At 38.1% G+C, this 67,903-nt stretch overlaps 5 protein-coding genes across 5 annotated transcripts; 1 reads left to right on the top strand and 4 right to left on the bottom strand.

The window, feature by feature from the left end:
- Positions 1-7,508: 7,508 nt before the first annotated feature.
- On the bottom strand, positions 7,509-15,175 carry LOC122705678 (olfactory receptor 11H6-like). The gene is made up of 2 exons (XM_043921094.1): positions 15,163-15,175; positions 7,509-8,464 (listed from the first exon to the last, which is right to left on the bottom strand). The coding sequence occupies exon 2, from the start codon at positions 8,289-8,291 to the stop codon at positions 7,509-7,511; it is 783 nt and encodes a 260-aa protein (XP_043777029.1). The 5' UTR covers positions 8,292-8,464; positions 15,163-15,175.
- Positions 15,176-23,924: 8,749 nt separating this feature from the next.
- On the bottom strand, positions 23,925-24,981 carry LOC122705212 (olfactory receptor 11H12-like). The gene has a single exon (XM_043920450.1). The coding sequence runs from the start codon at positions 24,938-24,940 to the stop codon at positions 23,951-23,953; it is 990 nt and encodes a 329-aa protein (XP_043776385.1). The 5' UTR covers positions 24,941-24,981; the 3' UTR covers positions 23,925-23,950.
- Positions 24,982-33,681: 8,700 nt separating this feature from the next.
- Positions 33,682-34,629, top strand: LOC122705677 (olfactory receptor 4K14-like). Its single transcript, XM_043921093.1, has one exon. The coding sequence runs from the start codon at positions 33,685-33,687 to the stop codon at positions 34,627-34,629; it is 945 nt and encodes a 314-aa protein (XP_043777028.1). The 5' UTR covers positions 33,682-33,684.
- A 5,342-nt stretch (positions 34,630-39,971) lies between these two features.
- LOC122705676 (olfactory receptor 11H6-like) lies at positions 39,972-47,837 on the bottom strand. The gene is made up of 3 exons (XM_043921092.1): positions 47,815-47,837; positions 42,551-43,459; positions 39,972-40,065 (listed from the first exon to the last, which is right to left on the bottom strand). Exons 1-3 carry the CDS (start codon positions 47,835-47,837, stop codon positions 39,972-39,974), a joined length of 1,026 nt encoding a protein of 341 aa, XP_043777027.1.
- Positions 47,838-58,074: 10,237 nt separating this feature from the next.
- On the bottom strand, positions 58,075-59,052 carry LOC122705222 (olfactory receptor 11H12-like). The gene has a single exon (XM_043920462.1). It carries the CDS (start codon positions 59,026-59,028, stop codon positions 58,075-58,077), a length of 954 nt encoding a protein of 317 aa, XP_043776397.1. The 5' UTR covers positions 59,029-59,052.
- Positions 59,053-67,903: the final 8,851 nt, after the last annotated feature.

Raw genomic sequence — 67,903 nt, 5'->3', positions numbered from 1 at the left:
TTTCTTGAGTTTCAAGGCACATGTTTGTGGTTAAGAAAAAAGCATAGATGAAGGAAATATATGTGCATATTCCTTGCATTATAACCTTTGGGGATTTGGGGTTTTCTCTTAATGATCTATTAGATTTGTTTAAAAGAGGGATAATTTTGAATTTTCACTTGTATATAATCAACTCCCCCCAAAAAAAAAATCAAACGCCAAGTCCTAGTGTTCTCCAAAGAATAGTGAAGATGTGGAAATCGATTTTATTTATTTATTTTTATTCTCTAGTATCCATGTATAGTTGAAGGTTCCTGGGGAATAATTAAGTAATAATTGGAATTGTCATAATATCTGCAATAGGAAGCTTTACTACTGGGTTCCTGATACTAACTTTGAAGAAGAAGAAACCATTCTTCTTGTCCATCAAATATCTGTTCTTGCATAGCTTGTTAGAGATATTTAAGCTGCATTTTTTTTAGAGTAAAAAGAGTTGACAACTCAAGCTTATATAAGTATCGGATTGGTCAAAAAATTTTTTCAGGTTTTTCCGTAAGGTGTTATGGAAAAATTCTATGAACTTTTTGGCCAAAGCGAGAGAATGGTGATTTCTGGGAACTGGGGGATGAAGGAAATGGGGGGAGGTTGGTCAAAGGGTGCAAACTTCCAGCTATAATATGAATAAATTCAAGTGCACAGCATGGTGGCTATAGTTAAACTATATTACATACTTAAAAGTTGCTAAGGAAGTAGATTGTACATCTACCAATGTAGTATATTAATTAATTTTCATATGTTGAACTCTCCTTGCATTCATGGGATAAATTCTGCTTAGTCATGTGTATAAGACTTTTAATATGTGACTGAATTCAGTTTTCTAGTATTTGTTGAGAATTTTGTGTCTATATTCAAGAGGGATATGGGTTTGTAGTTTTCTTATCTTGTCATACCTTTTTCTGGCTTTGGTATTTGGATATGACTAGCCTTTTGAATGAATTAGGAAATGTTTATTCCAATGTCAGCATAAAGTTTGTCAATTTTGTTGATATTTTCTGTATTTTTTCTTTATAAATTACTTGTGATTCTTAACACTTTTTTCTCCTTTTTCTTTAAAGTGAAACGAAATGTTGTTCTAAACAATTTATAATTATTAACTCACATTAACTCTATAAACTATTGTTAGTAGTTTCAGAATCAATAATATTTATTTATGCTGAATCTGTTAAAGACAATCAATCTCAGGCACATTGTGGTATGACTTGAAATTCAAGAGGAAAATTAGGAAAAATTCCTGGATATATACAGAGAGGCCTGGAAGAATATGGGAAAAGCTAGACACAACTATTAAGGAAGCTAAGCTTGTTGAAATACACAAATTGTGCCACTTCCCCATACATAGGGCTGATACAACTCAGAATATTGTCTTAGGAAGACAGTTTCAAAGGCCTGAGACTCACGGGACTGAATCTCTCTAAAAATACATCTTCTAGTGCACTCTCATCCCAGAAATAATATTGCTGACACCTTTTGCACATAAAATTTTTAATTATTTTAAGTTTTATACCACTGTAGGTATTTGCTCTTTGACTTGTTCCTAGACATTTACACTATGTCAGAAAATTATGTGACTAATTTAGAAAATAAAACTAAGAAAAATAGTCAAATATGAAAATATAAAGCAGAGTGACTGAACTGAACTGAATACTGGCAAAATATTCTATTACGTGTACATACTAGGAACTTCCCAAGTGATGCTAGTGGTAAAGAACCTGCCTGCCAATGCAGAAGGCATAAGAGATTTGTATTTGATCCCTTGATGGGGAAGGTCCCTTGGAGGAGGACATGGCAACCCACTACAGTATTCTTCCCTGGATAATCCCCATGGACAGAGGAACTTGGCAGGCTACAGTCCATAGGGTCATAGAGTCAGACATGACTGAAGCAACTTAGCATGCATACGTACATACTATAATGGTCTTAACAATTTATTTATTGGTGCATATGTAATTTATTGACAGTTTTAGATATTCTCCAGGGCTGACTTCGTATGAGAAAGTTTGAGGAACTGAGATACATAAGAGAAAATGTAGATGACAGAAAAGAGAACTGGTTTGAGGAAAGAGCACAAAACCAAGAAGATGAAATTTTGGTCATAGTTGGGGTACTTACGTGATTAGTCTATACCACTGATGCTATTAAGGGGACACTGATGACGTCCCCAAGACTACACATGCAGCAACTGTGTCTTAAGTGAGCTCTAGGCAGCAAGTAAAATTTCTAAGAACATTTATAGGAAATACAAGACATAACAAGTTGTGTATTTGTGTGTTTTATGTATGTCCTATTTTTTCTTGAAGTATCAGGTATGCATTTAGTATACTGGTTTTGAACCAGTTTTAGTTTTGGGGATAGAGTCTATCATCAAAATTCTTTCCAGATTTTGCTGCTAAACATTTATCAGTGGCTGCTTCAGCCAGCAATGTATAAATTCTGGATCAAAGTCCTAGTTTGTTGACTCAGCTTCAGTTCCAGAAGCAAGATTTTCCCCATTTCATTTTGAGGGAAGAATTCAGTTCAGTTTAGTTGCTCAGTCGTGCCTGACTCTTTGTGACCTCTTGGACTGCAGCACGCCAGGCTTTCCTGTTCATCACAAACTCCCGGAGCTTGCTTAAACTCATATCCACCGAGTCAGTGATGCCATCCAACCATCTCATCCTCTGTCGGTCCCCTTCTCCTCCTGCCTTCAATCATCCCCAGCATCAGGGTCTTTTCTAATGAGTTGACTCTTCACATCAGGTGGCCAAAGTACTGGAGTTTCAGCTTCAACATCAATCCTTCCAATGAATATTCAGGACTGATTTCCTTTAGGATTGACTGGTTTGATCTCCTTGCAGCCCAAGGGACTCTCAAGAGTCTTCTCCAGCACCACAGTGCAAAAGCACCAATTCTTCGGTGCTCAGTTTTCTTTATAGTCCAACTCTCACATCCATACATGACTGCTGGAAAAACCAAAGCTTTGACTAGAGAGGTCTTTGCCGGCAAAGCAATGTCTCTGCTTTTTAATATGTTGTCTACATTTATCATAGCTTTTCTTCCAAGGAGCAAGCATCTTTTGATTTCATGGCTACAGTTACCATCTGCAGTGATTTTGGAGCCCAAAAAAATAAAGTCTGTCATGGTTTCCATTGTTTCCCTATCTATTTGCCATGAAGTGATGGGATTGGATGCCATGATCTTAGTTTTTTGAATGTAGAGTTTCAAGCCAGCCTTTTCACTCTCCTCTTTCACTTTCACCAAGAGGCTCTTTAGTTCCTCTTCGCTTTCTGCCAGAAGAGTACTGTCATCTGCATCTCTGAGGTTATTGATATTTCTCCTGGCAATCTTGATTTCAACTTATGCTTCATCCAGCCCAATATTTCATATGATGTACTCTGAATATAAATAAAATAAGTAGAGTGACAATATACAGCCTTGATGTACTACTTTCCCAATTCTGAACCAGTCCTTTGTTCCATGTTCGGTTCTAACTGTTGCTTCCTGACTTGCATACAGGTTTCTCAGGAGGCAGGTAAGGTGGTCTGGTATTCCTATCTCTTGAAGAATTTTCCAGAGTTTGCTGTGATCCACACAGTCAAAGACTTTAGAGTAGTCAATGAAGCAGAAGTAGACATTATTCTGGAATTCTCTTGCTTTTTCTATGATCCAATGGATGTTCTCAATTTATACATAAAGAATAAGCCTTCTTTAACATTGTCAAGTTGAGATTTTTGAATTGACTTTAAAAAGACTTTGGTAAGAAAAAATAACAGTAAGTTTATCATAATAAATTTGTAAAACACTTCAGGAAACAGAACAAAATATCCTATAATTTTGTTAAAAGATGGCAGCTGTAAATTTTTCTATAAAATTCCTTCTTTTAATTTCTTAATTACAAAATGTGTTTGGAAATAATTATGTAAGTCCACTCTATTTTGGAATAAAAGTTTAAATTTCATGTTATATTGTTAACATATCTATATGATATCCTATAATTTAACTGTGTTATAATTCACTTAATCTCCAATTACTAAACAATTTGATATGTATGATTTTGATGTTATTATCATTATTTTATTTTCATTAAACTAATACAATTATTTGGAATGAAACAACAGATTTACAACATTTACTTGTAACATCCAGAAAAATGGTAGATATTGCTACCTATTCTTTTTTTTTCCCTGTTTAGAGCTAAGTATTTGCAGTTTTCTTTTTATACACTCTACTGATTTTTGATGTATTTATTTAGAGGTGTACTGCATTTTTGTTGTTATTATGAATGGCATTTTCTTTTATTGTATTTTCCTCCTGATTATTATCTTTGTATATTTACTTTGCATGGGGAAGCTATTTTAAAGTTTTTTTTTCCTGATTTTAATCATTGTTGAAATTATTTTTATGAAAATTCACATCAAATATCTGCTAGTGTTTGATAAAGAAAAATAGGCAGAAAAATAAGTTTTTGGATGAGAATAAATTTCTGAATTTTAATTCAAGAGCTAATTGATGAGTATGATGTGCTATGTTTTAATCCCTATCTTCTCCCTTTTTCTTTTAGGAGAATTGGAGAGTTAAACACTTGCCTTCCCCCTTTTCAGTACTTTTAATGAGAGAAAGTGGGGAAGGCTCCATGTGGCTTACTTCTTCCCTCCACTACCAAAGGGTATTGTAAGGCTCTGCAGGTTGTTCCTGGCATAAAGGAGCCTGTCCGAGAGAGGGAGTGGAGGCTGTCACTCAGCCTGTGCCCAGGGAGCAGAAGTGAGCAGCCTGCTGTGCGTGGGAGTCCCCCCTGAGGAAGGGGTGCATAAAAACACCTCTGGTCAAGACTTGTAGCTGAGGGGCTGCTGCTTTGTGATTTTATAATTTATGCAAAGGGCTTCAGAGACTGAGGACCTGCACCCAAACTTTTAAATTAAGTCATACTATCACCTCACTTAGATCCTGATTTTACCTCCCTTGCATAGCTAAAATGAAGATATATTAGTGAATCTGGTCTTTTTGTGCTTCTATGGAACTGGCTACAGTTTCACTAGTAGATAAGATTGTGTTACTCAGAATGAAATTTATTTACTAATATGCAATATGATGATTCCAGGTCACTTTGAAAATTAACTGCAGAATAATGCACCTCATTTCAGACATTGGCTAAACTATCTTATTTCTGTCCTCAGACTTTCATACACTGTCCTTGCTGCATGATTAATCTTCACTCTCCTATATACAGGGGGAAAAGCACTTTAAAAAATCTCAAAGTACTTAGAATAGAATTATTGTGACCTTATTAATTTTTTCCAGGCAATCTTGTTTTCAGGTCTCACTTGTATTCTGTTTAAGTACATTTATTCTTTTGTATTGAGTGCTCCCAGGTAGTACTAAAATAAAGATGTAATATTCAAGTTATATGATTTTAAAACAATCCCCAAACTAAGGAGTTGGAGAAAACTATTTTCCCCAAATGGTGTTCAAAAATTGGCTTTGCTAAGAAGAAGTTTTTTGACAAGCTTATCTGGGGAAGAAGCTCAAACTTCAAAGAGCCTACATATAGACAAAATTATTCTGACTATGAAAAGGAAAGAAATTCTTGTCACTCTTGTGGGTAATGGGGAGAGGACGAGAAAGGAAGAGACAGATAGCACCAGGTATAATATGAGAACTTGACTGTGTATTCAGCACGAATATCCTTCCTCTTACTTCCTAACTCCATCCTGTAGTCAGGTATATTAACCCAAAAAAAGCTTGAATGAGTTCGATTTTGGATAAAATGTTGATGGGGATGAGTCTCACACTCAGATTGATGTGATCAAAACAAGATAGCAAGCAGACTAGGAGTGAGAGGAAAGAAACACACATGAACCTCTTGTGTAGTGTGTGTCTAGGAAAACAGTGGTTGTATGGTGCATGTGTAGGGAGACAATGGTTGTATGGTGTGTGTGTAGGGAGACAGTGGTTGCATGGTGCGTGTGTAGGGAGACAGTGGTTGCATGGTGCGTGTGTAGGGAGACAGAGGTTGCATGGTGTGTGTGTGTAGGGAGATAGTGGTTGTATGGTGCGTGTGTAGGGAGACAGTGGTTGCATGGTGCGTGTGTAGGGAAATAGTGATGGGGACCCTAGACATCTAATCACTATGGAGTTAGGGGTCAGAGACAAATCCACTTAAATTTGCAAAAGATAGAAACTGAGCAGTTGACATCTGGGTTCAGTTCAGTTCAGGCGCTCAGTCATGTCCAGCTCTTGGCAACCCCATGGACTGCAGCATGCCAGGCTTCCCTGTCCATCACCAACTCCCAGAGCTTTCTTAAACTCTTGTCCATTGAATTGGTAATGCCATCCAATCATCCCATCCTCTGTTGTCCCCTTCTCCTCCTGCCTTCAATCTTTCCCAGCATCAGGGTCTTTTCAGATGAGTCAGTTCTTCGCATCAGGTGGCCAAAGGATTGGAGTTTCAGCTTCAGCCTCAGTCCTTCCAATGAATGTTCAGGAGTGATTTCCTTTAGGATGGACTGGTTGGATCTCCTTGCAGTCCAAGGGACTCTCAAGAATCTTCTCCAACACCACAATTCAAAACCATCAGTTCTTTGGTGCTCAGCTTTCTTTATGGTCCAACACTCACATCCATATATGACTACTGGGAAAGCCATAGCTTTGACTAGGTGGAACTTTGTTGCAAAGTAATGTCTCTGCTTTTTAATGTGCTATCTAGGTTGGTATAGTTTTTCTTCCAAGGAGCAAGTGTCTTTTAGTTTCGTGGCTGCAGTTAACCATCTACAGTGATTTTGGAGCCCAAGAAAATAAAGTCTGTCACCATTTCCATTGTTTCCCCATCTATTTGCCATGAAGTGATGGGACTGGATGCCATGATCTTAGTTTTTTGAAAGTTGAGTTTTAAGCCAGCTTCTTCACTCTCCTCTTTCACTTTCATCAAGAGGCTCTTTAGTTCTTCTTCACTTTCTGCCATAAGGGTGGTGTCATCTGCATATCTGAGGTTATTGATATTTCTCCTGGCAATCTTGATTTTGGCTTGTGATTCATCCAGCCTGGCGTTTTGCATGATGTACTCTGCATATAAGTTTAATGAACAGGGTGACAATATACGCCTTGACGTACTCCTTTTACAATTTGGAACCAGTCAATTGTTCCATGTCCGGTTCCAACTGTTGCTTAAACTTAAATTTGCAAACTGAGAAGTTGACTTAGAAACTTAGAAACTGAGCAGTTGGCATCTGGGTTATGTATGGTTTTTTCCCTGAAAAATGTAAGAGAATGTCCGGCATTTTCCAGTTTCCATACAGTACACACAGGAACACTAATACAATAAAGTCTAGTACAAATGATTTATATAAATTCTGGTGCTATCTTATTTGTTATTTGCTTCATTGAAATGCAACCTAAAATATTCTAGGGAATATAGGAAACACTTTTCTCTCAAATTTATTAAAACCATTAACCTCTGATAGTTTTATATTCCTATATGTCCTACATATATATAGATTCTAGTTCTTGAGAGGCTTTCTTTGAACAAATATCGCACTCCTAATCAGTTTTCTCAGGGCCTCCTTCATTTCCTTATTCCGGAGGCTGTAGATCAAGGGATTGAAAAGTGGAGTCATCACAGAATAAAATAAGGTCACCATTTTCTGAATCCCTGCTGGATTGCCTGCCGTTGGGCTCACATACATCACCATGATGGAGCCATAGAACAGAGACACCACAGCCAGATGGGAACCGCAGGTAGAGAAAGCCTTCTGCCGGCCTTCTGCTGAGGGGACCCTAAGCACAGCTCTGATCACCAGGGTGTAGGAGCTGGTAATGAACAGGAAAGTGGAAAAAATTAGGACTGAGTTAAAGGTGGCACAGATAATCTCAGTGGCAGGAGCTGGCACGCAAGACAACTTCATTAGGGGTCCTGGGTCACATAGGAAGTGATCAATAGTATTGGGGCCACAAAAAGGAAGCTGGGAGATGAGATAAACTGGGAGGAGAAAACAGGAAAAGCCACACAGCCAGCAGCAGACTCCTAATCTGATGCATCGTTGCAATGTCATGACAGTGGGGTAGTGAAGGGGCCTGCAGATGGCAAGGTACCTGTCAAAGGCCATGGCAGACAATATGAAGGTCTCAGTGGTGCCCATGGAGAAGAAGAAGTAGAACTGGAGGAAGCAGCCAGAGAAGGAGATGGTCTTGGTCTCAGAGAGAAAGTTGGCTAGCATATTGGGGACTGTAGAAGTGACATACCACATCTCCAGGAAGGAAAAATTGGCCAGCAGGATATACATGGGGGTGTGGAGATGGTGGTCCCACCACACTGCACAGATAATGCATAGATTTCCAGTTAGTGTCAATACATAGATCACAGAGAAGAGTGAGAAGAGGAAGATCTGAACCTCCCAGGTGCACGGGAATCCAAGAAGAATGAATTCACTCACAGGGTCAGAGTGATTATTTCCTTCTGGGTTTTTCATTTTCTTTTTCTCCAGAAAACTGCAACAGCAAGACATTACCATGTTACAAATGATTTTACAGAAGTTTTCTCATTAAGATGTTCTCTGAACTTCTTTACAATTCAATAAGCAGCATAATTTTAGATTGCTTAAAGATTTCCAGCATTCTCTGCCCCAGTGTGATACTGGGAAGAAACAGGGAATTTGGAGGTTGTTTGCTTATTATAGCTTTATCTTCATGGTCACCATGCCCATCATGGTCCACTGAACACCTGCCTTTGTGTAATGTCCTCAATACTACATAAACCAAAATAGATAGTCCTTGCATTCAGAGGCTTTCAACCTGGTTCAGAAACAACCATCTGGGCCAATCCTATGTAAGGACACATGGAGTTTTCATTGTTGTTCTGTTGCTAAGTCATGTACAACTCTTTGTGACCCCATGAACTGCAGCATGTCAGGCTTCCCTGTCCTTCACTATCTCTGAGTTTGCTCAAACTTATGTCCATTGAGTCAGGTGGTTCTAGTGGTAAAGAACCCAGTTTCCAATGCAGGAGATGTAAGATGTCAGGAAGATCCCCTGGAAGAGAGCATGGCAACCCACTTCAGTACTCTTGCCTGGAGAATTCCTGTGGACATAGGAGCCTGGAGGGTTGTGGTCCACAGGGTCACAAAGAGTCGGACGTGACTGAAGCGGCTTAGAATGCACAAACATGGAGTTTTAAATAATAATAGTTCATAATGTGTGTAAATGGAAGACAACATTGCAAGAATTCATAGTTGTAAATTAAGAGTTTGTTACTGTAAATTTAATAATATGTATACCATTTTACATGGGGTTTCTGTACTATTGGAAATTTTGGATACAGAAGTAAGGAAAATGATGTTCTATCAATGACTGCTTACAGCAAGCCCAATTGTGGTATTTGCATTCTCTCTTATTTTTAAAAATCTCCACGAAAAAAATTCCACAATTTGCATTGTTAATTTCTCTCAGGGTTTAGTGACATACGCACAATTCTCAAATACTCTTTACTTTTGACTTGGTTGTCTTTGTAATAAAAAAATTTGCAGAAGAAGAGTAAGCTTCATGTATTTTCACCTACAATAAGCATTTAAAAATGAAATTGGTATGCATGAAGGAGGTTCACACTGCAAACTAATATAATTCTCTTTTAACTGAAATTTACCTTAAGTAGAGGACACAAACTTCAGTGCCCAGTCGAAATTTATCATATGCTAGTAAAGTAACTTATGATGGTACTCTCAATATATATTTTGCCACATAGAACAGAAATAACTATAGTGGTATATGTCATTAAAGCACTTTTGAGTTTTGAATTACATTAATTGGAGATCTGTTCATGGACTATTGTCATTATTCTCTCTCTGTCTCTTTTATTCGAGACTTCTATGTTAGAGTTCCTTCTGGTTGCCTTGACCTATAAATGTTTTTTTAGGACCTAGTCCTTGATATTTTTCATTTTCTAATTATGCTCTCTCTGTAAGTGATATGACAGCTAGCCCTTTGACATAAAAACTACTTATGTAAAATGAAGCCACATTTTCTCTACTTAACTATGAAGTCTCTTCTGCAACCTGGATTTATCTACCCAATTTCTTACTCAACATCTCCATTTGCTATTGAAGGTAACTAAAACAAGAAGCCCATGACAAAACTCTCGATTTTTCTCACCACAAACTGGCTGATCCTTACTTCTTTGCCATATCACCCAATAGCACCTCCATTTACTCAGTTGCTCAGGTCACAAACTTTGGCCACATCCTTACCACCCCTCTCAATACTCCACATCCAAACCATCAACAAATCCTCTAGGCCTCCTTTTCAAAATATAGTTTTAAAAAAGTCTGATTATGTCAACTACTTGCTCTCAATCTTTCAAACATACTTACAAGAGAGTCTAAAGCTCTTCCCTCAAAGGCCAATGAGCCCTAACTCCAGGCCCTCATGTCCTGGCACCTTTCTGTCTGCTGACCCCGCTCCAGCCACACTGATACTTGCCCACACCAAGTGTGGCCACTCTCAAGGTCTGGAATATCCTTTATTCCTCTTTGCAATATTCATATGCTTTAACTTGTCCCTTTGTTCAGGTATCTGGAAAAATTAAAGACTCAGAGAGGCCTTTCTTAAATTTACACATGTGAAGGCTCAATCACATCTGACTCTTTGTGACCCCGTGGACTGTAGCCCACCAGGCTCCTCTGTCCGTGGAATTTTCCAGGCAAGAATGCTAGAGTGGGTTTCCATGTCCTACTGCAAGGGATATTGCTGACCCAGGGATCAAACCGTGTCTCTTGCGTCTCCTGCCTTGGCAGGCAGATTCTTTACCACCTGGAAAACCTTTCTTGATTTAGCCCATCTTTACTATTCTGTTTCCCAATTCTGCTTTGGTTTTCTACAAAGCACATATTACTACCTGGCATTGTATTATATACTTAGCATGTATTTTCTATCTCAATCGCTTGAATATAAGAGGACATCATTTTGCTCGCTGATGTATTCCCAGAATCTAGGATAGTGTTGAAGACATATTTTTTGTTGTTTAGTCTCTCAGTCGTGTCCGACTATTTGCAACCCCATGGACTATAGCCCACCAGGCAGGGCATATTAGGGATGCTCGTTAAATATTTGTTGTCTCAATCAATGCCTTGCCCTAATAGTAACTAAACAGGAAAACCATTCCTTCAGACAGGGAAAAAAGTTTAAGAAAATGTAAAGACTGGTTTCTCCAGTTTGTTAAAAACACTAAAGCAAGGCGACACCTTTTGTATGGGGAAACAACCTCAGTTTTCATAAGCAGGAGATCCATGAGAGGAGCCCACTCAAGACAATCCTATCAAAGCTCCCTCTCTCTGTGACTCACACTGTCTTTATGTTCCTTTCATCCACGTTGCTTTGTGCGCTGTGCTTTATTCTTGTTGCTAAGTGAAAATCATGCTCTAAGGGTGTGTGTGTGTGTGTGTGTGTGTGCGTGCATACACAGTTTTCTTTATCTAGTCTCTCAATCTGTTTCTGTATCTAATTGTCCATATTTTAAATGAATGATTTTTATAATTATTTTTTCTTATTTTTAAATAGATAAGTGAACTGTTTTTGATTTCTCCTGCCTAAAATCAAAAGAGCAGCCTAAAGAAAATGTGACTGTTCAAGTTACTTTAATAGGAAAATGTTCTTACTCCCTGATTTTTCTTCTGTATCATATTCAGGGTCAGGAAATCTGGTATATCTGACTTGAAAATGTAATAAGATACAAAATAAAGTTGTCATCCACAGTTTATTCTTGGCCCTTGTGGTTTTGTGGTATAGATAACATATTCATTTAAGAAAAAAATTTTGTTTAAATATGTTTACCTATATTTTATAAATGAAACACACAAAATCTAGCATTTAATCAGACCAGTTCTAATATCAGAGGCAATGTTATATAATTGAGAATCTAACCAGTTCCCATTATCAGGAAGCTATCTTAATTTACATTTTCATATGGAGAAACTACAACATAGGGTTAAAGGAAAGTGAAAAAGTCATTACAAAGAAATTTGAACTGTATATTACCTGAAGATCTTGTGTGAGAATTACAGAATCTGGCAGAGAGCAGGGTTCAAATTTAGGTTTCTCTCTCCTGGAATATGCAGTCAACCTCAGTCTCCTGTTCTCTCATTTCAGAAGAAGAAAATGTGCAGCAAAGCCTAACAGTGGGGCTGGCATCCGAGTATCTGATGGCTTCTAAAAGGGGGTGAGTATTGGAAGGTAATATTATCAAACATAACAATTACTTGAAGCCCATATAATGACCATATTGCTTAAGTAACTTGAAAAGTTGGTTATATGCAGTTGTAAACTACACTGTGGTCTTTTCTGGTTTGGGAAGAACCAATTCCATTTCTGCCTCTAAAGGAGAGTATGCTAACAAACATTCTGAGTTATGGCTGATCTGTTCCAGGCAGCCCATCTTGGAGGGAAGGTGATCCAGGGCACTCTGTGTATGTAGTCAGCTCTTAACAATGAGCTCCTGTGCCCCACATAGTTTTTAATAATATGCCAAGATTGTCTCTGACCATCCTGGATTACTGAACTTCTCCCTGCGGCCTCATCTGGGGATAACAATGGGAAAGTTTTGGCCAGACCTCAGAAAGTATTTCAACTGAGGTCTAAATTGGTCCAACCTCTAGGGGAAAAGGGAAGGATGATGAAGCCTGGGTCTAAGGTGAAAAATAATTTGTCCTTAAGCCTTGGATGAGAATATTAACTATAACCAGAAGCATCTGTATGCATTTTTATAGTAACGCAACTTTGTTTTCCCATGTTAAGAGATGATACCAGGTTTAGGAGAGAAAATGTAAGAGCAAAGACTCCTATGAAGCCAAAAAATATGCAGACAGGTTAGTTGTTGCAAAGAATTAAAAAAAACCTTCAGAGCCTTTACCTATTTGTTCCTTTCTTTCCACAATTCTACACATGTACCAGTCCCACATATACTATGGGGAATTTTGCATCTGTAACAACTGCTCCATTCATTCTCAACTATAATCTGTAGCTCCACTTGTTTTGTGAATTTGTCCTTTCAATCTCACTTCAGCCAGAGAAAGGTAAACATTTAAATCAAAGTAAAAACTCCAATGTCTGCAATTATGGCAAAATAATTTATAAAAATCTCTTCTTTCTCAAAAAAGACTGACTTTACAACTGTTCTTTGAATGATGAAATTCAAATGAACTAGGAAAGTTGGGAGTGTGTCATGACAATTGTGATGCAAATGTGCAAAGTCACTAATTTATTTTCTTAAATATTATATTTTCCTAGTCAAATAAATTGATAGAAAAGAGGTTTTCAAGGAGGAAAAAAGAATTAATAATGTAAAGTGGTATGAAATGCAAAATACAAGTAATATAAACTTGGGGAAGAACTGGAAAATATGTCTGTGTTAATCAAGTAAGACATTATTACTAACCTTTGAGACTTCAGTGTCAGAATAGCACCAATGAAAACCAGTGTATGAACTGTCCAAATGAATAAGTGCATGATGACAGAGGGAGGCAGCTGGTGTTTCACAATTTTTTTTTTAAAGAAAAATGCAACAAATAATTTGCAAGATTATTAGGGTTAAGGACTGTCTTCAAGTTTGGATGTGATCTAAACAACTTTCCTCTCTAAGATTAAATAGCATATAAAAAAAGAAAATATTGAAATTTCAGAAGGAAGTGCTTGGTCAAAAGAACACATGGCATCAGGGTACAGAAAGAGAGGTTGGCAGATGGGCAGGATCATTCTGATTTGAAAGATTTTTTTTGGTGTGGACCATTTTTAAAGTCTAATTGAATTTGTTACAATATTGCCTCTGTTTTTTTGTTTTTTTTTTGTTTTTGTTGTTGTTGCTGCTGTTGTTAATATTTTTGGCTGCAAGGAACGTGGGACCTTAGCTCCTAGATCAGGGATTGAGCCCACAACTCCTGCATTGGAAGGCAGAGGCTCAACCACTGGACCACCGGGGAAGTCCCACGGCAGGATCATTTTGCATAAGAGAAAGTCCACAGCTTTTGATGGAAAATAAGGAGAGCAAAAAAAAGTAAAGAAAGATGTTTCAGTTTGTTAATTTCTTTATTTTCATCCAGTTTTCACTACTACGTGATCAATTAAATAAATATTAAGGATGTATGATTTTCAAAAATACTTCAAAAGAACTATGATTAGCACAGTGCTTTTTAAGCTGCAGTCCATGTTATAGCTATTTCTGGCCCTCAGTCTTTAAAAACTAATACAAACACAACTTAATCAATCAACATTATGATTGCCATAATTACTAATGTGACTAGATATTTAAATGAAGGTAAAGATCTAATCCTGTTTGATTCTGTCTGTAGATGTCAGAGATAGAACCCTTCATAAGTCCTGGATCTCACAGTTTAAGAAGAACATGGGCAAAGATCAGTGAATTTGGAAAGGGGCTTACAAGTATCTAAAAGAAGTAACAGTGGAAGGAATTAGAATTTTAAATTGGAGTAAAAAGAACAAAAAAACCTCAGAACAAAGGAAGGATGATTGTTTAACAGAGCAATTGCATATGTCTCATTTAATCCCCTCAATACAGAATTTAAAATAATAGTTTTTAATAGAAGTTATAGGGAGATACAGGCTTTCCTGGTAGCTCAGCTAGTAAAGAATCCACCTGCAATGCAGGACACCCTGGTTTGATTCCCGGGCTGGGAAGATCCCCTGGAGAAAGGACAGGCTACCCATTCCAGTATTCTCAGGTTTCCCTGGTGGCTCAGCTGGTAAAGAATCTGCCTGCAATGCAGAACACCTGGGTTAGATCCCTGGGCTGGGAAGCTCCCCTGGAGGAGGGCATGACAACCCACTCCAGTATTCTTTCCTGGAGAATCCCACGGACAGAGGAGCCTGGTGGGCTACAGTCCATGGGGTCAGAAAGAGTCGGACGTGACTGAGCGACTAAGCGCAGCATGTAGGGAGACACATTGTAATTAAAAAGTGGAGAATAACTTTGAAATGGATTCCTAGCCAGTGATGAATAAGCTGTTTCAGAAGACTACTTTCTATCACTGATTTCACCAGATAAAGGCTGGGATAGTAGCAGAGCAGGTTTAAGCACCAGAAGCAAATTTCTCTTACTACTGAAATTTGGTTATATGCATTTAAGATGTATCAAAAAGAGAAAAAAGAAATAACGTGAAATATTAAGATTAATGACAACTTGAGCTTTTCACATTAACATTGATAAAAATGAATGACATATTCTAATGGTCATTAGTTGACAGCAGACAATGGGGGCAAAAAGGGAATTCTGGACTGCAGCTTGGTCAGCAAAGTCCCGGAGTTATATAGTAGGACTACAAATAGTCTAATCCTATTAATTGAAGAAACTGGAATTTTTTTACAATGCTAATTTTTCACACACACTGAAAAAATGTGTGTGGAACTCTTTCACTCTTTGGGCCTAAAACTGAGTGGCTCCTTGGTTTGGCCAAAGATAGTTCTGCAAGGTGGTTGTAGGGTGCTCAAGGGACTTCAGGGCTGGACAAAGAAAGAGATATGGCCTCAAGGTCGCAGTAGCACACATAGTTTTGTCTGGTGACACTGCTTTTACAGATTAGCTTGCAGGAAATCCCTCAGAGCAGGAGACCTGCCAGAGGCTTATAGACTTGGGGGACACTGAGAAGGCAAGGAGAGCTAAGGAACTCCCAGGAGAAAGAGGGAGAACAGAGAGAAGGCTCACTTGTCTAAGTGATGTCAGCCTGGTGAGGGTGAGGACTCTGTGCCAAAGATTTCTGAAAGGCAGTAATTTGGAACATTTACTTGTGGCCAGCAGGTGTTGGGCACAGTTTTCTGGAATGTGCAAAGTAGGCAGGCTCTAAATGGCTAAAAACCTGCATGTCTGGACCACGAATGAAACTGCTGGATGAGTAACAGTTTTGGCCTGTGTGAGTCTTTGAGCTAGTAAAATACAGTTTGCTGTGAAGAAGTAAATAACCTATAGGCCAATATGTAGAAGCCATCTTTGGCTCCTTTATATGACAAATGATCCTTGAAATAGGTTGTTTGTAATGGCTTTTCACTCTGTTCCCTCCATTTACCTAGATTTCAGCATTCATGCTTTTCTAAAGCTCCCATTGTGCCACCATAAAGTAGAGATTACTTAACTTAGTCTGTATTAAATGGTTTCACTTTTGAAAGAGATTTTATTTTATTTTTATTATAGGAAGTAATACCTGCTTATTTTAAGAAAAAATGAATAAAACAGAAATATATAAGAAGTTTAAATTATCCACAATTCCATTTCTGGGGCCATTTCTAATTTACATTTCTAACCGTCTCTCTTCTGGTGGTGGTTTAGTCACTAACTCATGTCTGACTCCTGTGACCCCATGGATTGTAGCCCAGCAGGCTCCTCTGCCATGGGATTTTCCAGCCAAGAATACTGGAGTGAGTTGCTATTTCCTTCTCCAGGGGATCTTTCTGACTCAGGGATTGAACCTGGGTCTCCTGCATTGCAGGGGGATTCTTTACCAACTGAGCCACCTGGGAAGTCTAATCTTCTCGCTTCTATATATTTCCTATGTTAGATACATAAGCAACTATTTCAAAATTGGATTATAGTACATGCAGTTGGTAAATTTTTAAAACATTTTAAAATTAGAGTAGAATGTTGGTTTCAGCTGTACAGCAACATGAATCAGTTATATATGTACATATATCCATTGTTTTTTAGATTCTTTTCTCATATAGGTTAATGCAGAATATTGAGTAGAGTTCCTCGTGCTATATGCTATGCTGTGCTCAGCTGTTTCAGGCATGTCCAATTCTGAGGCCCCATGGACTGTAAGCCACCAGGCTCCTTTGTCCATGGGATTTTCCAGGCAAGGATACTGGAATGGGTTGCCATGCCTTCCTCCAGGGGATCTTCCTGACCCAGGGGTCAAACCCGCATCTCCTGTGTTTCCTGCATTTCAAACAGACTCTTTACTGTTGAACCATTGGAGAAGCCCCCCTGTGCTATATAGTAGATCTTTATTAGTTATCTATTTTGTACAGAGTAGTGCATATGTGTTAATATTATGTTACAAGTCTTTCCCCATAAAAGTACATATCCTTCAAGCATGATTTTTAATGAGTGCATGATATTCCATTTTAATCAATGTACTTAAACTCTCTTCCTCTTTGGGAACACTTATAACATTATGCAATTTTCTGGTAATTTTTTAAATTTTTCTTTCTTTAAAAAATTTTGGGGACTTGATCTTATATTTGCATATTTTTAAGATATTATCCATGTTTGCTTATTTTAACTTTGTAGGACGCCAAGTTGTCGTAGGTTAGAGATCACTGGAAGACAGTAGAGTAGAGCTAAGCAGCAGCCTCTGAAAGAGGCCCCAGCCTCTGAAGCAGGAGATGGAGTGTTCCTGAGGTTCAAGTTTCTCAGTGCCAGCACCGGTAACTTTAGAGGCAGCTCCTCCTGCAGCATCTCCAGCTTCGCTGAACTTGGTGCATAGCGCATCCTGGTCCCCCAGCTCCAACACTTCCGGCCTGGGCATCACAAACAGACATAGACCTTCTGTACCCTCATGATCAGACCAGAAGTTCAAGTGCTCCAGGAGCAGAAGCTATGGGAGGAATCTCTAGATTAATGGCTAGAGAAGATGGAGGGGGTGCAGCTTCTCAAAGTGAGATGATGCAGGGTTGACGGTGTCACCTGGATGCAGCAATATATGTGAAGGTTGCCATGTAAGATTCTCCAAGAACAAGAAGGGGTCTCTATAAACTCACTGCAACCTTCTGTCCAGATCTCCAAGCTGAACAGTGCTAGGATGACAGGTTGGATAGGTCTCTAACATCTCAGGAGAACACAGCTGCAGATGGCTCAGCTTCTGGGGACCCTGGAGCTGCCTAAGAGCCACTCAGGAGGTTTAGTGAGGTGAGGGCAGGAAGGGAGGAGAGTCAGCCTGGCTTTGGTACCTCAGTTTAGTTCCACCTCAGGTTTAGGGGTCTCTTCAGCCTCCCAGTCCCTCCAGGTTCTTGTTGGGTAAGTTGGAATTATTGTTATCACTCAGCCAGAGCTCCTGGAGTTGAAGGAGAAAGGACTGGACCCCAGAGCTTGTTGTGGGACAGATTTAGCACCCTCAGGCTGAGCTGAACTGGCTCACTGGGAGCCTCCTGGGCCCAGTTTATTCTTTGACAGAGTGAGCCTCTGAAGCTGGGGCAGGACACTCCCGAGCCTGGAAGGAAGTGACTGCAAGCCATTGGCATGAAGGCTGAGGTGTTTCAGGGAGTGATAGCTCAGGAAATCCCTATCATCCACAATTTGAATTGGTTCTTCCCAAGGTCAAGTATACAAAGCTGGATCCCAGTCCAAGAAAGATGGAAAGAGGCAGGGGACCAGACTGGTGCCCTGAGAGACCAGATGTCAGTCACCACAGTGAAGACACCCTCCTGAGAGGGATTTAGCTTTTTCAGTAGCTCATGACTTTGGGCAAAGGAGGATTTGGTATTGAAAGAAACAGACTTTTCCACCTTCCCTTCGGTTTTCCATGAACATAACATGCACAAAAGACAACATCACAAAAAGGCTGACTCTGGAAGCCCTAAACTACCTTTCCTCAAGCAACACAGTTGTATGTGTCTCAGACTTCAATGAAAAGTTCAGAGGAGGCATGAGGAGAAGGGCCTGGGGATATTCATCCAGGTAACTTGACCTTGCAAAACCACCAGCCTCATTGTGTCACTCAACATACTTCATGCTGAATCCTTCTGTCTCCATGGCTATTCCTTGCATTTTAGAAAGACTATTTCTTGAGCTCACCCCATAGTCCTCTTATATGTCAAGTTGCATGCCCTTTTTTTTCTTGGACTTCTCTCTCTTTTCTAGTACCTAGGAGATTTCAGAGTCTGGGATAGATCTCAGACTAGGGACACACAGTGACCTTGAAATAGAGATTCAAGGAGTACAGCAGAGTTCTGGGCTGTGGATGTCCTTTGTCCTTAGGAAATTAGCTTTGTTGGCATCATTTAGATTGTCCACAAATGATGGTTCCTCATTTGGCCAGTTAAATGTGGCAAGTTTTAACTCAAATGTTCCCCTTAAGCTCTGCCTAGCCCCTGCCTAACTTGAGGCTTCTGGACTCCCCTGGAGAGGCCAGGGTTTTTGTGTAGGAGAGATTCTCCATTTTTGCTTTCATACTTGTTTGTTTTCACTACTTGTTCTTCCACACTGTCCACAAAGCTTACCTGGCACTGGAGCAATTTTTTACCTTTAAACAGAAGAAATGAAGATCATTGGAGACAGAGTTGACATTTCTCAGGAATGATTTTTTTCTCATCTTCTTCTCTATATTTTTGGGCCTCATTCAGTTCACTTCAGTTCAGTCACTCAGTTGTGTCCAACTCTTTGCAACCCCATGAACAGCAGCATGTCAGGCCTCCCTGTCTATCACCAACTCCCGGAGTTTACCCAATCTCATGTCCATTGAGTCCGTGATGCCATCCAACCATCTCATCCTCTGTTGTCCCCTTCTCCTTCTGCCTTCAATCCTTCCCAGCATCAGGGTCTTTTCAAATGAGTCAGCTCTTCACATCAGGTGGCCAAAGTACTGGAGTTTCAGCTTCAACATCAGTCCTTCCAATGAACACCCAAGACTGATCTCCTTTAGGACAGACTGGTTGGATCTCCTTGCAGTCCAAGGGACTCTCAAGAGTCTTCTTCAACACCACAGTTCAAAAGCATCAATTTTCTGCACTCAGCTTTCTTTATAGTTGAACTCTCACATCCATACATGACTACTTGAAAAACCATAGCCTTGACTAGACAGACCTTTGTTGGCAAAGTAATGTCTCTGCTTTTTAAAATGCTGTCTAGGTTGATCATAACTTTCCTTCCAAGGAGTAAGCATCTTTACTTTCATGGCTGCAATCACCATCTGCAGTGATTTTGGAGCCCCCAAAAATGAAGTCGGACACTGTTTCCACTGTCTCCCCATCTATTTGCCATAAAGTGATGGGACTGGATGCCATGATCTTAGTTTTCTGACTGTTGAGCTTTAAGCCAACTTTTTCACTCTCCTCTTTCACTTTCATGGAGAGGCTTTTTAGTTCTTCACTTTCTGCCACTGGATCTTTGTTATGGTGCATGTGCTAGTTGTAGTGTGTGAGCTTCTCTCTTGTTGTGGCACCCAGGCTCTAGAGCATGCCCACTCAGTAGCTGCAGAGCATGAGCTTAGTTGCCCCGTGGCATACGGGATCTTAGTTCCTTGACCAGGGATCGAACCTGCTTCCCCTGCCTTGGAAAGTGGATTCTTAACCATTGGACCACCAGGGAAGTCCCTCTTTCTCATCTTCATTTCCTCTGTGATCTTTCCTTCCTCTCATCCATAAGTGTGACACCCTTTTCAACTGAAGGTGGGAAGTGTCAGGGCAAAGAGTAGAGTGCTTTGTTAACCTCTTAATGTCTCCAACTTACAAGGTTTTCTTTCTCTTTTCCCTCTTAATAGCTTTTCTATTTCATGATTTCTCTTTCCCAATCTGGTTTGGGGTTTTCAGTCCTCATTACTTTTGTGTCATACCATCTGATGTCTAAAATAACAAGATGCTTCTCTCTTTTCCAGGAGAGTTTATGTTCTTCCTTATTGTAAGTATAATCCACTATCTTCACCATTTCTATCTCTTTCCACTTAGTCCTCCCACTAGTCTTAATATTAAGTCTCTTTGTATTAGGAAGATTAAGGATGGGCCCATGATTTTTCTGGAGACAACTTGACTGTCAAACTGTAGACTGGGAGTGTAGAGGAGGAAGAAAGAAGAAATAGAATGGTAGATTTCTACCTGAATGGTATTATCTCCTTATCCAGAGGATGTGGGCTATTGAGATACTTCATGAGGAAGTCATGAAATCAGAGCCATGGTTGGGTTTTGGTAACTTAGTGTACCAGAGAGAAGGTTCCCTCTATTCATATCATGCTTGACTTGAATGAAATTCTTTTTGGATTTTTTTTTTGGCCTGTTTTTAGAGTAACAATTTCATAAATTTGAATATGGATATCTTGAAATATTTCTTTTACCACTTGTATCAATAATTCATTTTTTTTTTCAAGTACTGTATCAGGTGATTTTGTTTGCTGAGGGTCAGGGAAATAAAAGTTTAGTTTTTCCACATACATACATGAGTTTTGACTGCTTTACAACCCTTGCACAGTATAACATTATAATTTGTATATGACATTTTTTCAAGGCCAAACTGTATCCCAAAGACAGAGAAAGAGAAAGAGAGAGATGGAGAGAGAAAGAGCACTAGGAATAAGAGTAAGAAGATAATGTTCTGTTTGAACAGAACAAACAGAAGATAGTTTGTCTGTTTATGAGTACTTAAGCTTTCAAAAGAACACAGAAAGGTGATGTTTAAAAATAATTTTGGTGGTTAGTGGTTTCTTTAGGGGAAATCAAAAGAAAAAAAAACTGTTTATTTCTTACCTTTAATTCGACTCATCATGTTTATTAGCTGCCTTTCAGTTCAGTTCAGTTCAGTCACTCAGTCATGTCTGACTCTTTGCGACTCCATGAACTGCAGCACACCAGGCCTCCCTGTCCATCACCAACTCCCGGAGTCCAACCAAACTCATGTCCATCGAGTCGGTGATCCATCCAGCCATTTCATCCTCTGTTGTCCCCTTCTCCTCCTGCCCCCAATTCCTCCCAGAGTCAGGGTCTTTCCCAATGAGTCAGTTCTTTGCACCAGGTGGCCAAAGTATTGGAGTTTCAGCTTCAGCATCAGTCCTTCCAATGAACACCCAGGACTGATCTCCTTTAGGATGGACTGGTTGGATCTCCTTGCAGTCCAAGGGACTCTCAAGAGTCTTCTCCAACACCACAGTTCAAAAGCATCAATTCTTCGGCGCTCAGCTTTCTTTATAGTCCAACTATCACATCCATACCTGACTACTGGAAAAACCATAGCCTTGACTAGACGAACCTTTGTTGGCAAAGCAATGTCTCTGCTTTTTAATATGCTATCTAGGTTGGTCATAACTTTCCTTCCAAGGAGCAAGTGTGTTTTAATTTCATGGATGCAATCACCATTTGCAGTGATTTTGGCTGCCTTTAAACCCTTGCTAAACTGACCAAATACTGAGTCTCCCTCAATGCTGCTAACTCCTTTACAAAGTTAAATTTATTTATAAAATCATACATTATTAATGTTCAAAATTCTAGGAAAAATAAGGGCATGGAGGACATGGGAACATAATATTACAAGAAAAAAGAAAGTGAATTTATGAGTTTAACAAGTTTTAGATGTGCAAATTCACCACTACAGGGCTTGTTGTTGTTGACTACTTTGAAAAGAATAGTAATTAACATTTTGAGCCACTTGTTTTGTGTCAGGCGCCGTCTTAAGTTCTTTACATATATTAATGAATAAATGAAGCTAGTCAGAATAGCATATTATACATGCTATTATATAATTGATGTCACTTTGTTGTTCAGTCACTCAGTTGTGTCTGGCTCTTTGTGACCCCATGGACTGCAGCATGCCAGGCTTCACTGTCCTTCACTATTTCCTGGAGTTTGCTCAAACTCATGTCTATTAGTTGAGATTATATTAAATGAAGCATACATACAAATGAAAATAGCTTTATTGCAGGGATTGAATTCTGGATGCTTTTCTTTAAAATTGTCCCTCAGTGTTATTTAAACACTGTTTTAGCAACAAATAACCTTGAACTGACATTCATTTCTTTGATCTTAGGTAGTATATCCCCAAGACCATTTCCCTCTCCAGTTTCTAGTTGGAAATGTTCCGTTACCTAAAACCCCATTATAGGATCAATCAAATTTTTGGTGATACATTGATGAAAATATTAGAATTCAGAATACTGCATTTCTGAATACTTTGATTGATGCTGCTATGTAGGCATTAGAACCTGAGCTCTTAGGCTTTAGAAAGGGGTAGTGGGTAAAGAAAACAATGTATGTATGGATGTCATTAGGCTAACACTGACCATTACTTCGACAGAATTAAAACAATTTTTTTTTTTTAATTTGTACTGAAGTATATTGCTAGTGGTAAGGAAACTGCCTGCCAATGCAGGAGATGTAAGAGATGTGGGTTTAGTCTCTGGCTTGGGAAGAACTGCTGGAGGAGGGCATTGGCAACCCACTCCAGTATTCTTGCCTGGAGAATCCCAAGGAGAGAGGAACCTGGTGGGCTACAGTCCACAGGTCACAGCATCTGACATGACTGAAGTGACTTAGCACACGTGCACACATAGCTGATTAACAAAGTTGTGATAGTTTTAGGTGGACAGAGAAAGGACACAGCCATATATATACACATATCCATTCTCCCCCAAACTCCCCTCCTGTTCAGGCTGCCACATAACATTGAGCAGAGTTCCATGTGCCATATAGTGGGTCCTTGTTGGTTATCCATTTTAAATAAAGAAGCCTATATAGGCGACCATAAGTTCTCTACAGAAATTTTGGATAATTGTTTTTAAGGGTTTATTTACTAAGAATGATCATGTCATAAAAATAATAAAGTCAAATATGATAAGAACTATAAGTGGAAAATAATATAATAATGATTCTTTTTTCACTCTACACCTAGCCAACTAAAGCAAAATGACATAATTATAATTTTACTGATCCCAGAACTATTAACCTAAATTATCAATAGAAGACAGGAATTCTGATCACAAGTGAGTCATATTAACTATTCAAAAAACACCTAAATGTGGTGTACATTTCTTATTTAACATACAGGCTAAATGCCAAGGAGGAACCCAACACTACCATTTATCTATAAAAATCTCAGCCTTTTATGATTATAAGTGGCCTCATAAATGTTTTATTTCACAGGCTGATATAAGTTAACATCACTAGACCAATATTTGAAGCTTAGATAACAATATAATTCTGGTTGTTCTATGTTTGACTATACTGACCTGATAATGGACGGATCATCTAATATGTCTTACATTATGTTGAAATTCCCAAGAAGTTTCCTCAAGGCTGCTTTTATCTCCTTATTCCGGAAGCTATAGATAAAGGGATTGAAGAGTGGGGTCACCATAGCATAGAACAAAGTTGCAACTTTCTGCATCCCAGCAGAATGTCCAAGTCCCGGGCTCACATACATGACCATGAGAGAACCATAGAACAGGGATACCACAGCCAAATGAGACCCACAGGTGGAGAAGGCTTTCTGTCTCCCAGTAGCTGAAGGCATACGCAACACAGCGGTTAGGACAAGAGTGTAGGACCCAAGGATGAAGAGGAAGTTCCCAAAGATAACTATTGAGCTTAGACTGTAGCAAAGCAATTGGGTTTTGGGGGCAGAGACACATGCCAATGCAAACAGTGGCCCTGGGTCACACACAACATGGTCAATGATGTTTGGTCCACAGAAGGGCATCTGAGAAATGAGAACAATGGGGATCAGGAACCACAGAAATCCACAGACCCAGCAGATAAGGACCAGTTTGGTACAGAGATGCCCAGTCATGATATTAGGGTAGTGCAAGGGATGGCAGATAGCAAGGTACCGATCAAAGGCCATGACAGCCAAAAGTAAGCATTCAGTCGTTCCCAAGGAAAAAAAGAAATAAAATTGTAGGAAACATCCAACAAAGGAGATGGTTTTTTTATCTGAGAGGAAATTGACCAACATCTTGGGGACTGTAGAAGAGACATACCAGATCTCTAGAAAGGAGAAATTCCCCAGGAATATGTACATGGGGATGTGGAGTCGCTGGTCACACCATAAAGCACAAATAATGGCCCCATTCCCTGTTAAGGTCAGAGCATATACTGTAAGGAAGAGTGAGAAGAGGAGGCTCTGAATCTTCCACTCACAAGAAAAACTTAGGAGTCTAAATTCTCTTACAGAAGCAAAGCTGGAATCTGGCTCAGAGATGTTCATTGGGTCAGTAACCTGCAAGTTCAAAAGACATGTATTTATCATTTAGAATTAGTTTCAAATGTGTTCTTGTTTGAGAATGAGGAGAAGATGCTTTTCCAAAAATTCATCAGTTAGGAAGAGAATATAGTTCGCTTGTTCTTGGCTATATACTCTGAGTTCTGGGCATAGTAGGTAGCTGGTGGCACAGAAACAAACTTTTGCCTGCTTCTGAATCTCTCCCTTACTTTGATAGAACTAGAGAACTTTAAACACGTTTTGTAAGCTTACTATTTTGGGGACAGAGATGATCTATGACAGTTTCTGTATAGCATGTAACACAAAGTTAACACCATAAATGTACTAGTTTTTTTTTTTTTTTTTTTTTTTTACTAAACCCATCTTATGGTGAAATACTCAGCAGAGAAGGTTTTACAATTTACTCTCAGTTGAATATATTCCTCATCATATCATTAAAATGTGAAATATAAATGGACATATTTTACAGTAAGTTGGTAGTAACCATTTTAAAGGCAATACCTCTGTTTTCTGCAACATAAAAATACAAGAGCATAATGTTACTCACCGACACTGGCTTTGTAATATTACAGTGATTCTCTAGAAATCAGTGGCTTTAAGTTTGCATTTAGTTTTTTACTTAAAATTTTGTAGGAAAAAAAGCTAGGTATGGGACTATATTTTGTAGTATTTTTTTCCACAAGTTTTTGGGATTGATTTTACTTATATGCTAGTTTAAAGTAAAACATTTCCACTATTCAAGAGAAGGCAAATGCTTTCTTTTGTCATAAGCAAATTTCTTTTTACTCTATATTCTCATGGAAAGGATGCCAGGTATCTGAGTTTTTTGAAATTTTTTTGTGTGTGGCAATATGCAGGGATGTGAGTCCTAAAAGTTATGAAGGCTTATATTTTCAGCACAAACACAAAATTTTCAAAAGTAATTTTCTCCCACTTATTTTCCATACCAGCGTTCTGAGAAGTCTTTCATAATGCTTTGGTAGAAGTTTGTGCATCTTTTAGTAATCTAAATCCTTTTAAAATCGCTCCAAATCAAGAGCATTAAGAAATCAATATAAGGAGATAGGGATGAAAGGGGATTGACGTAATGGTGTCAGGACTCTGCTGTGCTCGAAAGAAAGACCTGTAGTTTTGATGCTGACCAGATCTCCAAGGACCTGTTTAATAAATCATATCCTTCTGTCTCTAGCTGGATAAAGAGTTTATTGCTTCACAAAATTAAAATTTCACTTTCTTTATCACAGGTTCTCCTGAGGCGTGGCCTCTGTAGCTTTAGGGAAGTTCTCTTCCAAGCCAAAGTTTCTATATAAAGTTAAATTAGTCCACATTCTCTGAGGGATCAATAAAGAGAAGTAGCAACTTCTCTGAGGCCCCATTGTTTACAAATAACTTGCCCACCTGAAATATAGATTCCAAAAGTTTCCAAAAAACACAGTTTGTGGAGCAAAAAAGACAATATGTCAGCCAAAGTTCTGATAGGAATATTTCAAATATCATTGTGCATATTTTGGAGAATAGAGAGGGGATGTGCAGAGATCCCAATGAGACAAATGTTGAGATATAGTAACTGAAGGACACTGGTGATAAAAATTTGGAGAATTTAGAAATATCTTTTAGAAGAGCAGTATGATAGAAGTCTTTAGATATGAGAGAAAAGAGTGAGAGGTATCAATATTTAAGCTTATTGACTAAAATACTTCAGAGGAATGTGTGACTTCCCAATTAACATATAAAAGCAAACTCTTTACACTGAAAGACTAAAGAGGAAAAAGATTACTTAGACTTTATTACCTCTTGGTGATACTAAGAAACCCCTAAAGCAGTGTTGATTTTATCATTTGCCTGCTTAAAATCCACCAGTGGTTTCCTCATTCAAAATTTTCCCAGTTCTCCACAAATAGACTTCAAATGACTTTCTTTCTTACCATTTCCTACTCTTTCTTTCAGAATAATTTTGGACAGCATTTCATTCTCTGAGGAGCTTTCAGTTTTTCATATTTGATTCTTTGTGGCCACTTTCTCTATATGGAATTCTCATTACCTCCCTCTATATCTGCAAATTGATGCTTTTGAGCTGCGGTGTTGGAGAAGACTCTTGAGAGTCCCTTGGACTGCAAGGAGATCAAACCAGTCAATCCTAAAGGAAATCAATCCTGAATATTCATTAGAAGGGCTGATGTTGAAGTTGAAACTCCAATACTTTGGCCACCTGATGCGAAGAGCCAACTCATTAGAAAAGACCCTGATGCTGGCTGGGAAAGACTGAGGGCAGGAGAAGTGGAAAACAGAGGACAAGATGGTTGGATGGCATCACTGATTCAATGGACATGAGTTTGAGCAAACTGCAGGAGATGGTGAAGGACAAGGAAGCCTGACATGGGGTCACAAAGAGTTGGATATAACTGAATGACTAAACAGAAGTATCTGCAAAATCCCATCTATCCTTCAAGGTCTAGTTCAAATGACATTTTCCCATAATAATTCTCCTTATTCCCCTAATGGAACACATTTTCCACCTCTGAATTTTTATTTCACCATTTGCATATCTTTCTTTTTACACTTTATAAGCTGCTTTATGTTTATTTGTTTGTGTACATATCTTTTCCCCACTCCCAGATTTTAAGATCGTAGACAAGAGGTATTATTCAAGTTTGAACTAAGTCAAAATGATAAAAATACATTGCACTTATCCACATTAAATATTTGCTGAATATATGGAATTCTTATTTTTTGTTATCTGAGTTTTATTATTTGTATTGGCTTCCCTGGTGGCTCAGTAGTAAAGAATCTGCCTGCCAGTGCAGGTAACATAGATTTGATCCCTGGGTCAGGAAGATCCCCTGGAGAAGGAAACCCCCTCCAGTATTGTTACCTGGGAAATCCCATAGACAGAGGAGCTTGGCAGGCTACAGTAGGACATGACTTAGTGACTAAACAACAAGCACAATTATTTGTAAAATCAACATCTGGTGCACCAAAGTAAAAAAAGAAGACAACTCCAAGGTGCCTGACAATATTATATTATATTCACAGATGGGAAAGAAATTCAGAGGGAAGGAGAGATGTATGTAGGTTACAACTCATTATGACAGACTTCTTAGGAAGCTCATTGAAGAAATGGCTTGAGATCACATATAAGTGATAACACACAGTATTTGCCTTTCTCTGTATGACTTATTTCATTACATATAATACATTTCAGTTCATCCATGTTGTTACAAGTGGCAGAATTTAATTATTTCGTTGACTGAGTAATATTGTGTATATATCTACATTTATATATGTATCTAGGTCACATCTTCTTTATCCATTCTTATACTGATGCATACTTAAATTGTTTCTGTATCTTGGCTACGGAAATAATTGTGCAATGAACATCAGGATGCATGTATATTTTCTATTAAAGAGAGATTATCAAGGAACATAAAGGCTGATGGATATGTTCACTGCCTTGATTGTGATGATGTTCATTGTTGAACACACATGTCAAACTTTATCAAATTGCACACTTTAAGTATGTGCTGTTTGTTATATATTAATTACACCACAATAAAATTATTTAAAGGAACTAAAAGATCAAATTAAATATATTTTATGCTAATATCAGTGTTCTTTTGAAGATATTTTAATAATTTGACATCCAGTGCATAACTGTCAGGACCTGAAGTAATCACAGATAATGTTGAAACAAATTAGTCAGGTGACCAACATTCCCTGTCTATTTAGAAAACATTAGGCATGCATTAGAGCATGCCACCCATATCAAGGTTTTCTGTTGGTGGTCATATATCACAGTGGTCAAGATATGATTTCTCTTGGAACTGGAACTATTAATAAAACCTTAATTGTATCTGATGATTTAGATTTAGTTAGAGACTAAGATTGCAGAAGACATCTGCCTAGTACTTATACATTAAATGAAAAATAATCTAAAACTTCGCTTTCTTGTCTCCCTGTTTTGATTCTCAGAATATGCAAAATTTATTGCTCTTAACAAGGAAGTTCCCAAGAGGTGTCCAATGAAAATTATTTTCATGATTCTTGTTCTGTCCAAAACGGAGAATAGGAAAATTTCACTCAAGGGATTCCTTCCAGTGGTAAATATGTGTCAGGCTGAGGGGAAGTTCTTGCAGAGATACTGACTCTACCCAATAATGGAGATTATCTCAAGCATATATTAGAAGAGAAGAGTAAAAAGTAATCTGGTCTTACAGAAAATTGTGTATGGTAAGTTATCTCATATTCTCTGGGACTCTCTTCTTTAAAAGAATTTTAAAAATATATCTGTTTCTGTCTCATACATGCCTGTTATGCTTGGAACTGAGTATGGCTCATTTAACTTCTGAACTTTAAAGAGATCATTCATGGGTTTTCTCCTCGTATTCTATTCCTACTGGAATATCTGTGGTTACTTTAACAAATGTATGTATCATCATGATGCTGTGTCTCAGAGATGCTCTCAAGTCTGCTTGGGGAGATCACAGGGCTTTGACAGCTACTTGATTATGAACAACTTTCAGCTATCCTGGCTAAATGGCTCTTATCATTTAAGAAAATAAGTGTTTTATATCAGAGAGAGTATTGCATACTAAGGCAAATTTTAGCATAGAGACAGAAGTGAAAAAAGTTATGTATCCTGTGAGAAGTGATATAAAATTCATTTATTATGGGATTAACAGGATTAAAATTAATAACTTGAGAAAAAAGGAAGGCAACTTTAGGTAGAAGAAGGAACTTGGAGTATCTCCCTGTGTACCTCTTCCATGTTTATATCAGGCAATCTATTAAATTCTCTGAGTCCAAGTTTCTCTTTGTAATATTATAAATGTTGAGAATCTCACAGCTTTAGGATTACTATCATGAAAAAAATTAATGGAAGGACATTGCATCCAGACTATGATGAAAAATATGTTGCTATATTTTAATACTCAAAAAGAGTGACTCAGTTTATCTCTTTTCCCTATTTTTTTCAATTTCACTAATCCTAACTGAAAAATTCAAAATTTTCAATTTCACCACCCCCTTTTGTGAAAATACACCTTAAGTTACAGAATTCCAAGGGTGCCTTAAAGGAATGTGTAACTACTTCTTGTCAGTCTTTTTAAAATATTAAATGCCTCCTGGATAAAAGCAGAATTGAAAGGTAAAAATGTTGTTAAGCTCGTGGAAAGCAAGAAGCAAGTCTGATAATTCACTTGCATCTACATCCCATAGGGTTGCTAAGCATCTACTTATTATTTTAGAGAAAATATAAGCAGTAGGTATTTTAGGATCAAACTGGGGTCTCCTGCATTGCAGGCAGATTCTTTACCAGCTGAGCTACCAGGGAAGCCCACAAAGAAAGGTTATCCCATGTATTTTGGTTACAGAAGGTGGTTGGCCATTCACTAAGATTTTTGCCAGTAAGTTTTGGAAACTGTAGAGCTTTAGGTTGCATTTTAATGAATTAAGAAGGGAAATAACTAATATTTATTAAACATGCACTATCAAAATTTTAATTGCTTTCAGTATATTTTCTGACTTGACTACAAGTCTATTAGATTGAGTGTTCTCTTTTTCACAGATGAGGAAATGGAAACAGAAATAAATTTAGCTCAAAGGCATAAGGTCAATAAGTAACAGGGTTCAGACTAGATCTGACATTTTTAAAAAGTCCACGGTTATTCTATGAATTATCCCAAATGTTGGACTGATATTGATCAAATAATATCTCTAATAACATTGTGAAATATTAGAAATTTCAAAACTGATGAAAAAATATGATTTCTTATTGATAAACTGTTCCCTTGCAATGTACATGTTCATCTTTTAGCAAATTTCTCTCTCACACACAGTTGAAATTCTACTTTTGCTACTATCTGTCTTCCATGTCTCTTATTCCAATTGGTACAAAACTAATTATTGAAAACTAGTTTTGGAAAGATTTACCTTGACAAAAGTTAAGTTCAAGGTAAAGGTCAAATCATTCAAATTTCTAAGGAGACATAGGCCTTTTGGATATAATACCAGAATGTTTTTCTTTAGAAATTAAATAAATATTATGGAGGTTATATTTATTTGTTAGTTGTGAAATTATTATCACATGTTCCTATTCTCACAGCAAATATGTGACTTACCTAATTCCTTTAAGAAATTCTTCTTTCTTTCCATCCTTTATCTATGCTTCTTAGTTCTCAGTATAAGGGAAGGGAAAACCAGTGCTCATGATGAGGTAATGGTTTTCATTTTTGCTCACCTGCTCTCCTTGGTACCACCCTTGAGATTTCAAAGGATAAAAGAAGATGCAACATATGTACAAATAAACTTATATATAAAAGAGAAATAGACCCACAGACATAGAAAATAAATTTTTGGTTATAAAAGGGGAAAGGGGTGGGATGGGATAAACTAGGAGTTTGGGATTAGCATATATGCTTTATTATATATAAATAGATAGCTAATAATGACCTACTGTATAGCACAGGGACCTATACTAAATATTTGAAATTACCTATAAAGGAAAGACTGAAAAATATGTGTGTGTGTGTGTGTGTGTGTGTGTGCATGTGTGTGTACAACTGAAACACTTGCCTGTACACCTAAAACTAACACAACGTTAGTTATTGTATTAGTTATTAGTTATATTTCAATAAAAAAATAAAATTAAAAAAAAAAGAGATGCAACAGTCTAAAAGTAAATAAGGTCTAGGTAAATAAATAAAATGGAAAGAGAGAGCTATAACTACCTTTCCACCAGCCAGCTTGAGAGGAACTCTCAATTTACTTCAGGATGAATATAAACAATATCATTACTCCGTTTAGAGGTGATCTCTAAAGTTTTAACTTCACATCAGTCAGTACTAACAAAGACATACTTTGCTTACACGTGTCTATAGCTTATTTTCACTTTAGAAAAGATACATTTAAAATTTTTATGGCAATATTTCAAATAATCCATTGGCATCATTGAAGGTAAATATTTTCTATTGATAAACTTGAGTTATAAAAAACCTCTGTTCAGTTCAGTTCAGTTCAGTTCAGTGCTCAGTCGTGTCCGACTCTTTGTGACCCCATGAATCGCAGCACGCCAGGCCTCCCTGTCCATCACCAACTCCTGGAGTTTACTCAAACTCATGTCCATTGAGTTGGTGATGCCATCCATCCATCTCATCCTCTGTCGTCCCCTTCTCCTCCTGCCCCCAATTCTTCCTAGTATCAGGGTCTTTTCCAATGAGTCAACTCTTTGCATGAGGTGGCCAAAGTATTGGAGTTTCAGCTTCAGCATCAGTCCTTCCAATGATCACCCAGGACTGATCTCCTTCAGGATGGACTGGTTGGATCTCCTTGCAGTCCAAGGGACTCCCACTCTGTTGAGAGGTCATTAAATCAGAATATGAGTCTGGGTTCCACCAAAGTGGAAACTTTGGTCAATCCCTCTCACATAACACTCCCCTGACAATTTTTTCCCTAATAGATTCAGTTTACTAAGTGAATTGCATTTAATTGTGATCCTAACTAATGGTGAATTATGTGCTTATTTTGCATTTGAATTATCATGCCATGGTATTTTTTTATATGGCCTTCTGTATAGCCTCTCTCCTAAAAAAGCTTGTTCCAACATATACTTGAAAAGTGAGGTGGAATTGTTAGTTGTTCAGTCACGTCTCACTCTGGGTGACCCCATGGACTGTAGCCTGCTAGGCCTCTCTGTCCATGGAATTCTCCAGGCAAGAATGCTGGAGTGGGTTTCCACTCCCTTCCCCAGCGGATCTTCACGACTCAGTGATGGAAACTGAGTCTCCTGCACTGCAGGCAGATTCTTTACTGAGCCACCTGGGAAGCCCATATTTTAGAGTAATAAACTAAAAACTTTTTTTTGTTTGTTTTTCTTTAGCTTTATTAACATATAATTGACATATAACATTATATAAGTTTAAAGTGTATAACATAATGATTAGAGATATATATAAATATATGCACATATATATAGTGAAATAATCACCACAATAAGTTTAGTTATTAGCCATCACCTCACATAGGTACTTTTTTTCTTGTGATGAGAATTTTTCAGATCTACTCTCTTAGCAGCTTTATTTATTTATTTTTCATTTATTTTTATTAGTTGGAGGCTAATTACTTTACAATATTGTAGTGGTTTTTGCCATACATTGACATGAATCAGCCATGGATTTATATGTGTTCCCCATGCCTCTGGGTCTTCCCAGTGCACCAGCCCTATTTTTAAGTTCAACTGAAGCTTGAAGAAATCATTATGCTTAACACAGAGAAACTGTAATCTTGTGCCATGTCATTCGTTCTGGATTTCAGTATCTATTCACCATCATCTTCCTAAGCAGACTACTTAAATTTTAGTTATTAACTTATAACAGTTGTTGTTGGTCACCCATCCAGATTCTTTCCACTGGAGAAGCAGACTGAAGCTAGATTCTAGGTGGCCCAACAATCTTTTCTCAGCCTTTCATTTTGCTGTCCACCTTTCTCACTTCCTCATTGTGAAAGAAACCTCTCAATCATTCATAAGAATCCGATCTTGGAAAGCCAGTTTTAGGCATTTTACTTCTCTTGTGGGCACACTACACTGAGTATTTTACCAATATTTCTCTTGCCAATTATACTTTTCACTTTCAGATATAGATGCTAAATTTCAATGAAATTTAAATTTCAGTGAGATAAATTTTAACCAAAGTCAAGAAAATAAGTACCCCTTCCCATCCTACTAACTGACAATCTATCTTTCTCTCTAGGTTATTTTAGAGGACATGCTGAGTAAAATGGATAAAAGAAATCTGTCTGTAGTGTCAGAATTCATGCTTCTGGGACTTTGCCAGTCATGGAATAAGCAAGTCTTACTCTTACTGATATTTTTTATGCTATATTTGATCATTGTATCTGGAAATATTATCATCATGATCTTAATCATCACTGACTCCCATCTGCATTCTCCCATGTACTTCTTATTGGCCAACCTGTCCTTTGTTGATATGTGGCTTTCTTCAGTAACTACTCCTAAGATGATCACAGACTTTGTCAGAGAGAACAAGACTATTTCCTTTGGAGGCTGCATGTGCCAGATCCTCTTTGTGCATTTTGTTGGAGGGGGTGAGATGGTGCTATTGGTGGTAATGGCCTATGACCGCTATGTGGCCATCTGCAAGCCACTCCACTATTCAACCATAATGAACCTGCAAAAGTGCACTGGGCTTGTGGCAACTTCCTGGACCACTGGCTTTGTGCATGCCATGAGTCAAATGGTTGTGATTGTGCAGTTGCCTTTCTGTGGCCCCAAGGAAATCGACAGCTTTTTCTGTGATATACCACTGGTAATCAAGCTTGCCTGCATAGATTCCTATAACTTGGGAATATTAATGAATGCTGACAGTGGGGTTCTGGCCATGACCTGCTTTATACTGCTGCTGATATCCTACACATATATTCTTCTTACTGTTCACCGAAGCTCTAAAGCTGGTACCTCTAGGGCACTCTCTACCTGCACTGCCCACATCACAGTGGTGCTGCTGTTCTTTGGGCCCTGCATCTTCATCTATGTGTGGCCACTCAGCATCACCTGGGTGAACAAATTTCTTGCTGTGTTTTACTCTGTTATTACACCTCTCCTAAATCCAGCCATTTATACCCTGAGAAATAAAGAGATAAAAAATGCTCTGAAGAGATTCAGAAGCTACTACCTACATTCCAAGAGGCATATTAATGCCTAAAATCTCACTGGAAGCACTTCAAATTGACAACATATAGACCTTATAAAAGAGGTTGAAAATTCTAGGCATTCAATTTATATCTACATGTTATGTCTGTCTCCAAGTCCAGAAATAGGGTTAATATAATTCATGGAATTTCAACAACTTGTTAGTCAACCAGTAGAACACCATGAAATATTTATCTAAAATTCAAACACTAATAATCCCTCTTTGTGAGGGGATTATCTGATCAGTCTTCCTATGCCTTTAACTGAGCTTTAACTTTTTAAGTGAGAGTTTAAACTCTCATTTAAAGTTTAAATCTTTAAATGAGAAGCTTAAATTCATCCAGCCAAGTCATACTTTCATCCTGATAGATAGCATCTGAATAAACCTCTCTTGAATTTTCTCCTAACTACATTTAGAAAATGTTTCTGTAATATTCACTCTTTCCCTCAAGCCTTTCACTTAACCTCTTGTCAAGAGGCAACTGAATTAATATTTAACAGAGCTTTTTACCCAAATACTAAAGAAAAGCTATATGGGAGAGAATAGAAAAAGAATGAAATAACAGCAGTACAATACATAAGGAATAACAGTGGAGGTTAGAATAACAATGGGGGTTATTCTGTATTTGGCTTCCATTAACTCCATAAAAGTAAAAAAAAAAAAGTAAAGCCTAATGATTTTTTTTTGGTTATCTTAGTTGCAGGGACTAATATTTATGCTTTAAATTATTATTAAACATTTCCATAAAACTCCTCAATTGCAAGCTCTCTAAGGGTAAGGCTATGCCTTACCTGGTTATTCTTGAAATTTAGTACACTAGTTAATATAAAATCAGCACTTAACAAATCTATTTTGATGTAAATATACAGGCCAATTTTTCCGTTCAAATACCCATAACATTTATGGGAGCATGGTGTATTTAATACAGTTTTCAGTCCTTAAAAACAAATTCCTAAAAATTTCAAATTATAAACAAAATTTACCCTCTTTCTTACAGAATTACAAATTAAGTGAATTGAAATTCAGTTGTCATAATCAACAATATAAGCCCTACAATAAAAATATGACACATATGCGGTTTTTATTTTTCTTAATATGGGACCAAAATACAAAAAAAATAAGGCAGAATAAAAATAATGTACTTATCATCCTTGAATGCCTACTCTATGCCATTATATGTATTATTTTAAATGCATTAATCAGTCCCAAATTGCAAGTAAGAAAATTAGATTCAGAAACATGAGTTAAAGTTCCTCAAGATAACACAGCTTTATTTTTCTTCACTTAAGGATTCAAAGATTAATTTGATTTCCAAGATTATTCACTTATTAAATGATACTACACTGTACAATAGAAAACTGCTTACTGCAAAGAAAGCAAAATGACTTTTTAAGAGTCTTGCCCATTTTTCTACTTGGAATTTGTCACTTTAAAGATTTAAAAAACACATTTTATGAGTTATATGCATTCCTACTATTTTCTCCTAATTGTGTGGCTTATTTTTCCAGTCTCATTTTTTTACTGAACAGAATTTTAAATTTTAATGTGTCTAATTTTTTTAGAGTTAATTATTTTTTTGCCTATTTCAAAGTTATGAAAACATTCTACTTTGTTTTTTAGAAGATTTACTATCTTAACTTTCACATTTAAGAACTACAATCATTTTGAGCTTAACTTCTCTGTAAGAAATAGAAGTCAAATTTCATTTTCAACATTTGACCTAGATTTTTTCATTTTGGTAGAAAAACAAACAAATAAAGACATCTTTAAGTCCATCCCTGTTATGTATGTAGTCTTATCCCTATATGTAGTCTTATTTTTATCATCTTCTCCATAGGAAAGTGACCCTTCCCTCCTTTAGGATTAACACAGAATTTACAATAGCACTGCTAAATATTTAAACACTGTTTTTGTAGTGTATATATTTTTGTTATTTTAAGTGTTAGTATATACATGGATTGCTTTATGGATTCTCTATTTAATGCCATCTATTTTTTGTACCTGTTGACCAGTTCCGCATTCTCTAATTATCATAGCTATTTAATAAGTCTTGATATCTAGTAAGGTAAGTCTTCTCAATTTATTTCTCTTTCAACTTTTTTTGGCAGTCTTAGCTTAATACATTTCCAGATAAATTTATGATCCACTTTACAATTCGCACAAAAATTATTGCTGGAATTTTGATTGGGATTACTTTGAATGGGAAGTTCAGTTCAGTTCAGTTGCTCAGTCATGTCCAACTCTTTGTGACCCCATGAATTGCAGCACGCCAGGCCTCCCTGACCATCACCAACTCCCGGAGTCTACACAAACCCATGTCCGTCGAGTTGGTGATGCCATCCATCCATCTCATCCTCTGTCATCCCCTTCTCCTCCTGCCCCCAATCCTTCCCAGCATTAGAGTCTTTTCCAACGAGTCAACTCTTCGCCTGAGGTGGCCAAAGTACTGGAGTTTCAGCTTCAACATCAGTCCTTCCAGTGAACACCCAGGGCTGATCTCCTTTAGGATGGACTCTCAAGAGTCTTATCCAACACCACAGTTCAAAAGCATCAATTCTACGCTCAGCGACTTCACTTTCTTTTTCTTTCTATTGTTTACTATAGTCATCATGTTTTACATTACATCCCTAGTACTTGTTGTTGTTCAGTCGCTCAGTCATGTCCAACTCTTTGCGACCACATGGACTGCAGCATGCCAGGCTTCCCTATCCATCACCCACTTCTGGAGCTTGCTAAAATGCATGTCCATCGAGTCAGTGATGCCATCCAACCATCTCATCCTGTCGTATCCTTTTCCCCCTGCCTTCTGCCTTTCCTAGCATCAGAGTCTTTTCCAATGAATTGGCTCTTTGCATCAAGTGGCCAAAGTATTGGAACTTCAGTTTCAATATCAGTCCTTCCAAGGAATATTCAGTGTTGATTTCCTTTAGGATTGACTGGTTTGATCTCCTTGCAGTCCAAGGGACTCTCAAGAGTCTTCTCCAACACTACAATTCAAAAGCATTAATTCTTTGGTGCTCAACCTTCTTTATGGTCCAACTCTTACATACATACAAGACTACTGGAAAAAACATAGCTTTGACTATCCAGACCTTTGCTGGCAAATCAATGTCTCTGTTTTTTTTTTTAACACTCTGTCTACATTTATCATAGGTTTTCTTCCAAGAAGCAAGCGTCTTTTAATTTCATGGCTGCAGTCACTATCTGCAGTGATTTTGAAGTCCAAGAAAATAGTCTGTCACTGTTTCCAATCTTTCCCAGCATCAAGGTCTTTTCCAATGAGTTAATTCTTTGCATCAGGTGGCCAAAAGATTGGAGTTTCAGCTTCAGCATCAGTCCTTCCAATGAATATTCAGGACTGATTTCCTTTAGGATGGACTGATTGGATCTCCTTGCAGTCCAAGGGACTCTCAAGAGTCTTCTCCAGCACCACAGTTCAAAAGCATCATTCTTTGGTGCTCAGCTTTCTTTATGGTCCAACTCTCACATTTATACATGACTACTGGAAAAACCATAGCTTTCACTAGATGGAATTTTGTTGGCAAAGTAATGTCCCTGCTTTTTAATGTGCTGTCTAGGTTTGTCATAGCTTTTCTTCCAATGAACAAGCATCTTTTGATTTCATGGCTCAGTCACCATCTGCAGTGATTTTGGAGCCCCCAAAAATAAAGTCTCTCACTGTTTCCTTTGTTTCCCCATCTATTTGCCATGAGGTGATGGAACTGGATGCCATGATCTTCGTTTTTTGAATGCTGAGTTTTAAGCCAACTTTTTTCACACTCCTCTTTCACCCTCATCAAGAGACTCACCCTAGTACTTATTTATCTTTAACTGGAACTTTGTACCTTTTGACCACCTACCTCCAAATCCCCCTCCTGCTAACACTCTATTTATGGTAACCACAAGTCTGATCCCTTTTTCTATGAATTCTGTGCTTTTTGTTTTATTAAGATTCCACATATCGATAGACTAGTAAATCTGGTCTTTTGTGTTCTTATGGAACTGGGTACAGTTTCACTAGCAGATAAGATTGTCCATTTCACAGTAATATTTATTTGTCTTTGTTCAGTTGCTAAGTCCTGTCTGACTCTTGGTGACCCCATGGAGTGTAGCATGCCAGTCTCCTGTCTTCCACTATCTCCCAGAATTTGCTCAAATTCATGTCCATTGAGTCGGTGATGCTATCCAACCATCTCATCTTCTGCTGCCCCCTTTTCCTTTTGCCTCCAATCTTTCTCCTGCATCAGGGTCTTTTCCAGTGAGTTGGCTCTTTGCATCAGGTGGTCAAAGTATGGAACTTCAGCTTCAGCATCAGTTCTTCCAAGGTATATTCAGGGTTGATTTCCTTTAGGATTGACTAGTTTGATCTCCTTGCTGTCCAAGAGACTCTCAAGAGTCTTCTTCAGCACCACAATTCAATAGCATCAGTTCTTTGGTGCTCAGCCTTCTTTATGGTCCAACTCTCACATCCATACATGACTACTGGAAAAACTATAGCTTCGACTATATTGACCTTTGTTGGCAAAATGATGTCTCTGCTTTTTAATACGCTGTCTAGTTTTGTGATAGCTTTCCTTCCAAGAAGCAAGTGTCTTTTAATTTGATGGCTGCAATCACTGTCTGCAGTGATTTTGGAGCCCAAGAAAATAAAATCTATCACTGCTTCCACATTTCCCCTTCTATTTGCCATGAAGTGATGGGACTGGATGCCATGATCTTAGGTTTTGAATGTTGAGTTTCAAGCCAGCTTTTTCACTCTCCTCTTTCACTCTCATGAAGAACCTTTTAGTTTCTCTAGACTTCCTGCCATTATACTGTTATCATCTGCAAATCTGAGGTTGTTGATACTTTTCCTGGCAGTCTTGACTCCAGCTTGTGATTCACCCAGTCTGACACTTACTGTCATATACTCTGCTGATCCCCCAGAGAAGGAAATGGCAACCCCCTCCAGTATTCCTGCCTGGGAAATCTCATGGACAGACTGGTGAGCTACAGTCCATGGGGTCACAAAGAGTTGGACATGACTGAATGACAGTTCACACTCTGCATATAAGTTAAATAAGCAAGATGGCATTATTTATTTAATAAGATGTAATCTGATGATTCCAGGTCACTTGGAAATTTTCCTTTTTACATCCCTAAGAGCTGTATAACTTACATAACATTTACTAGAGATCCATGCCTCTAGATGGATATTGGATTCTTATTATAGTAGGTGATCCTTTATCAGTAACATTTTGATAAGGGAATTTAAGAGATTAAATTTCATTTTTGTTTTTTTTTTTCCTAGAAATACCTTTAGTTGATTTACTTGGAGCCTAGTTGATTTACTTGGAGTCTAGTTGATAAGGAATTTAGTGTGGTTCCCCTGTCTTCTTTTCTTTACTCAGGAATTTCCTCACGGTGAAGGGAGTGAATGGATAACACACCAGCTGCTTTAATTCCTTCCTCTCATACATTTATAAGCACATTATTTGCTACAATTTGGCCACCATCAAAATTGCCCCAATTATGACATTTTAACTGGACCAACAAATATATTCCATATTAAAAAAGTTGTAAGTACAGTAATGTGAAAAAATGGCCAATTAAGACAATTAAATAAAATGATGTTCACACAGTGATATTTGACAATATGGAAATTGTTCAACCTATAGAAACAAAGAAAAGATTGTGAACAAAAGTTTTGACAATACCAATAGTTTAGACATACTAAGCCTTTTTCTATACACTTGCTTTCTTTATAATGTATTTAAGGAAAAGAACTTTATTATTATATATTATTTACTACAATTGTTATAGTATTTTCATTAATTACATTTTCCACTTACTCCATATTCCACAATTTGCCTATTCTATTGTTTCCTTTTATCACAATTTATTTCTCATTCGTTTTTACCCTATCCTAAATCAATGTTTTAAATATCTCTGTGAAGTCCCATTTAATCATAAATTATGTCAACAATTTATTTTTAAAGGTTAGATCAAGAAATGATAGATTCAAGGACATAATCAAATGGATTCCTCTTGAAAATATGTGATATGAGACAGTCTATTCAGTAATATCAAGATTGTGTGCTGTACTGGGCTAAGTCACTTCAGTCATGCCCAGCTGTTTGGAACTCTATGGACTGTAGATCACCAGGCTCTTCTGTCCATGGACTTCTCCAGGCAAGAACACTGGAGTGGGTTGCCTCGCCCTCCTCCAGGGATCTTCCTGACCCAGGGGTGATACTCATGTCTCTCGAATTTGCTGCATTATCAGGTGGGTTCTTTACCACTAATGCCACCTGGGAAGTCCAGAGAAATAACATGTGACCCAGCAATTCCTCTCCCAAGGATATACCCTAAAAAAGTGAAAATATGTATTCACAAAATAAACTTGTCTATGTATAACTCATACAGACCAATAATGCAAGCAAATGCCATCAACAGTTAACTAGATGAACAAAATATGGTATTATCCATACTGTGGAATTTTATTCGGCCACAAAAAGTAATAAACTACTTTTCCAGTAGTCAAGTTTGGATGTGAGGGTTGGACTATAAAGAAAGCTGTGGGCTGAAGAATTGATGCTTTTGAACTGTGGTGTTGAAGACTCTTGAGAGTCCCTTGGACTGCAAGGAGATCCAACCAGTTCATCCTAAAGGAAATCAGTCCTGAATAATCATTGGAAGGACTGATGCTGAAACTGAAACTCCAATCCTTTGGCTGTCTGATTCGAAGAACTGACTCATTTGAAAAGACCGTGATACTAGGAAAGTTTGAAGGTGAGAGGAGAAGGGGACGACAGAGGATGAGGTGGTTGGATGGCATTACTGACTCAATGGACATGAGTTTGAGCAAGCTCCAGGAGTTGGTGATGGACAGGAGGCCTTGCGTGCTGCAGTCCATGGGGTCTCAAAGAGTTGGACATGATTGAGCGATTGAACTGAATTAAACTGAACACATGCTACACCATAAATGAACCTTGTAAACATTATGTTAAATGAAAGAAGCCAGTCACAAAAGGTCACATATTGTATGATTCCATTTATGTGAAATTTCCAGAATACGAAAATCCATAGAAACAGAAAGTAGATTAATTGTTTCCAGGGACTAGAGAGAGGGGAAATTAGGGAGTGATAGCTAATGGGTCCAGGTTCTCTTTATGGTATGAGGAAAATTCTGGTTGAGAGCATGAGGTACTAGTGTTCTTGAGATAGTTGGCAGAGGCAAATCTAACAATTTTGTAATTTGAATTATAGTCACTAGTCATTATCTTCTAACCTTAACCTACAGAAGACACAAATGATGTATTAAGAAAAGGCTTGGCTTTTTTTTTTTTAAAGAGAGCTCTTTCAAAAATAATTCTTAAAAGTAAATATACAATGGAAAAAGTATTAATACCACCTGGATCCAAATAGTAAAATTATTTTAAATAAATTTTGGTGAGAAAATGTAAAGAAATGAAATTATGATAAATTAATGTTTCATAAGAAGGTGAATGCATTTTGCTATATTTTTAATATTGAGATAGTGAAATTTAAATGTTGTTTTATAAGTTTAGCATACAAAACTTTTGACTCACCAGCTAAATACTGGTAATAAATTTAAAATTTTGGACAGATCGCATGTACCAGTATGTATGTAATACTGGCAGCAAATATTAACTAGTAATCAATCTGAATGCCAGAAAGATGACTGATCATTTGGCTTTTGATTATTTTTATTTGAATTTGAAAAGTTTTATTATTAATGTAAAATTTTCTCTAACAATAAAATGGATACAGTTAATTTAATGAACATCTAATTACACTTGAGTATGTTCCTCCTCCTCCAAAACACATTTTCCTAATTTAATTAGTACAATTGAATACCAATCTTTTAATTATTTATTTCCCATACATTATTTCAGTTATGAACAGAGTTCTTCAGAGATTTCTTTCATGCTTTTGACTAAATCTTACTGTCTTAAATAATTTTCTCAGTGCCTCCTTCATCTCCTTATTTCGGAGACTATAGATCAAAGGGTTGAATAGCGGAGTTAACACAATATAGAACAAAGTCACGTATTTTTGAATCTCTGCTGAATTGCCTGCCGTTGGGCTCACATATACAAGCATGATGGAGCCATAAAACAGGGACACCACAGCCAGATGGGATCCACAGGTAGAGAAAGCCTTATGTCGGCCTTCTGCTGAGGGTACCCTAAGCACAGCCCTGATCACCAGGGTGTAGGAGCTGATAATGAAGAGTAAGGTGGAGAAAATGAGGACTGAGTTAAAAGTGGCACAAATGATTTCAGTGGCAGGGGCTGGGACACAGGACAGCTTTATAAGGGGTCCTGAGTCCCATAGGAAATGATCAATCTTATTGAGACAATGAAATGGGAGCTGAGAGATTAGGTGAATAGGCAAGAGGAAGTACAAGAAGCCACACACCCAGCAGCAGGCTCCTAATCTGATGCAACGTTGCACCGTCATGACAGTGGGGTAGTGAAGGGGCCTGCAGATGGCAAGGTACCTGTCAAAGGCCATGGCAGACAATATGAAGGTCTCAGTGGTGCCCATGGAGAAGAAGAAGTAGAACTGGAGGAAGCAGCCAGAGAAGGAGATGGTCTTGGTCTCAGAGAGAAAGTTGGCTAGCATATTGGGGACTGTAGAAGTGATATACCACATCTCCAGGAAGGAAAAATTGGCCAGCAGGACGTACATGGGGGTGTGGAGATGGTGGTCCCACCACACTGCACAGATAATGCACAAATTTCCAGTTAGTGTCAACACATAGATCACAGAGAAGAGTGAGAAGAGGAAGATCTGAACCTCCCAGGTGCAAGGGAATCCAAGAAGAATGAATTCACTCACAGGGTCAGAGCAATTATTTCCTCTTGGGTTTTTCATTTTTTTTCCTCCTAAAACTGCAATAGGAAGACATTATTATCTTTCAGATGACTCTACAGAAGTTTTCTCATTAAGATATTTCTGAACTGCTTTACATTAATTCAATGAGCAGCATGATTTTAGATTACTTAAAGATTTTTAGCATTCTTTAACCCAGTGTGACACTGGGAGGAAACAAGGAACTTGGAGTGTGGGGGCTTATTATGGCCTCATCTTCATGATCTTCATGCCTGTCATGGTCCATTTACTGTCTTCCTTTGTCTGTGTCCTCAGCAATACATAAACCAAGGTAGGTACTCCTTGCCATTCAGAGGCTTTTTTTTTTTTTTTCCCAGAGAATGGAAAGCAAATTTTAATAAGAATATTTTTTTTTTTACTTTCGATTTTGGAGGATATACAAAATCAAACAGAAGAGTATAATGAATCCTTACACATTTATCATATAGCTTTAACAATTATTCATGGGCGGGCAAACTTGCTGTAACTCTACCTACTTGCATGCCTCCCATATTATTTCAAAGCAGATACAAATGTATGATTTCATTACAAAATATTTCAGCATGCAACCCTGGAAAATTTTAAAAACTATAATAAAAATATCTCTATATAATCCAAAAATTAATAATCCTTAATTTTATAAAGAGTTAAAATTTCCAGTTGCTTTATGTCAGACTTGTTTTGTTTTGTCTTACAATTTATTTGTTTGTTTATTTGTTTTTTGGTCATGCCCACTCAGCTTGTGGGATCTAAGTTCCCCAACCAAGGATTGAACCCAGGCCCTCGGCAGTGAAAGCATCAAGTCCTAACCACTGGAAGGAAAGGAATTCTTCTGTTTGTTTGAAGTAGGAGCCAAATAAAGTTCACATTTTGTCACTGGTTCCTATGTCTGATGCACCTTTCAATCAATAGTTTCCTTATTCATTCCTTTTAAAAATTTCTATTATTTTTAGAATTATTTTAATTTGAGTATAGTTGCTTTACAATATTGTGTTAGTTTTGTGGTTCAGAAATGTCCACCGAAGCCAAACCTACAAAAGGACACGTATACATTTAAACAATTGTACAATTCATTCTCTGTGTAAATAGAAGAAAATGTCATGAGAATATATAGCCATAAGGCAAGAGTTTGCTTATTACTTTAAGCTTTAGTAATAACACATACATAGTTTTAGATGGGGTTTCTGTTATGTACTATTGCAAGTATTGGAACAGAGATAAAGAACACAATATTTATTAGTGATTGCTTATAGCAAGGCCAATTTTGAAGTTCATGTACCCTCTTATTTTTAAGATGTCTATAAAAAGATTCCACAATTTTCATTGTTAATTTCTCTCAGTGTTTGTACAATTCTCCAACGTACTCTTCATTTTTAACTTGGTCCTCTTTGTAGGCAGAGGACCTGCAAAGACGTTCTCTGGTGGCTCAAATGGTGAAGAATCTGCCTGCAATGCAGGAGACCTGGGTTTGATCTCTGGACTGGGTAGATCTCCTGGAGAAGGAAATGACAATCCCCTCCAGTATTCTTGCCTGGAAAATCCCATGGACAGAAGAACCTGGTGGGCTATAGTCCATGGGGTCGCAAAGAGTTGGACATGACTGAGCGAATTTCATGTCACTTCACTTCTTTGTAGGCAAGAATTTCTTGCTTAAGAGGAGTAAGCTTCATGCACAGTCACCTTGAACAACATTTTAAATGAAACTGGTACGCATGAATGAGGTTCAGGCTATAAACTAACATTATTCTCTTTTAATTGAAAATTTATCCCAAGTTGAGGACACAGGCTCAGTCCTCAATTGAAATTTATCACAAGATGGGAAAGTACTTCATGGTGGTACTTTCTCTCTATATATATATTTTGCCACATAGAGCAGAAATAGCTACTGTGATACATATATCATTAAAGCACTCTGAGTTTTGAATTACATTAACTGAAGTTCCGTTCATGGACTGTTCATTCTCATTTTTCTCTCTCTGTCTTCTTTATTCGAGACTTCTATGTTAGAGTTCCTTCAGGTTCCCTTGACCTATACATTTTTTTTTAGGACTTAGTTCGTGATATTTTCCTTTTCCAATTATGCTCTCTCTGTTAGTGATCTGTCAGCTAGCCACATGATATAGAAACCACCCATGTGAGATGAAGTCACATTTTCTCTCCCTAACTGTGGAGTCTCTTCTACAACCTAGATTTATCTACCCAATTTTGTATTCGATGTCTCCATTTGCTACTGAATGTAACAAAAATGCAAGAAATTGAAAGTCATTCAGTCATGTCCGACCCTTTGCAACCCTATGGACTGTACAGTCCATGAATTTCTCCATGCCAGACTACTGGAGTGGGTATCCTTTCCCTTCTCCAGGGGATCTTTCCAACCCAGGGATCAAAACCAGGTCTCCCACATTGTAGGCGGATTCTTTACCAGTTGAGCCACAAGGGAAGCCCAAAAGGCAAGAAGCCCATGACAAGTCTCTTGGTTCTTCTCACCCTGAACTGGTGGGTCCTTGCTTCTTTGCCATATCACCCAGTAGCACCTCCATTTACTCAGTTGCTCAGGCCACAAACTTTGGACACATCCTCACCACACCTCTCAATAGTCCACATCCAAATCATCAACAAAATCTCTACGCCTCCTGTTCAAAACATAGGTAAAAAAAATCTGATCATGTCAACTACTTGCTGTCAATATTTTTTTATTTTTTAAAAATTATTTATTTAGTTTTAGCTGTGCTAGGTCTTCATTGCTGGGCAAGCTTTTCTCTAGTTACATTGAGCAAAGGCTACGCTCTAAGTTGCAGTGCATGGGCTTCTCATTGCCGTGGCTTCTCTTCTTGCTGGCTCAAGGGCGTGTGGGCTTCAGTCGTTGTGGCGCCCGGGTCCTAGAGCACAGGCTCAGCAGTCGTGGTGCAAGGGCTCAGTTGCTCTACGGCAGGTGGGATCTTTCTGGATCAGGGATGGAACCTGTGTCTCCTGCATTGGCAGGCAAATTCTTTACCACTGAGTCATCAGGGAAGCCAACTCTCAATCTTTCGAACACAATTACAACAAAACAAGGCAACATACTTGTACGGGAGAAAGCCTCAATCCATGAAAACAGATCTATGAAGGGAGCCTACTCAAGGCAACCTCCTCCAAGCTATCTCTCTCTTTGAATCACTGTGTCTTTCTTTATGTCCCCTCTATCCACTCATCTTCATGCTCTGTGCGTTCTTATTGTTGCTAAGTTATAATCATGCTTTAAGGGTGTTTGTTTGTATATGTTTGTGTGTGTGCGTGTGAACACACCGTCTGGTTTTGCTGTCTATGCTTTCACTATTTTTCTGTATCTAATTATAAACATTTTAATTGGGGGGCTTTTTAAATGGGTAAGTGAACTGTTTTATATTTCTCCCTCTTAAAGAAAATGTGTTTATAGTTTATAACTGATTTTTTTTCCCATGTGGTTAGCCAAAGTACTTTAATAGAAAAATGTACTTTTCTTACTGTCTGATATTTTCTTCTGTCCCATATTCAGGGTCAAGAAATCTGGTATATGTGACCTGAATAAGTAATAAGATATAGAATAAAGTGGTCATTCTACAATTAATTCCTGGCCTATGTGGTTTTGTGGTTCAGTTAACATCTCAACTTAAGTGAGATATTATTTTTCTTATATATACTTACTTATATGTTTATAAATAACACACATATAACCTAACATTTAATTAAATCAGTTTTGATACTAGATGCTCTCTTATACAGTTGAGAATCTAACCAATCATATGCAAGCTATTCTAGTTTACATTTTTATATGCAGAAACTACAATACGGAATTGGAGAAAAGTGAAAAAGACATTATGGAAAATTTTGAGTTGTATCTTACCTGAAGTTTCCGTGTGAGAATTACAGTATCTGGTAGAGGTAGACTCCAAATTTATATTTTTCTCTCCTGGAGTATGCAGTCAGCCTCAGTCTCCTTGTTCTTTCATTTCAGCAGAAGGAAATGCACAACGAATTCGAACTGGCATCTGCATATCTTAGATGGCTTCTTAGTGGAGTGGGGTGGGGGAAGTGAGTATTGGAAGGTAATGTTATCAAGTATAGTAATTATTTGAAGCCCACAGAATGACCATATTGTTTAAACAATTTGAAAAGCTGATCCCATGTGGTTATAAATGGCAATGTGGTCTTTCCTGATTTAAGAAGAACCAATCACACCGTTGTCTCTAAAGAAGAGTATGCATTAGTAGCAAGCACATTCTGAGACATGGTTATTTTGTTCTCAGCACTCTACTCTGGGAGGAGATGGTCCAATGTACTCCATGGGTGCAGTCAGACCTTACTACTGAGCTCCTGTTCATAGCATGCTTTTTAATAAATATATGAAGACTGTGTCTGACTCTCCTAGATTACCAAACTTCTCCCAGTGGCTTCATCTAGGATAACAATGAGAAAATTTTGGCCAGATCTCAGAAAATGTTGGTTCAGCCTTTAGGGGAAAAGCGAAAGATGATGAGGCAAGCCTGAGGTCCAAGTTGAAGAATAACTTGGCTTTAAGCCTTGAATCAGAGCATTAAATACAACCAGCAGCATCTGTATATATTTTTATAGTAGTATAGCTATGTTTCTCCACAATAGAGGTGATATTGGCATTAGGAATGAGAATGTAAAGGCAAGAGTTCTACGAAGTCAAGGATATAAAGACAGAAGTTAATTATTGCAAAAAATTTACAAAACACTTCAAAATCTTGCTCCATCTGTTCCCTTCTTTCCACAATTCTACACCTGAACCAACCCCAAGTATGCTACGGTAATGTTTAGATTTTGGGATCAGTAACAAGTGTTCCAGGCTTCCCAGGTGGCACTAGTGGTAAAGAACACACCTGCCAATGCAGGAGACACAGGAGACGTGGGTTTGACCCCTGGGTGGGGAAGATCCCCTGGAGGAGGGCATGGCAACTCACTCCAGTATTCTTGCCTGGAGAATCGCATGGACAGAGGAACCTGGTGGACTATAGTCCATAGGATCACAAAGAGTTGGACTGTAGTGACTTAGCATGCACACAACAAGTGTCCCATTTGTTCAGTTCAGTTCAGTCACTCAGCCATATCCGACTGTTTGTGACCCCATGAACTACAGCATGCCAGGCCTCCTTGTCCATCACCAACTCCCAGAGTCCACCCAAACCCATGTCCATTGAGTTGGTGATACCATCCAGCCATCTCATCCTCTGTCGTCCCTTTCTCCTCCTGCCCTCAATCTTTCCCAGCATCAGGGTCTTTTCAGATGAGTCAGTTCTTCGCATCAGGTGGCCAAAAGATTGGAGTTTCAGCTTCAGCATCAGTCCTTCCAATGAATATTCAGGGTTTATTTCCTTTAGGATAGACTGGTTGGATCTCCTTGCAGTTCAAGGGACTCTCAAGAGTCTTCTTCAACACCACAGTTCAAAAGCATCAATTCTTCTACGCTCAGCTTTCTGTATAGTCCAATTCTCACATCCATACATGACCACTGGAAAAACCATAGTCTTGACTAGACAGACCTTTGTTGACAAAGTAATGTCTCTGCTTTTTAATATGCTCTCTAGGTTGGTCATAACTTTCCTTCCAAGGAGTAAGCGTCTTTTAATTTCATGGCTGCAATCACCATCTGCAGTGATTTTGGAGCCCAGAGAAATAAAGTCAGCCACTGTTTCCACTGTTTCCTCATCTATTTTCCATGAAGTGATACTTGACTGTAAATATTACTCCACTTGTTTTGTGATCTGATATGCATGAACCCATGTTACTATCCTTATTCTACTGATGAGGCAACTGGGTGTTAAAGACTCTTAGTGAGCTAAAAGTGACAGAGTTTTAACTATGGTCCAGGTTTTCTACCTCTAAGTTCAGTGGTCTTTCCACAGCAGAAGTCCTCAGGCAAGACTAAGAGAATATTTCAAGTGAATTCTCCTTTTGAGTTTATTTTGAGTCTATAAAGAGAACCACAAAAGTTATTTCAGGTAAAATACAAAGAAAGTATAGAAAGTAATAAGGTGAATGGAGAAGTCTAAAGGGCAGTTGAAGGAAAATGAAACTTTGATATTTTTGTGCTCAGAATATAATGTGGAGGTAGAAGCTCCAGTTGACTCTTTTTCATTGCTTACTTATCCTCCTCCATAGGAAGAACTCCATTTCCTCATTAAGAAATGGGCCTTAATCATGTGTCCCTCATCTAGGCCCCAGAGAAGATAGAAAAAGGCAGGAGAACAGATGGTTGCTCTGGGAGAACAGATGTCAGTTAACTGCAATGAAGGGTGCCACTCTCCTGAGAGGGGTTGAGACTTTTCAGTAACTCATGACTGGGCAAGGAGGATTTAATATGAAAAGACATAGACTTTTCTGTCTTTCCCTTGAGTTCCCCATGAGGATAACATGCTTGGATGATCACAAAAATGCTGGCTCTGGAAGCTTTGAAGCTACCTTTCCTCAAGCACACTGTTGTATATGTCTCAGACTTCAATAGAAAGTTTAGAGGAGGCATGAGGAAAGGCCTGGGGAACACTCATCTAGGTAACTTGACCTTGTAAAACCACCAACTTCATTGTGAACATTCCTCAACACATTTTATGCTGAGTCATTCTATTTCCATGGCTATTCCCTAGAGTATTACCCCACAGGTATGTCACCTGGAGTTCAACTGGAGGTGGGAAATGCCAGGGCAAAGAGAAGGGTACTCCATTAACCTATAACTTTTCCCAAATCGACACGAGTTTTTCTCTTTTTCTTCTTAACAAATTTTTCTATTTCATGATGTTCTCTTTTCCAGTCTGATTTGGGGATTTCCGTTCTCACTACTTTTGCACCATGTCCAAAGAACAAGATGCTTCTCTATTTTCCTAGAGAGTTTTCTTTCTTGCTTCTATTAATAGCAACACGCCATTTTCTCCATTTTTATCCCTGTACTCTGAGTCCTCCCAATGTCTTAATATTAAGCCCCTTTGTGTGAGGAAGATTGAAGATGGGCCCATAATTTTGCTGGGGAGAACTTTATCTTCAAAGTGAGGCTTGCAGTGCAGAGGAGAAGGAAGAAGAAAAGAATGGTAAATTTCTATATGAATGGCATTCCTTTTCCAGAGGATATGGGCTATTGAGATACTTCTAGGAGGAGGTCATGAAATCAGAACTAGGGCTGGGTTTTGGTAACTTAGTATCCAAAGAGAGATGGCCCCTCCTCCCCTTCTTCCTTTCATTTACATCATGCTTGACTTGATTGAGGGGCTTCTCTGATAGCTCAGTTGGTAAAGAATCTGTCTGCAATGCAGGAGACCCCAGTTCAATTTCTGGGTCAGGAAGATCCACTGGAGAAAGGGACAGGCTACCCACTCCAGTATTCTCAGACTTCCCTTGTGGCTCAGCTGGAACAGAATCCGCCTGCAATATGGGAGACCTGGGTTCGATCCCTGGATTGGAAAGATCCCCTGGAGAAGGGAAAGGCTACCCACTCCAGTATTCTGGCCTAGAGAATTCCATGGACTATACAGTCCATGGGATCGCAAAGAATTGGACATGACTGAGTGACTTTCACTGACTTGATTGAAACTCTCTTGACTGAAACTCTTTTGATTTTTTGTCTGTTTTTAGAGTAATGATTTCATAACTTTGATTATTGATATATTAAATATTTCTCTCCTGTCTTGTACCAAGAATTAACTTTTTGAAGTTAACACATGAGGTACTTTTGCTTGTTGAGAACCAGGAACACAAAGTTATGTATATTTTTTCCACACAGCTTTATGAATTTTGGTTAAAATCATAGGCTCTGTGGTGCCTCATTTTTTTGTTTTAAGTAAAACTTTTATCCTTCAAAACTTTTCCGGCCACTAGCTCTTCCAGCCACTGTCTTCCTTGCTGTTCCTTTTATATAAGGATTTGCTTGAATATTGACTTCCAAAAGTGGCAGCATTGAGAAAATAAGCTATTTCCAATTCCACCCCTATATTCATTTTTTAATTTTATGCTCAGTACATGTGTGGTTGAGTGTGTTAGTGCATACTTACTACCCATTTTTCTTATATTTCTGCCTAACACAATCTCCATTCTCTTACGGAGGCAATGTGCCCAGGTTGAAAAATCAAATGTTACAGCCTCCCTGGTATATAGGGGCCATTATGTGGCACAATCTGGTCTATCAAAAATATATGTGGAATATAGGAGCCTCTTTCCTGTTGCAAAAGTCAGCTGCCATTTTCATATATCTTCAAAGTCATCTTATTATCTAAAGATATATATATATATACATATATATATATATGTATATATATATATACACACACACACACACATACATGCCTGCATGTATATAGCAAAAACAAGAAAACAAGACTGGGAGCTGACTGTGACTCAGATCATAAACTTCTTATTGCCAAATTCAGACTTAAATTGAAGAAAGTAGGGAAAACCACTAGACCATTCAGGTATGGCCTAAATCAAATCCCTTACAATTATACAGTAGAAGTGACAGATTAAAGGGATTAGATCTAATAGAGTGCCTGAAGAAAATTGGACAGAGGTCCGTGACATTGTACAAGAGGCAGTGATTAAGACCATCCCCGAGAAAAAGAAATGCAAAAAGGCAAATGATTGTCTGAGGAGGCCTTACAAATAGCTGTGAAAAGAAGAGAAGCAAAAAGCAAGGGAGAAAAGGAAAGATATACCCATCTGAATGCAGAGTTCCAAAGAATAGCAAGGAGAGATAAGAAAACCTTCCTCAGCGATCAGTACAAAGAAATAGAGGAAAACAATAGAATGGGAAAGACTAGAGTTCTATTCAAGAAAATTAGAGATACCGAAGGAACATTTCATGCAAAGATGGGCACAATAAAGGACAGACATGGTATGGACCTAGCAGAAGCAGAAGATATTAAGAAGAAGTGGCAAGAATACACAGAAGAGCTATACAAAAAAGATCTTTGTGACCAGATAATAACGATGGTGTGATCACTCACCTAGAGCCAGACATCCTGGAGTGCAAAGTCAAGTGGGCCTTAGGAAGCATTACTATAAACAAAGATGGTGGAGGTGATGGAATTCCAGGTAAGCTATTTCAACTCCTAAAAGATGATGCTGTGAAAGTGCTGCACTCAATATGCCAGCAAACTTGGAAAACTCAGCAGTGGCCACAGGACTGGAAAAGTTCAGTTTTCATTCCAATCCCAAAGAAAGGCAAGACCAAAGGATGCTCAAACTACTGCACGATTGCTCTCATCTTACAAGCTAGCAAAGTAATGATCAAAATTCTCCAAGCTGGACTTCAACAGTACATGAACTGAGAACTTCCAGATGTTCAAGCTGGATTTAGAAAAGGCAGAGGAACCAGAGATCAAATTGTCAACATCCATTGGATCATAGAAAAAGCAAGAGAATTCCAGAACAATGTCTACTTTTGCTTTATTGATTATGCCAAAGCCTTTGACTGGGTGGGTCACAACAAACTGTGGAAAATGCGTAAAGAGATGGAAATACCAGACTATCTTACCTGCATCCTGAGAAATCTGTAAGCAGATCAAGATGCAATAGTTAGAACCAGACATGGAACAGTGAACTGTTTCAAAATTGGGGAAGGAGTATATCAAGCCTGTGTATTGTCACCCTGTTTATTTAATTTATATGCAGAAAACATCATGCAAAATGCCAGGCTGAATGAAGCACAGGCTGGAATCAAGTTTGTTGGGAGAAATATCAATAACCTCAGATAGGCAGAACACCACCCTTGTAGCAGAAAGAGAAGAGGAACTAAAGAGCCTCTTGGTGAAGGTGAAAGAGTGTCGGGAGCCGCCGGGATGCGTCCAAACCGTGACAAGCTCACAGGACGAGAGAAGAACCAGCAAGGCAGCTCTTCCTCACATGGGGCTGCTCGGGGGCCCCAATATGTCCCCTCAGGAGCCTCTGGGATGAGAAAGGACTCTGCAAGGCAGCTCTTCTCCTCGAGGTTGTCCCGGGGGCCCGGTATGTCCCTTTCTTCCTTCTGTCTTACTGTTGTTGGGCTTTCTATTAATTTTTGGAAATATAATATATAGTAATAAGGCCTCCCTGGAAAACTCCAAGCCTTTTTGGAAATGCTCATGATTGCTCTGGCTCAGGACATGACCATAAACATCAAGTCAAAAAAGAGAAGGGCACTTTGGCTGCTTGCTTAAAAGATTATAATGTTCTAGAATAGAAAAGAGTAGAGGCATTTAGATTTAGAAGTAGATATACTGCTTCAGTTTACTTGCTCCTTGGTTGAGAGGGTTTTCATTATTGCTATTTCCTTGCTACTATTTGATCATTGTTTCCCTTTCTTTAAACAACATGGGATATTATGGGTATTTTTGTAGAGTTAGGAAATGGGGTACATAGGATTTCAATAGAAGATTTATATTAACCAGCTTCACTGCCATTATCTCACTATTAATAGAGGTGTTTTGCTGCTTTAGAGGTGTTTTTGCTGTTTGATAGTTAATCATTGTAAATTGAGATTTTGTGGTTTCAGGTAAAGAAAAATATCAGGGTTTTCACATGGTACTATTCTCAGAAATGTCAAACATGTTACTGTGACCCTTCCCATGTGTTGTTTTATCGTCCAAAGAATTTACACTATATCTGAGATTTGTAGAACATTGTTTTGTTAGAATGAAAATGTGAGGCCATTGAGGCAAGAAGACTATGTACGGGACATTTAAGAAAAAAACCCTGTAATCGGAAATGTTCTAGATGAATGCATAGGGGAAAAACATGGGAAAGAAAAATATTGACAGGAGCACGAAACCAATATCTGATGTAATATGTGGTGACTTAAGGGGGAGGTAACATTCATTCTATAAAAACTGAGCTATCCTAAAAATAAAAAAAAAAAGCTACCTCTTCTACGCAAACTTCTGTGTGTGTCTGTCTTCTTCCTTGCCGGCGCCACTCATTCCTTGGGTATTCCTGGACCCGCTGGGGCTGGACCTTGGCAAAAGAGGAGAATGAAAAGCTGGCTTAAAACTCAACATTCAGAAAACTAAGATCATGGCATCCGGTCCCATCTCTTCATGGCAATTAGATGGGAAAAAAATGGAAACAATGACAGACTTTATTTTCTTTGGCTCCAAAATCACTGCAGATTGTGACTGCAGCCATGAAATTAAAAGATGCTTGCTCCTTGGAAGAAAAGCTATGACAAACCTAGACGGTGTATTAAGAAACAGAGACATTACTTTGCTAACAAAGGTCTGTGTAGTCAAAGCTGTGGTTTTTCCAGTAGTCATGTATGGATGTGAGAGTTGGACCATAAAGAAGGCTGATGCCAAAGAATTGATGCTTTTGAACTGTGGTGTTGGAGAAGACTCCAATATGATCATATGATCATATTCCTCTATTTTCAGTTTATAGAGGAACCTCCATACTATTCTCCAGAATGGCCGCACCAATCCACATTTCCACCGACAGTATAAGAAGGTTACCTTTTCTCCATACCCTCTCCCGCATTTATTGTTTGTAGATTTTTTGTTGATGGCCATTCTGTCTGGCGTGAGGTGATACCTCTTTGTAGTTTTGATTTGCATTTCTGTAATAATTAGTGATGTTGAGCATCTTTTCATGTGCCTCTTGGCCACCTGGATGTCTTAAATATCACCTTCCTGTCTTCTGAAAGCTTAACTACCAAGAGACAAACAAACAAACAGAACACTATCTTCTCACTGCTATTTCTTGTGCTTTTTCTCTCTTCATCTCTTTCTTTGGGAATGCATTTAGGCCTTTAGAAAATATTCTATACAAGTTGTAATGTTATACTATGGAATTGGTTGTGAAAATGTCATAGTAATTTGGGTTTTAAGAAGGGATCACTGAAAACCAGAGGATGCACAACATATTAATTTACTAACACAAGGTAGGGAGTCTGACAATATGGTGGAAGCATTTCTTGCCTAATCAACAGGTCGTCAATCCCTTCTTCTTGAGCCCTGTGCTTATCTAATCTCAGAACATTTAAATGTCGTATACCCTGGAAAGGGGTATAGAACTAGAAAAATTCTTCAATGGACTAGATAAGTGAGAGATATATGGCAGAGGTTTGAAAGTAAGATTGACTAAGGAGCTTAGCAAGTTCTCAAATCAGAAGAAAAATAATTGTCTTACTCAGGATATCTGTTTCAAAACTCACAATTTATTCGTATCTTTTGAACCAAGTGCTTCCCTGGTGGCTCAGATGGTAAAGCGTCTGCCTGCAAGCTGGAGACCTGGGTTTGATCCCTGGGTCGGGAAGACACCCTGGAGAAGGAAATGGCAACCCACTCCAGTACTCTTGCCTGGAAAATCCTATGGACAGAGGAGCCTGGTATGTTACCATCCATGGGGTTGCAAAGAATCGGACACGACTGAGTGACTTTACTTTACTTTACTTTGAACCAAGTCATTCATCTCTTTCCCAGGTAACTGTTCTAAGAGAAAAACTCTACAAGGGAAATTGCTACATGCACAAAATAGTCTTATATCTTAGATTTTCTGGAGCAGGTTTGTTGTTGGACTTAAATGAGTCCTAATATAGATTTGCAATTTATCATGATGACAAATATTTTGAAGATTTTATTGTGATAATATTTTTTAAAAAAGATTTATTTATATATTTTATTTTTGGCTATGCTGGGTGTGGGCTTTATCTAGTTGCAGCAAGTGAGGGCTAGTCTTCATTACCGTGTGCGTGCTTCTCACAGTGGTGGCTTTTCTTGTTGCAGAACAGGGGTTCTAGGCATGCGGGCTTCAATGGTGAAGGTGAGTGCATTCGGTAGTGTGGTTCATGGGCTTCAGAGTGCAGGCTCAGTAGTTGTGGCACACAGGCTTAGTTGTTTTGTGGCATGTGGGATCTTCCCAGACCAGAGATCAAACCAGTGTCCCTTGCATTGCAAGGTGGATTCTTAACCACTAGATTGCCAGAGAAGTCCCTGAGGTACTATTTTTAACATTAAAAGAGTGGAAAGACTGTTCAAGGAAAGGATTGGTAATGAATGGAAGGAGAGTCTGGTTCTCTGAGCACTAATTCTGTTAGCAGTCATTATTATATATTGATGATATCCTTTTTTTCCCCCAATCTCTTTTCTTACACCCTTCACTGCTGAGTGCCAAAGAATTGATGCTTTTGAACTGTGGTGTTGGAGAACACTCTTGAGAGTCCCTTGGAATGCAAGGAGATCAAACTAGTCAGTCCTAAAGGGAATCAGTCCCGAATATTCACTGGAAGGACTGATGTTGAAGCTGAAACTCCAATACTTTGGCCACGTGATGCTAAGAACTGACTCATTGGAAAAGACCCTGATTCCAGGAAAGATTGAAGGTGGGAGGAGAAGGGGATGACAAAGGATGAGATGGTTGGATGGCATCACCGACTCAAGGGACATGAGTTTGAGTAAACTCTGGGAGTTGGTGATGGACAGGGAAGCCTGGTGTGCTGCAGTCCATGGGGTCGCAAAGAGTCGGACACGACTGAGCGACTGAACTGCACTGATACCCTTCACAAGTCAACATCAAGCTACTTGGAAGGACAATCCTCTTTCTAGGAAAGTTTCACTTCACCACATAAAAATTTACAACCCATACCACATTACTTGAATGGAATATTATAGTTCCTAAAAAATAATTATAAAAGCTTGCTATAATAAGGGAACAACTGAGAGTTTATATTAAATAAAACATACATATAAATGAAAATAAAAATATTGTAGTTGTATTACAGGGATTGGATTCTGGATGCTTTTCTTCTTTAAAAATTTTTCTTAATGTTATTTTAACACTGTTTCAGCAACAAGTAATGACGTGTCATTTTTCTTTTAAATGTAAGTGATTTATCCACAAGATCATTTCCCACTCCAGTTTTTAGGAGGAGAGGTTCTATTTCCTAAAAACCCCATTATTGAATCAATCAAATTTTTAGTGACACTTCATTTTGGTGAAAATATTATTACTGATAATACTCCTTTTCTGAATACTTTGATAGATACTGTTATATATGGAATTAGAACAGCCCTTCAAAGGCTTAGAAAGGGGTAATGTGTAAAGGAAGCAAATTATGTCTGGATGTCATTAGGCTAGCTTGACTTTTATTGTCCAACAGAAATTTTGGATGATTGCTTTTAAGGGCTTGTTTACTAGGAATGACCATCACAAAATAACAAAGTAAAAATGATAGGAACCACAATCAGAAAAGAATATATTTCCTTCTTTTATTTAGAACTAGCTGAAAACATTTACAACTAAACATAAAAATGACATAATTGTAATTTTATTGATCCTAGAATTAATAATCTAAATTTCCAAAAAAGGGTATAAAATTTTTTATCCCAGATGAATTACGTGATCAAGAAAACACCCATATGTGTACATTTCTCATTTAATATGCAGCCCACATAATAACTCAACACTTCTACTTATCTGAATAATGTTAGCACTTTTGATTATAATGACCCTATAGATGATTAATTTCATAGGCTAATATAAATTATTATCACTAGACCCATTTTTGAAGATTAGATAACAATATAATTCTGGTTGTTTTATGTTAGACTATACTGACCTGATAATGGACGGATCATCTAGAATGTCTTACATTATATTGAAACTCCCCAGAACTCTTCTCAGGGCTGTCTTTATCTCCTTATTCCGGAGGCTATAAATGAGGGGGTTGAAGAATGGGGTCACCATAGCATAGAACAAAGTTGCAACTTTCTGCATCCCAGCAGAATGTCCAAGTCCTGGGCTCACATACATGACCATGAGAGAGCCATAGAACAGGGATACCACAGCCAAATGAGACCCACAGGTGGAGAAGGCTTTCTGTCTCCCAGTAGCTGAAGGCATACGCAACACAGCTGTTAGGACAAGAGTGTAGGACCCAAGGATGAAGAGGAAGTTCCCAAAGATAGCTATTGAGCTTAGACTGTAGCAAAGCAATTGGGTTTTGGGGGCAGAGACACAAGCCAATGCAAACAGTGGCCCTGGGTCACACACAACATGGTCAATGATGTTTGGTCCACAGAAGGGCATCTGAGAAATGAGAACAATGGGGATCAGGAACCACAGAAATCCACAGACCCAGCAGATAAGGACCAGTTTGGTACAGAGATGCCCAGTCATGATATTAGGGTAGTGCAAGGGATGGCAGATAGCAAGGTACCGATCAAAGGCCATAACAGTCAAATGCAAGCATTCAGTTGCTCCCAAGGAAGAAAAGAAATAGAATTGTAGGAAACATCCAACAAAGGAGATGGTCTTTTTATATGAGAGGAAGTTGACCAACATCTTGGGGACTGTAGAAGAGACATACCAGATCTCTAGAAAGGAGAAATTCCCCAGGAATATGTACATGGGGATGTGGAGTCGCTGGTCACACCATAAAGCACAAATAATGGCCCCATTCCCTGTTAAGGTCAGAGCATATGTTGTAAGGAAGAGTGAGAAGAGGAGGCTCTGAATCTTCCACTCACAAGAAAAACCTAGGAGTATAAATTCTCTTACAAAGACAAAGCGGGAATCTGGCTCAGAGATGTTCATGTTCATTGGATCAGTAACCTGCAAAGTCAAGAGACATGTATTTGTCAGTTAGGACCACCTTCAAATGTGTTCCTGTTTAAGCATTAAGAGAAGACAAATACAAATTGGGGCACAGTAGATAGCTGTCTTCACAGAAACAAACTTTTGCTTGCTGCTAAATCTTTTCCTTACTATGGTATCACTAAAGAACTTTAAACTCATTTTGTAAGCTTGTTTTTCCTTGGGGAAAGCATGCTCTATGATAGTTTCTCATAGATTTGATAGCATATAACAGAGAGTGTTAGTTGCTTAGTAGTGTCCAACTCTTTGTGACCCCATGGACTGTAGCCCTCCAGGCTCCTCTGTCCATGGGATTCTCCAGGCAAGAATACTGGAATGGGTTGCCATTTCCTTCATCAGGGGATATTCCTGATCCAGGGATTCAACCTGGGTCTCCTGAATTGCAGGTGGATTCTTTACTGTCTGCGCCACCAGGGAAGCCCCGTAACATAAATTTGCTCTTAATAAATGTAGCAGTTTCTTTCCCTAAACGCATTTTGTGGGGCAATGAACTCAGTAAAGAAGGTTTTAATTTTACTATTTATCTTTCAGTTAAATGTGCTACTTAACATACCATTCAACAATGAAACAGAAGGGACTATATTTTACCAACTTGTTAGAAATCATTTTAAAGTCAATACTTTTGCATTCCTGCTTAAGCACAATAAAAATGTAAGACCATAATATTACTTATTGACATTGACTTTTAACATTTTAATGTTGCAATGTTTTCTGTAGAAAGCAGTGGCTTGAAGTTTTCACTTAATCTTTCACTTAGATGGAAGTTTGTAAAATAAATCTAGGTATGAGACTTTATATTTTTAAGTATTTTTTTTCACAAAATTTTGGGATTAAGTTTCTTTATATTTCGACCATGGGGTCACATAGTTGGACATGACTGAGTGACTGAACTGATTCTTTATATACCCACTTAAAGTAAAAAATTTCCACCATATGAGAGAAATCAAATGCTTTCTTGGTCACAAGTAAACTTCCTTAATCCTACATTCTCATGAAAACTATGACAAGAATATGAATTCCCTGAAATATTTCGTGTGTGGCAATATGCAGGGATGTGAGTCCTAAAAATTGTGAGGGTTTATATTATGGGCACAAACACACAATTTTCAGAAGGAATTTTTCCCCACCTATTTGCCACACCAGTGCTCTGCGAAGTCTTCTATAATGATGTGGTGGAAGGAATTAAAATTCCTTCATTTAATCATATGAATCTTTTCAAAACTGCTCCAAATCAGAAACATTAATAAATCAACATAAAGAAATCATAGAATAAAAGGGACTGACAAAGAGGTGTCAGGACTCTCTGCTGTGCTCAAAAGATAAAGGTGTTGTGGTTCTCATACGGATTGAATCTCTAAGGACCTGTCTAAATAATTATATCTTCTTGTCTTCAGATGGATAAAGAATTTAATGCTGCACAAAAATTAAGATTGCACTTTCTTTACCACAGGTTCTTCTGGGATTTGGCCTCTGTAGCATTAGGGAAGTTCTCCTCCAAGCCAATGGTTCATTAAAAGTTAAACTATTGCATATTCTCTGAGGAATCAGTAAAGAGCAGTGACTATTATTCTGAAGCCCTGTTGTTTACAAATCACTTGCCCATCTGATATATGGATTCCAAAAGTTTCCAGAAGACACAGTTTGAGGAGAAATAAGATGCAATGTGTCACAAAAGATTCTGATAGGAACATTTCAAAGGTCATTGGGCATATTTTGCAGGATAAGGAAGTGATGGGCAGAGAACCCAATGAGGCAAATGTTGAGGTGAAGAAACTGTAGCACACCGAGGATAAAAATTTGGAGAATTTAGAAATAGCTTTTAGAAGGACAGCATAGTATTCTTTAGATATGAGAGAAGTATTTAATTGACTGAAATTCTTCAGAGGCACATGTGACTTCCTGATTAATATGAGACATCAATTTTTTTTACCCTTCAATTTTTACCTTAAGCCATTCAGGGTTTACCTAGTATACTAAAACACCCAGGAGAGAATGACCCTTGCTCATATCATGTAGCATAAAATGACTGAGGACATCAGGAATACATGCCTTGGAACACTGGTCTGGGAACCACAGGCTGCTTGTGCATGCGCATGTGTTCAGTCAGTAAGTCGTGTCCGACTCTTTGCGACCCCATGGACCACAGCCTGCCAGACTCCTCTGTGCATAGGATTTTCCAGGCGAGAATACTGGAGTGGGAATATTTAAACGTAAATTGCTCACATTCAAAGTGTCATTCCCTGGTGCCTCAGACAGTAAAGAATCTACCTGCAAGGCGGGAGATCCGGGTTCAACCCCTGGATCTGGAAGATACCCTGGAGAAGGAAATGGCTACTCACACCAGTAATCTTGCTTGGGAAATCCCATCCACAAAAGAACCTGGAGGGCTAAAGTTCATAGTGTCACACAAAGAATCAGATAGAACTGAGCAACTAACACTTTCAAACTGAGAGACTAAAGGGGAAATAGATTACTTAGACTTTTATTACCTTTTAGTGATACTACTTCAGTCCTTAGAAGCTCTTAAAACGTTGCTTTGATCTTGTTATTTGCCTGCTTAAAAACCACCACTGGTTTCCTTATGCAAAATTTCCCCAGTTCTCCACAAATAGACTTCAAATGCCTTTCTCATCTTACCTTTTCCTACTCCCTCTTTCAGATAAATTGAATAACATTTCATTCTTTAAGTACCTTTCAGTTCCTTATATTTTCATCTTTGTGGTCATTTTGTTTACTGGAAATCCTCATTACCTCCCTCTGTACCTGCAAAACCCCATCTATACTTCAATCTCTAGTTCAAATGACATGTTCCCATAATACTTCTCCTTATCCCCCTAATGGAAGCAACTTTTCCACCTCTGAAATTTTATTTAACTGTCTGTGTATTTTTCCTATGATACTCATCAGAAACTTCTTTGTGTTGTCCTTAGTTATATACTTATTTTTTCTCCCTTCCCAGATTATAAAGTGTCTGGAGGCAGACAACTCTTATTGTTCAGCTTTGAACTAGCAAACGGATAAAAATACATTGCATTTATTGGCCCTTATGAAATATTTGATTAAATGGCATTTTTTGGCTATATGAGTTCTGTTATTTATAAAATCAGCACCTTTGAACCAAAGTTATGGCAGAAAGTGAAGAAGAACTAAAGAGCCTCTTGATGAAAGTGAAAGAGGAGAGTGAAAAAGTTGGCTTAAAGCTCAACATTCAGAAAATAAAGATCATGGCATCCGGTCCCATCACTTCATGGTAAATAGATGGAGAAACAGTGGAAACAGTGGCTGACTTTATTTTGGGGGGCTCTAAAATCACTGCAGATGGTGACTGCAGCCATGAAATTAAAAGATGCTTACTCCTTGGAAGGAAAGTTATGACCAACCTAGACAGCATATTCAAAAGCAGAGACATTACTTTGCCAACAAAGGTCTGTCTAGTCAAGGCTATGGTTTTTCCAGTAGTCATGTATGGATGTGAGAGTTGGACTATAAAGAAAGCTGAGCACTGAAGAATTGATGCTTTTGAACTGTGGTGTTGGAGAAGACTCTTGAGAGTCCTTTGAACTTCAAGGAGATCCAACCAGTCTATCCTGAAGGAAATCAGTCCTGAATATTCATTGGAAGGACTGATGCTGAAGCTGAAACTCCAATCCTTTGGCCACCTGGTGCAAAGAACTGACTCATTGGAAAAAGACCCTGATGCTGGGAAAGATTGAAGGCAGGAGTATAAGGGGATGACAGAGGATGAGATGGTTGGATGGCATCACTGACTCAATGGACATAAGTTTGAGTAAACTCCGGGAGTTGGTGATGGTCAGGGAGGCCTGGCGTGCTGAAGTCCATGGGGTTGTGAAGAGTTGGACACGACTGAGTGACTGAACTGAACTGAACTTGAACCAAAGTTAAAAAAAAAAATTCAAGGTGCATTGCAATATTACTCTACATCTATAGATAATAAAGCGATTCAGAGCAGAAAGAGCTCTATATAGGTTAAAATCATTACGAGACACTTTTTAGAAAATTCATTCAAGAAATGGTTTGAAATGTGACATAGAACAGTCCTACTCCAAGTGCGGCTAATGGATTAGCGTAGTCCTCAAATTGTTAGCTGTCTGTGATAAATTCAGATACTAAGATGAGGCATTTAGGAACTTTCATAGTTAACTAGTTTGTGATGTGTTGAATCTAATAATACAAAAGTGAGCTATATTTGTATTTTTATATTTCATTTTTCTAGTTACTATTATTTTTATTTTATGAAACTATTAATCTTAGCTGCAATGAATTGGGTTCTTTCACTTCAGTTAGAGGGACTGACTTACAGGACAAGTAGATTTCAAACTGAATGAGGAGGGCATTCTAAATAGGAGAACTGTGAACAAAAATAAAATAAAATAAATAGGAGAACTGTGTGTGGGGTGCATGGGTTGTTAGGCTGTGATGCGCATCTTTGAAGCTGATAAGAGAGAAGAAAAAGAGGACAGTGGTGGCTGGGAAGAAAGCCTTAGTTAGGGTAAAGAAAATGCCTTGGTTAAGCCAGAGAATTGAAGAGGAAGAGGCAGAGTAGAGACTGATCAAATTAACAGAATGCTCCCCTAAAGTAATGTCTTTGAAAGACGATGGTACAGAAAGCCTACTTCCTGAAGTGTCTTCTCTGTTTGGGCTGCTTGAACAGAAATACTATAAACTATATGTGCCATATAAACAGAATTTCATTTCTCACAGATCTGGAGGCTAGGAAATCCAAGATCAAGGCATCAGCAGTTAAGAGTATCTGGTGAAAGCATGCTTCTTGTTTAGACAGTCTTGTTAACACTGTAACCTTACATGGTGGGAGGGATGAAGGAGCTCTCTGGGGTCTTTTTTCAAAGGGCACTAATCCCGTTTATGATGGCTCCACTCTCGTGACCTAGTCACCTAAAGGCCCCAAATCCTAATAGCATACCATCACACTGGGGGTGTGGATTTCAACATTTGATTTCGGAGGGACACAAACATTCAGGTTATAGCATAAAGGTTATAAAGATTCCAAGGAAAAGGAGTACAGCCATCCCTCCATATCTATGGGGGGATTGTTTCCAGGATCCCCTAAGGTAAAAATCCAGGGAATGTCAAGTCCCTTATATAAAAATGGCACAGTACAGTCAGGTCTTAGATACTGCAGATTCTCCATCCCCAGTGCACCAGACACAGAGGGCTGACAGTTTTTTCAGATTTAGCAGTGGAAGAAATTCTGATTCACAACTAACGAATTGTTTTGTTTTGAAATGTGAGAGCATTTATATAGAGATGTAGAGAGCATTTATATTATAAGATAGAACACCAGGTTGCCAGATTTCCATCATGCAGCAACAGAAATATTACATGATATTGAATGATATCTGTACACTGGAGAAGAGTATTTTCAGGAACTGCCTGATTTGAAGGCAAATTCTTTTCCTATCAAAAGTCAGAGAGGTCTATGATGCCTGAGAAGCAGAACAGAGTATGTGGAGAGAGAGAGAGAAAGAGAAAGAGGGGCATAAGAAGAGAGGGAAAGGGGTGAGAAGAGAGAGAGGGAAAGAGAGACTGAGATCACTTTCAGATTACAGGTAACTGCAATCTATAATTCTGCATGTCCTATGCTCTTTTATACAAGGATATTGGTTTTTTAAGTTGGTAATTCAGTGTTTGCATGTTCATTTGCTCATAACTCATGTCATGTCTTTGTCAGTCATATTACTAAGAAAACCATCTTGTTCTTCAATACAGTAACATCTCTGCTTTGTGATTCAGCAACATCTATGTTATTGATATACTCTATATTTCTATATTGATATACTATTTATTTCTCTCTAATCTGAGCATACAATGTTTTGACTTGTTAACTCTTTATTATACTGCCCATGTTTTCAGCTACATTCTAGTAATTGGGAATTTGGGGTAGAAAATTAATTTCCAAATTAGAACCTATAATGAGAGCAAATTCCATATGAACATAAGCGTGAAGTATTATAATGATGGATATATTTTAGGGTTTACTCTTTGCTAGACTCTCTGATAAGCAGATTGATTCATTTCATCCTCACAATGGCACTAGGAAGAAAGCTCTATCATTATTGCTTCTTTAAATATGAGTTAATGGAGGCATATATGAAATCATGCAGTTAGTGGAGACAGAATTTGAATTCAGGCAGTCTGGTTCTGACCATTACCACATATTGCCTGTTAACTGCAAATTATTTGTAACTTGCTATCAGGATAGTTAAGTAGCTTGTGTAGTGAACATTTGTGAGCTTCCTGACCTACCTCTGATTTTAGTTTCAGAGGTGGTGGGCAGTCCCTTGGGAGCTCAGAATCAGTCTGATGGCATCCCTCCCATCTCAAGCCCTATCCATGAGTTTTCTTGCTTTCTTCCCAGGGCCTTTTCTGAAGATACAATGGCTCATTTGGTGCACCAGTCAATGTGTTTTTGGAAACACGAGTAGTCAATATCTCCCTGTGCAACCATGGTTAGTCAATAAATGTCTTAGACGTGTGCCATTCAAATGGACAATTCTCAGAGATTCTAGTGGAATCAAATTTTCATTGGTCATAGTAGCTTCTTCTCATTCCTCATTCCTACTACCTGAAACCAGCTTCTATTAATAATAAACTACCTGCACCCAAGTCTTTGTCTCAGGTTCTTTTTTCATGACAACCCAAAACAAGGCACCCTTTTTTAGTTGTGTTGGAAAGAAAAAATTGTAAACCATTTGTTACAAAAGGATGTATTATCTGTTAAATACACTCACTTTCACAGTAGAGTGATCTTTATTTCAAATTATTTGTTCAGTGTCCCAACTATAAGCTTATGTACCCAAACAATGCAAAATATTAAGGTCAGAATTGGTGAATGGCAGGCTTTATATCTAAAGTGGGAGAAAAGCAATTGTGAAAGAGGATGTGTGAAATAAGTCCATTTGAAACTTCAAGAAAAGATGTGTTCTTAGACACAGCAGCTTTAGGAAAATGTGCATATGTAAGTTGAGGATCTAGAAATTAAACTATGCATGCTTGTGTGCCTTTTGGAAAGTCTTCATGTATCCCTGGGGTAAACAAGTCCCAATTTCGAAGACTTAATTCTCTAGAACACTGTAAACACACACACACACACACGCGCGCGCACACACACACACACACACACACTCCCAAACCAATATTAAACTAAACATATGGTATTTTGGCTATAAATGGAGAAAACATAATCTAGTTTACGTCTCAAGGAAAGTTGAGAAGGAGAGCTGTTGTAAAAGGGCTTTGCCAAAAGTTAAAGGAGGTGACTTTCATGGAGGATCTGAGATTTTGATACCGATAAATAACATGAGAACAAAGAATTCATTAGCATTCTTATTTAATTAATATTTATTATGTACTTTCTATGTACTGTTTTAGGAACTTTTGTACTCATAATTTATTAAAACACCATACTAATTGTTCTCTGGGAGTGGCAATTACCATTTCAGTTTTTGCTGAAATGAAGTTACCTGCCAAATTCACAGTTGATTAATGGAAGAATGAGTTCCTACCAAATCTTTTGATTTTAAGTCTTATATCCTTTCAAAGACATCATAGTAGGATTGAAAAGGAAACCTATTTTTAGTTTTTAAAGGAATATCCATAGTGTTCTCCATGGTGGCTGAATCAGTTTGCATTCCTACCAACTGTGTAGGAGGGTTCCCTTTTCTCCACACCCTCTCCAGCATTTATTGCTTGTAGATTTTCTGATGATAGCCATTCTGAGTTGTGTGAGATGATACCTCCTTGTAGTTTTGATTTGCATTTCTGTAATAATTAGTGATACTGAGCATCTTTTCATGTGCTTTTTAGCAATCTGCATGCCTTCTTTGGAGAAATGTCTCTATACATGCTCTGCCCATTTTTTGATTGGGTTGTTTTTTTTTTCACGTTGAACTGAATAAGATGTTTGTATATTTTGGAGATTAATCCCTTGTCAGTTGTTTCATTCACAAAAACTAAGAACTACCATATGATGCAAAAATCCCACTCCTGGCATATACCTAGAGAAAATCATAAACTGAAAAGATACATGCACCCCAATGTTCATTGCAGCACTATTTATAATAGCCAAGACATGGAAGCCATCATAAAGGTCCATCAACAGGGGACAAGATAAAGAAGATGCAGTACATATATACAATGGAATATTACTCAGCCACAAAAAAGATCAAATGATGCCATTTGCAGTAACATGTATGGGCGTAGAGTTTGTCATATTGAGTAAAGTAAGTTGGATACAGAAAAACAAATATATGATATTGCTTATATGTGGAATCTAAGAAAACAAGGGTATAAATGAACTTATTTATGAAACAGAAGTAGAGTCACAAATGTAGAAAGCAAACTTATGGTTGACAGGGGATAAGGAGGGGGAGGGATAAATTGGGAGACTGGAACTGACATATCCATACTACTGTATATAAAACATAACTAATAAGAACTTGGTGTATAGCACAGGGAACCCTACTCTGTAATAGCCTATATGAGAAAAGAATAAAAAAACAGAGTGGATATACATATATGTGTAACTGTCTCACTGTACACCTCAAACTGACACAACATTGTGAGTCAACTATTTTTCATGAAAATTTAAAATATAATAATAAAAAATTAAAAAAAAGAAATCTAGCTAGAAGTTAAACAGAACACAAGGCTTTCCCCAGCCTCATCACAAAATATACATGTCTGATATGATGCTGACTGAAGTTTTCCCTAACACTAATCCTGACTGACCATGACCCCAGGCAAAATAGTTGTTTTTTCCTTGTGTTTCATATATTGTACA

Source organism: Cervus elaphus, chromosome 12 (assembly GCF_910594005.1).
Source record: "Cervus elaphus chromosome 12, mCerEla1.1, whole genome shotgun sequence".
Lineage (NCBI taxonomy): Eukaryota > Metazoa > Chordata > Mammalia > Artiodactyla > Cervidae > Cervus > Cervus elaphus.
Note: the sequence above shows the minus strand (reverse complement) of the source record. Positions and strands in the feature narration are given on the sequence as shown.

Coding starts and splice junctions, on each gene's coding strand:
- LOC122705676 (XM_043921092.1), bottom strand. CDS start 47,837: ATGAACAGGAGCTCAGTAGTAAG. Junction 43,460..47,814: donor AACAGGAGCTCAGTAGTAAG/GTCTGACTGCAC, acceptor TGACCCTGTGAG/TGAATTCATTCTTCTTGGAT. Junction 40,066..42,550: donor ACAGTAAGATTTAGTCAAAA/GCATGAAAGAAA, acceptor AATGTATGAGAG/GAAGGAATTAAAGCAGCTGG.
- LOC122705677 (XM_043921093.1), top strand. CDS start 33,685: ATGGATAAAAGAAATCTGTCTGTAGTGTCAGAATTCATGCTTCTGGGA.
- LOC122705222 (XM_043920462.1), bottom strand. CDS start 59,028: ATGAACATGAACATCTCTGAGCCAGATTCCCGCTTTGTCTTTGTAAGA.
- LOC122705678 (XM_043921094.1), bottom strand. CDS start 8,291: ATGTATATCCTGCTGGCCAATTTTTCCTTCCTGGAGATGTGGTATGTC.
- LOC122705212 (XM_043920450.1), bottom strand. CDS start 24,940: ATGATAAATACATGTCTTTTGAACTTGCAGGTTACTGACCCAATGAAC.